We start from the raw sequence: 72,089 nt of genomic DNA on the forward strand, positions 1-72,089 counted from the left end.
GCAACTGCGCTTTCCATAGCCCCGCGAGCGCCTGCTGTGCCGTCCCTCGACACAACCTACGGTACAGAGAGTTAACCGAGAACTTGCCCGAACTGGTAAGCGCCCAGCTGACCGTATCTGGTTCGTCCTGAAGGGTGATCGGGTTAATAAGATGCATCAGGGCCAAGAGGTTGGACTGCTCTAACCCGTTTAGTTCTCGTTTGAAATAGATCACGGGAGGACTAGCCGCGAGCGCATCCGCCACCATGATGGATGGATCGACGGCCAGCTCGTACAAATCCCGGAATTCCATCCATAAAGGTTGGGCTCCCAGCCACCTATCCGTCCAGAAACGGGTCGAGCGTCCGTTCCCGATCGAAAAATTCGCCCCCATGGCGAACACCGGTTTGACCGACTGCAAATCGTTCCAGAAGGGGGAGCCCCGTGCCCACCCATCGAAAAAATTCCCTCCTGGGAAGTACTTGGCCTTGAGGAGATCAACCCAGAGGCCTGAAGCACCTTGAGTGATTTTCCAAATCCACTTACACATCAAGGCGATGTTTAAGAGTCTGGAATTGGTGATCCCGAGGCCCCCCAAGGCCTTGGGCCGACACACCGAGGCCCATTTAACCATATGATATTTACGGTTTGGGCCGGTTCCTTCCCAAAAGAACTTGGCTCGGGGCGTGTCGAACTTCGCATGCACCCCTTCTGCGAGAAGAAACAAACCCATGGCGAACATTGGCAAGGAAGACAGACTTGAATTCGTAAGAATGACTCTAGCCGCCTTGGAGATCTCAAAACAGATCTATCGACTCCACGTCGTCGCTGTTGCCGCCTCGCTTCCTTCTCCCCATATTGCCGCCGGCCGCTCCAAGTTAGATCTGAGATTATTCAAATTCCTCTCAAGCTCCGACTGATCCAACATAGATATCTGTGAATACTGAGATTCCTCGAAGGCTTGGGCTCCACAACCTTCCACGACATCAATCTGGCCACGGTGAGTATAGTTCTCTCCTGTTTAGATCATTGGAGCATAATTGAAAATCAGGTTGAAAAATAGTCCATCCATGGTCACGCACTATTGCCAGAAAACTCAATTTTGGAACAGATGACCAATAGATCAAAGTGGCTATGGCGGCGTGATTACCAATCGGCTTTCAGCTGAGCAACGAGACAATGTCGTTCTACTCCAACAAATCGTTTTTCCTACACATCCAAGCACGTGAGATGAAATTGCAAGTTGATTTGAAAGACAAGAGGTACGATTCTCGACAGTACTCTCATCACTTGGCAGTTCTTGATTTTTTAATATTGCTGGACTCTGTTGGTAAAACAGTTTACATGCACGCTACCAACAGTTTACATGCAGGCGCAGGTGTGTTTGACATCCATTGCTATCTGTGTGATGGGCGAGGTGAAGGGAAACTAAAATTAATCCATGCTTCTTTCGTGTGTTATTCTCGATACATTAAAAAAGTATGAAAAAGAATAGCATGCAAAATTTAAGTGTTTTACACATCTCCATACAGATGGTCGTTCCTAGCTTATTCCCCATCATAGGGCCGCTTCTATACCAATGTCTGATCATTCACCGGATGCCCTACATACACAGGATGTCACCTAGAGTATTCCTGCCCTCTCTAATAGGTGATTTTATTATACTCACTAATTACCAAAATTTAGGGCATATTATCCTTCCACCGCTAATTAAACAAGGATTCATGTCTAAAAAAGTATATCTCCCTTTACGTTCCAGCCAATTTGTGCAACCAATGCAATCGTACCTAGCCATCTCTCTGATCCCACCCTAGGTGACCTTGCAATGATCCCTCTGCACGTACATCTTCCTCCAATCTTCCTTTTGTGCTTTCCGCCGTCGCAACAGCTGTGAATAAGCGGGGAAACAATCTTCCGTCTTCCACTGCCTTGGCCTGTGGTTGCCTCCCCGCTCTTCTTCTAGCCACTATGTTGGTACAGATCGACCAGCACCATCTCTATCACGATCCTGCCTCTGTTGCCTATATTCTTGGATCCTTGGGGCTGTTTCATATGTCCACTGTCACTCAAAGCAGGCTGTACATGATCTTCTTTGAAACCATATTATACATCATCTTCTTCCACCCAACTTATGGAGATTAGATGTAAGCTGCAACAAGATATTGTAAAATCCACTCTTCTTTCTCTTAGCTAATTATTATTTTTCTGCAGTTTGTAAGTGCTAATTGATGCACGTGATGGTTTTAGGAGAGAAAACCTGCTACAATTAGGTTTTGTTGAATGTCCTGATTGAATTTTCTTTTGTTATGCAACTTCATCGTGTACACGTGATAATTAGTTCTCTCACAGGCAAGCAGAAAGGAGCAGACGAGTTGTGTGCGCATACTCTTCTTTCATATGTCCACATGTGTGTGCAGTAATATGATTTGATTTTTATTGTAGATTTACAGTTTGATGCGTTTTTCTCAGGAGTGGAGTTGTTCAGGTAGTTTTTGAGGCCTCGGTCCACTACTGGCAGGTACTATTTGAGCTTTGCTTGGGTTCCCGTTTAATAGTAACTTCAACTTTTGGACTTCGTTGATTATGTAGTAAACCTAATGATATTAAATGGAGATTCATTAGTCCTATCGATATATCTCATGGGATCTTCCCTACTTTCTTTCAAGTCATTGATTATCTTATATTCTAAGACAAACCAATCAAAAGCCACCAGGTCAAGATCAAAGCAAAATAGACATTGTTAGATTAACCTAAACAATCACGATACATGCATGGAGGTATCTCTGTTGGACTGTGCCTTCACCGCGGCGCCATCAGTTGAGACCTGGACTGCTTGACTAATCCATGTTATTCGACGTCGAAGGGTTGCTCTTTGCTTGAGCATGAACTCCAATCAACAAGTTATTGTGCCAGTGTCGTGCTGATATTTGTAGATTTATAGTTTGATGTGTTTCTCAAGAACACAGTTGTTCAGATAGGTTTGGAGGCTTCAAGCAGCCCCTGGCAGGTACCATTTGAGCATTGCCTGGGTTCCCCTTTATAGTATCTCAACTTTGTGATTTTGTTGACTATGTAATAGACCTAATAAATATCAGATGAAGATTATTTAGTGCTTTTTATATGTTCCATAATTTCCTTACTTTATTTCTCTCTGTTTTTTACGAGCAAAAACTATGGTTTTGTTTACTTTAATATGTTCTTTCAATTTTATGCTCACCCAATGATCAATTTTAATAGTGTTCTGATCCAAGCCAAAATGATGCTATGTTCTGATGTAATTATTTTTTATAGTGTTGTTTGCAGATATGAAGTCTCTATGCATTTTTTTTTTTGACTATACAGTCTCTATGCATTTGATGAGCCAGGAAGGTGGCACCTTGGGCAGTATTTATCCGAAGCAACAAGGTGGGTCAATAAATTATGCTCAAGTTAAAACCTCATATGTGAGTTGATTTTTGTATGGGTTATTTATTCTGTTGTATAGAACTTGGACGACCTTACAGTAAGAGCTGCTATGTAATTGAATCTGATCCAGTAACACAATGAAACTTCCAAGAAAATTTATCTGTACAGATTAATTCCATGATATTAAATTGTATGTTGTTGTAGTTTTTACTTATGTTATACTTACATGTGCGAGTTCACTAGACATGAATTGTGAGCATATAAAGTAAGTAGGTTATACTCTAATTAATTGTGACATCATATTCAAGAATCAGTGCATTTCTCTACATGAATGCGATGATTATGAAATATTATGAAATTTGTCAAGCTTATTTATATCATATTTATCTCATATGTTCCTTCTACTTGACACACTTAATGCTTACATGGGGACACATCTATAGTTTCGACTATCTTTTAAGGAGATGCATGCTTGCCTGCATTTGATGCAACAATTCATTCATGGTAGCTCTTATTTCTTTTCTGTTTCATGTTTGGTAAATTAAATTAGTAGACGAAAACATAAGATATTTGTCTATATAGAGGGTGATACGTGAAATTAATATTTTCAGTATATGATGTTTCTTTGCAATTATTTTTTATGACAATCGATATTTTTGGACTATCTATATATCATATAATGGATCATGAAGTATATTTTCATAATTATCACCATGATCTCTTTGTTGAATACTTTATAAACCTACTATTATATTACTAGACTTCTGAAATCTGGGGTACAAAGAAATCATTGAGTGGAATCTCAAATAAGGGATATCAACTGGAAATAACTAGCCCGTGCGGATGCACGGGTTCACGACTAGTACTTACTTATAATAATTTGTGACTCCCTAGAAATTACCACGTTAATCAGAAATTAGGAGCCGTTAATCTGGTGGGACCGAGTTATTACGGTTGAGATTAACCCACATATTCTAGGCTCAAATTATGATCAAGCTTGGAAAAAAAATTGTCTGGAAGACCCACAAATCTCTACAAATAGAAATATAAGCTGAAGTAGAAAGCGCACAATGTTTCCTCGGTTGTAGAAATAGAAGCCGAAGGAGATATATCCTATCGCCTAAAAAGAAGAGATATATCCCTAGGCGCTGCTCATTGCCGTGGAGTAGATGGTAAACTTGCCCCATGGAGTCCAGATCAAGGCCGCTTGATGTTCATGCTGGGGTGCCCCAAATTGTCAAGCGCCACGATCTGGAGATGTAGCCCGACACCTTAGGGGAAGACCATCCACTTCTGCCATGTCGATCGCGGTGCCGCTCGCCGGATCGACCTCCCACAGATCTTGATGAACCTCAGGAGGGAGGAGAGGACTAGATGGGGCAAGAGTTGGGAAACTGTAAGTGCAAACCTGTTCTGGAATTTACGATTTCTTGGTTCACCCATGTCGTTTTAGCATATTATTAGGCGACTCACGATGCAATTGCATCATCCTGAAACCCAATGGCATGGAATCTGACCTCTGAGGCGTTCTCCTCCAATCCTCCATCAGCATGCTCGGCATGCTCCAGATCGCGGTATCCACCATCGCCTGCCTTCTTTCATTGTCTCAACATGTCCAGACTTTACCGATGAATCGCAGCCAGCATAGAACTTCATCCCGAGATTATGATTCCATGCACTATCTCCAGATCCATCCTGCTTACCTATAGCAACAGTAACAGCATCACCTTTGATTGGAATTACCTTATTTGTGTGATTTTGCGTGATCAGGGATGACACCCTTGAGCCTGGGAACGAGGTGGATTGAACCAATAAGAGACATGACAACGCAGCTGTACTGCTTCAGTTACATGAATATCTATAAAGCTAAAACCTGATTCTATAACTGATGTTGGAGAACGTCACTTGACGTCAATCTGTTAATCTGCACTAAAAGCGACAGTTGTGCAATCTAATACATATCATTAAACAGACCTTGGTGTATTGTGATGAACAGATCAAAGGACCTGTTCTGATACGGCAGCCAACCATTATTGGTACAAAGAAACCAACATAAACTGGATTCAGTCAAAAAATAATCATGTCCATATAAGTTCTGTTATCTCTTGGTGTGGATTTCCTTACAAACATACATGGTCTGCAAATTTTGTTCATGATTTAATAGCTAAATCATTGTCAAGAACTATGTTTCAATGTTTATTCCTTTATTTACACTTCTGATCTACTAATACGCCTACTTTTGCACAATGTTTTTAACTGAAATTGGTTGTTCATGCAGACACAACGGGTGCATTAGCCACCGACAAAGTGATAGCAGAAGAGCTGAGAAAAACGCAAGTAGGTATGTGCCACAATTGATAAATTCAGCCTTATGATTGGATCCTTTGATCCAATGTTTATTTTGGAGGAATGGAGTTTTTAAATTCATCGACGCATTATTGGTTGCTGTCCCCTAATAAATTTCTTCCATGTAGTATAAGCATCCAAAGGTGTAATTAGTGTTGCCTTTTCGTTTTTTGGACAATAGTAGTGTTGCTTATAGTGGAGACTAAATTAGTCTCCACTATATTTGCACTACTATGCTTCGATGTCCATTGAGATGACACAATATCAAAGGTACCAAAGTGTGTCCAATTATTTTGTAGCCATCCTTTCCTTAGATCATACCTTGATACACGTTTCCCACTTTTTGTCCCAAAATTTCTTGAAAATTGAAATAATTATATGCTATTTCATTGTAAGAGCATGCTACTAAACTTTTCTCTTCATTCTGAGCCAAGTGTTATTTTGTTTTCTGAATACGCAAGAAAGGTTCGACTAGCAAAAGCATATGAGGATGTTTCTACAGTTCTGTTACTTTCCACTTGAATAAAGAAAGATGAAGCAATCCTATGCTTCCCCATGGAAAACAAAACCATGTATATCTCTCATCCTCCCCCATGGAAAACAATCCATGTATATCTCTCTAGCTGGAGCAAGTGAGCAGGGGCATGCATCTGGTGCATTCACGGGGCTTATCACATTGAAATTATTTTCCTAATTTAGTTCAGGTTGGGCTTCATTCACTTTTCTTCGAAGTTTATTCTTTTTTTGCCGGTTAGTAACTCATTTCTTAATCGTGCCCTTTGACAGTACGCTCTTTGGATGCCTCTTGGAGATCGGGTCAGACGGAGCACAACTATGGTCAACTCTGCTCGAGCGTCTCAGCTGGCCTCTCTCCGCCGCCGCCGCCTAGGGCTATGCTCCAACTTAACTCTAGAAGGTCCGCTCATAATTCCTATCTCCTCGCATTGCATAGTCACTAGATGCATCCGTCTTAGCTTTCTTTGATTCACTGCTTGGTTGGTCTTCATCACAATGGATTTGTACGCACAACAATAAGTATCAAGATAGTTTCAGCACATAAAACTATGAATCTAAATAGGACACACCTACAGCGCTGGTCCAGTACGGTACACCGTCATGACATTCCTGCCATCTGCATTGTGCATGCAGGTTTTGCATGGTTGATCAACGTCATGCGTTAAGACAGGTGCAGCCGCAGGCTTGCACGTTATCTTTGTCATTTAAATAACCATGTTCATTTTGTGAAGTATCTGGTACTTCTTAAAAGTTCCCTCGAATCAGAAGCATGTATTTGCCGGGCTTTATGAGAGGAGATGGACATAAGATGAAAATTTTATTATTTTTTCCAGTGCTGATCCCATGAATTACATTAGCGAAAGTCCTACAATCTCATTATAATTAGGTATGGACACATATGTTCTGTCATTTTCCATTTTCCTATTTAGTCTTATGCAATGACCAAATTAACAAGAATAGGTATGATTAGGAGTTGATACAGTGCTACAAATAGTTTATTATTGTGGTATATAGTTAGTATCTAATCAGTTTAACAGTGTAATCGTGGATGGTGCAGTGCTAAAATTAATTAGCATGTAAAGTCATAAACTGTAGAAAAGAGGGTATATTTCTATTTGTGAATAACGACTTCCTTAATGTGCTGCTACCTACTTTACCCATATTGCAACAATATTAATTCTTGAATTGCATTATTTACGCCAGGATGATTGATACTCACCACATTTTGTTGTCATGTTTGCTCCCAAGCAGTTGCTTTCTCACAATAACAATATGATTAGATCTAGCAATATACCTTATATGAAAGGACATTAGTTAGTAGACTACAATATTATTTAGTTAGCCTTTTTCTCTTTGTTAATTTATGTTGCATGAATTAACTTTGTAAGTGCTAACTTTAAGCATCTGAGCCAACAACAAAATACGAATTACAGACATTAATTTGTACATTCATGATTCTTTATGTAATACAGATCATTGTCCTACGGTGCTACTTTGGTATTGTTTCTAGCATACTAGCATAACACTTCTTTTAGATTACATGTTATTTTAATCGCAAAAAAGATTACATGTTATTTGATATGGATATTAAATAATCCAGTTTCTATAAAAAACAATATATAAGCCCGTGCGCATGCATGGGTTGGCGACTAGTGAAAATAATTGGACACTTCATGAACCAACTCCTAAGCCAACTCCAAAGAAAAGGGGTATTCTATTTCTCAGTCCTGAAGATATGCAAGAGGCAAAGAAATCTATGAAAGAAAAGGGTATTAAAGCTGAAGATGTTAAGAATTTACCACCTATTGAAGAAATACATGGTCTTGATAACCCGACACAGGTAGTAAAGGTAAATTCTCTTTATAGATTTGATGAAGGTGATATTCCTCGTTATAAGTCTGTTAGCCAATGCTTAGATGAGTTTGATAATTTTATTGTTAAACAAGAAAACTTCAATGCTTATGTTGGTAGACAATTGAAACGTAATGCTTATATGATTGAACACTTGAGTGATTATATGTCTAGAGTTAAGGGTGAACTTAAACTCATTAGTAAACATGCTTCTATGGTTCCCACTCAAGTAGAACAAGTACTTAAAGCTCGGAATGATTTGCTCAATGAATTAAAAAAACAAGAGAAATGATAATACTGTTAGAGTTATGAGTAGAGGGGGTAAAATGACTCAGGAACCTTTGTATCCTGAGGGCCACCCCAAGAGAATTGAGCAAGATTCTCAGAGAACTAATGTTGATGCACCTAGTCCTTCTAAAAAGAAGAAAAAGAAAAATAATAGGACTTTGCATGCTTCTAGTGAACCTGTTGTTGACACACCAGAGAATCCCAATGATATTTCTATTTCTGATGCTGAAACACAATCTGGTGATGAACATGAACCTAGTGATAATGTTAATGATAATGTTCATGTTGATGCTCAACCTAGCAATAACAATGATGTAGACATTGAACCTGCTGTTGATCTTGATAACCCACAATCAAAGAATCAACGTTATGATAAGAGAGACTTCCTTGCTAGGAAGCGCGGTAAAGAGAGAGAACCATGGGTTTAGAAACCCATGCCTTTTCTTCCTAAACCATCTAAGAAAAAGGATGATGAGGATTTTGAGCGCTTTGCTGAAATGATTAGACCTATATTTTTGTGTATGCGTTCGACTGATATGCTTAAAATGAATCCTTATGCTAAGTATATGAAAGATATTGTTACAAATAAAAGGAAGATACCGGAAGCTGAAATTTCCACCATGCTTGCCAATTATACCTTTAAGGGTGGAATACCAAAGAAACTTGGAGATCCAGGAGTACCAACTATACCATGCTCCATTAAAAGAAACTATGTTAAAATTGCTTTATGTGATCTTGGAGCCGGTGTTAGTGTTATGCCTCTCTCTTTATATCGTAGACTTGATTTGAATAAGTTGACACCTACTGAAATATCTTTGTAAATGGCCGATAAATCAACTGCTATACCTGTCGGTATTTGTGAGGATGTGCCTGTTGTGGTTGCAAACGTTACGATCTTAACGGACTTTGTTATTCTTGATATTCCCGAGGACGATAGTATGTTGATTATCCTTGGTAGACCCTTTTTGAATACTGCAGGGCTGTTATTGATTGCAACAAAGGCAATGTTACTTTTCATGTTAATGGTAATGAGCACACGGTACACTTTCCGAGGAAACAATCTCAAGTCCACAATATCAGTTCTATTGGAAAAATTCCAACGATTACTATTGGATGTTTTGAATTTCCTCTTCCTACAGTCAAGAAGAAATATGATATTCCTATTGTTGGGGACGTGCATATCCCCGTTGAGGTAACCTAGTGCTATTCGAAAATTCTCCGGTTTCATGCGATTCGGAATGAGTTTGTTAACAAGACTTGATCAACCTTGTTAGTGGATTCCTTTTGATGAGCATGAGATGGATGAAGTTAGAAAGCACAAATCTCTACCCTCCTTTTACTTTCTGTTATTTAGAATAAATGTGGCACCTCGGCTCCGAGAAACCGGAACGCCCCGTATTCCAGCCCAGAGATCGAGGAGAAGTCTTCTGGAATACGGCACTGCATAGCATAGAATAAACCAGCTCTTTATTGCAATCTATATGGGTACAAGGGGATTACATTGGCACAACAACACTATGCCTGCCACGGTTGCTCCATACAAGCAGCAGAACAACACAATGCAGCAGAATGACTACTGGTAGCGGAACAGTGACGACGGTGATGAACTCCACTCCACAGGGACTCTGACTGGAACGCTTATCCTAGCTCACAAATAAGGGACCCACAGCAAACAAGCAATCAAATCTGGCATGACCTGCAAACTGGCATGACACGCCAGGTCAGTACATTGAATGTACTTGCAAGCTGACAGCAACCAAAGCAATCAAGACTGACAACAGCATGGCAATTATAGGTTAACATGGATTAACATGATACTATCAGATCAATTATAGCATGAACAAGACGATACAGCTAGAGCAATACGAGCATGGCATAAACATATGATGATACTAGCATGCAACATGATGATGCTATCATGCACCAACTTACTCTGCTCGGGTTACCTTGTAACCATCACCTGCACAAACTTACCATTACGAACATCACACGATCATCTCAGGATCCAATCAAGCTTACAGTAATGATTTATGACCACAAGGAGCTTGACTTTTACCCTTGACTCTCGCATAACACCACAAATACCCAACAAGTTGGTATTCACGATACCACCGTGATCCTCTCACGATCACATAAATAGCAATCAACTTCTTTCATCATCGAACCGGGGTTGTTATTAAGCACATTATTATTACGGTTGACCCACAGTGTGACCAACTACGAACTGGGCCCATATCCGTGGGCGCGGCTATCGATAGATTTAACACACACACTCTGCAGAGGTAGCACACTGTACCCACACCACAGAACCCTGGCCTCGCACTCCCATTCGGGTGGACCAAAGCGTTCAGACAAAACCGTCCTACTGCCATGACACTCTCCCGGCCACTCCGACCAACACCCCCTTTGGGTTCAGTCCTAGGTGGCCCGTGCCTACCAAAGGTCTTACGGCCACCGTCGTGGCAAAACAAAAGCGGTCCCAAATGGGGACAAAAGTGCGCAAACAACTTGGGCACACAAGGCTTATGCCATCCTACCTGGCCAAGGTAGCGCCCGTGCATAACCTTCCCTCGTTGGAGGCACCGGCGAGAGGCATAGACTGCTAGGGCCCTGCCCATACCCAAGGCAAATGTGGTTGCACTGGTCAGCTCGATATGGTGGCACCATGACTCGGCCAACAGTTTTTCAAGTTTAATTAATTCCGGTTAAACTTGAATGCAATACGCTGAGTCATATGAAAATAACAAGATGCAACTACGATGCATGAGCGTGATATCAACATAAACATGGATGCAGCATAAATATTATGCATAACAACAGTGAAGCATTTATCCAGATGAGCATGGCATACTAACGAGCATGATTATCACAAGCATAACACTACTCATAAACAGACCATGACCACTAGCATCGAGAATAAATACCATGCAATAACATAACGATAAAACTACCATACAAGCATTTAACCAACTGGATGCAAAAGAACATGCATAACAACGGTACTCGGAACAGACGATAGTCATGCATCGAAGACCATCACCAACATGTAGTACTACCAAGCATGGCCAATATTAAAGTAATACTAGCATGAAGAACATAATAACAGAGTGCATGAAAACCTAGTATGACGGTAAACACCAATTCATAAGCATAACCGAAATAACGACAGCAGCAGCAAAGCAAACAAACAGTTATTAAAGATTCAAGTTGAAAACCAAAGCTTCGGCATGGCTATCATGCAAATGGTGGTTGTGGCTTGCCTGGAGATGAAGAAGGCTCCGGGGAGAAGTGTGAAGTGACTGCGGAAAGAATGGCTGGAAAGGGTACTCTCTCGAAGGGGGCTAATTGGGGGCAAGGGAAAAATGGTCATTTTCAGAATGTTGAAACATAGTGAAAATTGTACCAAAAGTTTGGGCTCGAAGAGACGAAGATGTGGGCGTTGGATTCACCTCAATTGGAGTTACGGTTGCGGAGATATGAGGTGTAGAAGATCAGGGACTTTTCTATAAAAATACGCCTTCAGAAAAGGAAACGTACTACAGCACGAAGCAGAGGAGAAACACGCCTTCTGAAAATGAAAACGTATTAGCCGGTTTACGCCTCCACTTATCTGATGTGGACGGCGGGGTCAACGCGTGTTTGGCTGACCAAAGGGGTCCGCGTGCGGTGAGGCCCGCCTTGCCAGGGCCTTCTTCCCCATCCCGCGCTCGCCCGACGGAGTAGACCAAGGGCTCATCGCCGGCGAGGCTCCGGGCGGCCCCGGCCACCTCCGGTGGAGCTTGGACCACCAGAGTGACCGCGAGGACGAGGCGCATCCATCCCTCCCACCTACGGACTCCAACAACGATGGGAGAGAAGGTGAGCTCGAGCATGGCGGACGACGGCGTCGGGTGGGTTTGGGCGCAGCACCACGACGGCTCCGGAGAGGAAACTAGGGGCTGGTGAGGATTGCGGTGGTGTAGGGAGTCCTCTGGAGGAGGCAGAAGGGAGAGGGAGGGATCGGCTTGATGCGATTTAGGAGGAGCAGGCCGGCGGCCATGGCAAACATAGGAGGAGCAGAGAGCTCCTGGAGGCGAACGAAGGTCTCGGAGAGGCTTCTGGGAGGACGAGGAGGAGCTTGGAGTGCTCAGGAGGCCGTGGGGTGTGCTACTTATAGGCGGAGCGAGGCGGTTGGGCTCGGGTGTCGCCGCGGGGATCCGGCCAACGCTCTGCCGGCCGCAGAAGTCACGGGAAGGCGCGGGAACACGACGGGGGGGGGGGGGGGGGAGCGGACGAGCAGCAGACGGTCACGGACACGAGGCAGAGCTTGGGGACAAGGGGAGGAAGAGGCCAATAGAGGAGAAGACGACGGTCGGCTACAACGCGCGCACTGTGCAGTGAGGGGGACGGCTCACCGGAGAAGAAGACAGAGGGGGCAAGGGCTCAGGGCGACGCAGTCGATCACGAGGAGGCTACTGGACAAGGATGCGGGTCGAGACGAGGGGAAAACGGACGAGCACAGTGCCAAGATGGAGCCAGAGCGCGTTTACTGCATCCAGAGCGCGTGCAAACGATGCGGTCACCACTGTGACCGGCAAGGAGGGGACGCGAGAGGCTGCAGAGAGTTGCCTAGTGATGAGTCCTTGCATCACTAAGGCTGAGGGAAGCGATAGATCAAGAAGAGGTGCACTGGATCGATGGGATTTTTCCTCTGAAGTTTTCTGTATCAAACTGAACCAGGTCAACAGCGAAGAGCTTGGAGCCAAACGAGTTGTCTGGTGTGTTTATGATAGGAAGGACAAGAATCCTGTGAAGTTTGGAGGGATTTGGACCACTAATTAATATAGTTGCTTTACAACTAAGTAATCTAGTCCAGAATGAATATCATGATGATGCTCTCACATGGAGTATCAACTTGAGCTAAACTTGGGCAAGGCAGAGTTATTTGGTCATATGAAGATGCTGCAAAAGGTTTCATACCAATTGGATAAACCAAAATGGTACTTACTTCACAAGCATTTCCACTGACTAGAAACTTGCAAAAATTCTAGAGGAAAATTGGCTAGATGGAATATGCCCAAATTGGGTGGAGATAGGTTACATGAACAAGAGAAGGCCTAGGAAAATTTACAGCCATAATGGAGCAAGATAAAATATACTTGCTTCACTAACTGAAAATTTGGGCTGAACCAAAGAATTGATGCTCAGCTCACATGGATGCATTGCCTGAGCTCAAATCTTGTGTAGTGCTTTTATTTGGGGATATGAAAGATCATGCAAAAATTCAACTCAATTGGATTAACCTAGCTAGTACTTCCTTCACAACCAATTCCCTCAGACAGGAACTTTGAAAATTTTCTCAGAATATTTACTAGGCAAATTAAGTTGAACTTTGTCATGAGGCAATTATTTGGACATGAAAAGGTGTCCAAGAAGTTTGGAGTCAATTGGGCAAAGATAAATGGCACCTGCTTCACAATCTGCCATTCAGGACAGAATAGGAATAGTATTATTTGAGGATGATGGGAAACATCTCCAATGAAATATTTTGCCATATTTGAGAAAGATATGACCCAAACAATTTATGAGAATTGTTTGGGAATTTTAGGAGTGACAGAAATATAGGTTGCTTCGCAACCTAGGGCAATTAGGGTCATTCCTTTAATAGAAAAGGAATATTCCCAATAAAAAGAATATTGGGATTTGGGATAGGATAAAAATGGAAAGGTCTAGGGAAGGATTTGAGGTTGACAAGCCACTTTGGAAGCAAAGAAGTGGTCATCTTCTTCCGTTTCCAGACCACAAAGCCACGGAAAAGAAAACTCAAGCAAAAATCTCAGAAAAACAAGAGAAAAATAAAGGGCCAAAAATCAGGCTGTGACAAACCTTCCCCCCTTAAAGAAATCTCATCCTCGAGATTTAGTAGCTCAGGGAACAGGTATGAATATACTGCCTTAAGGAAACCATTTCCAACTCGGGTATCCTTTTTCCTTTGTTGATTGTTCCCACTAAATTTATATCTGGCTGGCTCTGGGATGGTTGGCTTCACTGGTTATACTGGCTCATTCTATTCATATTCGCTCACTTATCTGAGATTGCCATGACTGAAATATATGTCTGTCTCACAAATCCGAGGGTGATTTCCGATTGCTGTGTTTGTACTGATAACTGTCCATGAACTGGTGATCAGATTTTTCCTGATGCATACCCAAGCTCTGACTCCTTGCATTGGGTTTCTCCACTAAATGCAAATCCCTCGGGTTCCAAACAGTGAGTTGAGGCATAACCATTTTTCCTGACAGATTCTGACTTATCGCAGGAATTTCTGAATCATGCTGACTGGCTCCGCTGTCTTGAGTCTCAGATTCATTCCAAATATTTTACTATCGCCTGTCCTGACAAGCATAAAGGTGTATGGCCTTATATGATAGTATCCGCAGACTTGAATGACTGTGAATCTCGTGAAAGAACTTTGTCCATGACAGGCTAGCCGTTGATGCTTCACATAAGTGAGGGCACATGCTTCTAGACTGCATCATCGGTCTTGCTCCTTCATTACTATTTTCCTTGATCTAGATCCTTGGTGGAAAGAGCGGGGTCATATTACTTCTTCGGGTGACCATAGGTTATGTTGGGTGCAACATTCTGACCGGGGGAAAATGATCATCTGGACCCTTGCAAGAAATCGGCAAATAAATCAGTAGCCACCAGAACGGTCTTTACAACTCAGATCTGGGACATCACTGAAATAGCTCAACCACGGCTCAAGACGGCTGAAAAGCAGCTCGGAGCATGAGACCGTGTTGATAAGAAGAAAGTGGCAGCTCCCTAAGATAGCCGAAAAGTAGCTAAAAGAATAGGGCCACTGTCACAAAAAGAAACTCAACAGCTGTACGAGACGGCTAGAAAGCAGCTCAGAACTCGTGACAGTTGTTGAATAGAAAAATATAAAGTCGGCATCCACCCCGTATGGCCAAAAACAGCTCAGAACACAGGCGTGGTGCCGTTACCAGAGAAAAGAAGACAAGGGCTCATCAGTATCATATTCCAGGTTCACCGGTACTTGTACAGAGCTTAGTGTTGTCGTCAATCCTCATAGTCCTTTGTCACACTAAGGTGTATATCTGGCTTCCTTCACATATATCTGAGAATCTGATTCCCAAGGCAGACTTGTGTTCTGACTGAACTGTTGCAGATCTGATTCTTGAGATGTACTGCCATATACTGTCAATCTTGCACATAGCTTACCTTCTTGATCATTTCTGCTATGAAGTGTGCACACTGAGGCAAACCTGATTATCCGTATCATGATCAGATATCCCCAGATCTCAATGGAGTCGGCTGAGAGTTCCATACTGATGCAAACTTGATACTGACTGTCCATCCAGGATTTCTTTTGCATTCAGACAAGATATTCCAATTTCACTACAGTCTGCTGATAATTCCATTCTGTTTAGCTGAGTTTCCAAACATTTGAACTCCTTGCTGATTCTTCAGGTCCGGTCTCGGTTGACGAGCAACTTTAATAAGGGGAAAATTTGTAACACCGAAGGCCCAAAGAAAGAAACAAAAGAAACAACAAGAACAAAAGCACACAAGCATACTAATAATATAAAGCAATCAGCACATATTACTGCTAGTCATACAATAATATGCATGCACACCTAAGCACACAATTGTCGTTGAAACTCTGGTACTACGGTCTAGTATGCTGTGGCGGTGTGCACGAAAGTGAGTCTGTGTGTGGAAAGAGTTGGCGTAACCAAGGCTACACCAAGCGTTGGCTGAACACCGGCTGGATCTGGATATATATGGAGGCGAGGACGGACTCGGTGATCATGTGGCGAGACACGGAAGTCACGACCACATCATTATCAAGCGTACAAAAGGGAATCGTACACGTCCAAAGAACGAGATGACAGGGCAAACTAGGGGAGGAAAAGCAAGGCTTGCTGGCATTGCCCTCTTCCGATAACAAAGATCAGTAGGGGTTGTCAAAGGGACGAGATGGAGGGCACGATTCGGGATAAAGACACATCTATCACCAAAACGATTTGGGTGGATGGAGGAAAAGATATCAACGCAATACCTGAGCATAACTCCTGCAAAGGGTGTCTAGAACACTCGGTACCAGGGCATCACTCTGCTGGGACAGAGATAACGCCGAACACCGAAGAGCAGGCATGCAAAGAAAGAGGGTGCAGGTAGCGGATCGAAAACGATGCCACCTACACTCACAAGATTAACCGTTAGCGACAAGATAATAATCTATATGCATGCTATGGAACAAACAAATGCAGCAATCAAGTGCAACAAACCAACGGGGCTCTATACTACCTCATTCTAACGTTCGCGTGGGCAAGGGCATCCTATAGCCAGACCTGCTCTAATACCAAGCCTGTGGCACCCCGACTCAGAGAAACCGGAACGCCCCGTATTCCAGCCCAGAGATCGAGGAGAAGTCTTCTGGAATACGGCACTGCTTAGCATAGAACAAACCAGCTCTTTATTGCAATCTATATGGGTACAAGGGGATTACATTGGCACGACAAAACTACGCCTGCCACGGTTGCTCCATGCAAGCAGCAGAACAACATGATGCAGCGGAATGACTACTGGTAGCGGAACAGTGACGACGGTGATGAACTCCACTCCGCAGGGACTCTGAATGGAACACTTATCCTAGCTCGCAAACAAGGGACCCACAGCAAACAAGCAATCAAATCCGGGTTGACCTGCAAACTGGCATGACACGCCAGGTCAGTACATTGAATTTACTTGCAAGCTCACAGCAACCAAAGCAATCAAGACAGACAACAACATGGCAATTACAGGTTAACACGGATTAACATGATACTATCAGATCAATTATAGCATGAACAAGACGATACAACTAGAACAATACGACCATGGCATAAACATATGATGATACTAGCATGCAACATGATGATGCTATCATGCACCAACTTACTCTGCTCGGGTTACCTCGTAACCATCACCTGCACAAACTTACCATTACGGACATCACACGATCATCTCAGGATCCAATCAAGCTTGGTATTAACAATACCGTACTAATCATTTATGACCACAAGGAGCTTGACTTTTACCCTTGATTCTCGCATAACACCACAAATATCCAACAAGTTGGTATTCACGATACCATAGTGATCCTCTCACGATCACATAAATATCAATCAACTTCTTTCATCATCGAACCGGGGTTGTTATTAAGCACATTATTATTACTGTTGACCCACAGTGTGACCAACTACGAACTGGGCCCATATCCGCGGGCGTGGCTATCGATAGATTTAACACACACACTCTGCAGAGGTAGCACACTGTACCCACACCACAGAACCCTGGCCTCGCACTCCCATTCGGGTGGACCAAAGCTTTCAGACAAAACCGTCCTATTGCCATGACACTGTCCTGGCCACTCCGACCAACACCCCCTTTGGGTTCAGTCCTGGGTGGCCCATGCCTACCAAAGGTCTTACCGCCACCGTCGTGGCAAAACAAAAGTGGTCCCAAACGGGGACAAATGTGCGCAAACAACTTGGGCACACAAGGCTTATGCCGTCCTACCCGACCAAGGTAGCGCCCGTGCATAACCTTCCCTCGTTGGAGGCACCGGCGAGAGGCATAGACTGCTAGGGCCCTGCCCATGCCCAAGGCAAGTGTGGTTGCACTGGTCAGCTCGATATGGTGGCACCATGACTCAGCCAATAGATTTTCAAGTTTAATTAAGTCCGGTTAAACTTGAATGCAATACACTGAGTCATATGAAAATAACAAGATGCAACTACGATGCATCAGCGTGATATCAACATAAACATGGATGCAGCATAAATATTATGCATAACAACAGTGAAGCATTTATCCAGATGAGCATGGCATACTAACGAGCATGATTATCACAAGCATAACACTACTCATAAACAGATCATGACCACTAGCATCGAGAATAAATACCATGCAATAACATAACGATAAAACTACCATACAAGCTTAACCAACTAGATGCTAAAGAACATGCATAACAACGGTACTCGGAATAGACGATAGTCATGCACCGAAGACCATCACCAACATGTACTACTACCAAGCATGGCCAATATTAAAGTAATACTAGCATGAATAACATAATAACAGAGTGCATGAAAATATAGCACGACGGTAAACACCAATTCATAAGCATAACCGAAATAACGACAGCAGCAGCAAAGCAAACAAACAGTTATTAAAGATTCAAGTTGAAAACCAAAGCTTCTGCGTGGCTATCATGCAAATGGTGGTTGTGGCTTTCCTGGGGATGAAGAAGGCTCCGGGGAGAAGTGCGGACTGACTGCGGAAAGAATCGCCGGAAAGGGTACTCTCTCGGAGGGGGCTGATTTGGGGCAAGGGCACAATGGTCATTTTCAGAATGTTGAAACGTAGTGAAAATGGTACCAAAAGTTTGGGCTCGAAGAGACGAAGATGTGGGCGTTGAATTCACCTCAATCGGAGTTACGGTTGCGGAGATATGAGGTGTAGAAGATCAGGGACTTTTCTGTAAAAATACTATTCACAGTCGGGTCCCTGAGTGGATACGACAGAAGCGGTTTTCAGAAAAATACGCTTTCTAAATAAGAAAACGTACTCTGTGCCGAAGTAGAAGCAGAATACCCCTTCAGGAAAGGAAAACGTACTTCAGCACGAAGCAGAGGAGAAACATGCTTTCTGAAAACGAAAACGTATTAGCCGGTTTACGCCTCCACTTATCTGACGTGGACGGCAGGGTCAACGTGTGTGTGGCTGACCAGAGGGGTCCGCGGGCGGTGGGCCTCCTGGCCAGGGCCTTCTTCTCCATCCCGCGCTCGCCCGACGGAGCAGAGCAGGGGCTCGTCGCCGGCGAGGCTCCGGGCGGCCCCGGCCACCTCCGGTGGAGCTCGGACCACCGGAGTGACCGCGAGCACGAGGCACATCCATCCCTCCCACCTACGGACTCCAACGACGACGGGAGAGAAGGCGAGCTTGAGCATGGCGGACAGCGGCATCGAGTGGGTTTGGGCGCGGCACCACGACGACTGTGAAGAGGAAACTAGGGGCTGGTGAGGGTTGTGGTGGTGTAGGGAGTCCTCTAGAGAAGGCAAAAGGGAGAGGGAGGGATCGGCTTGATCCGATTTAGGAGGAGCAGGCCGGCGGCCATGGCGACCATAGGAGGAGCAGAGAGCTCCTGGAGACGAACGAAGGTCTCGGAGAGGCTTCTGGAAGGACGAGGAGGAGCTTGGATTGCTCGGGAGGCCGCGGGGTGAGCTACTTATAGGTGGGGCGAGGCGGTTGGGCTCGGGTGTCGCCGCGGGGATCCGGCCAACGCTCGGTCGGCCGCAGAAGTCACGAGAAGGCGCGGGAACATGACGAGGGGGAAGCGGACGAGCAGCAGACGGTCACGGAGACGAGGCAGAGCTCGGGGACAAGGGGAGGAAGAGGCCAACAGAGGAGAAGACGGCGGTTGGTGATGACCCACAAGTATAGGGGATCTATCGTAGTCCTTTCGATAAGTAAGAGTGTCGAACCCAACGAGGAGCAGAAGGAAATGATAAGCGGTTTTCAGCAAGGTATTCTCCGCAAGCACTGAAATAATAGGTAACAGATAGTTTTGTGATAGGATAATTTATAACGAGCAACAAGTAACAAAAGTAAATAAAGTGTAGCATGGTGGCCCAATCCTTTTTGTAGCAAAGGACAAGCTTGGACAAACTCTTATATAGAGAAAAGCGCTCCCGAGGACACATGGGAATTATCGTCAAGCTAGTTTTCATCACGTTCATATGATTCGCGTTCGGTACTTTGATAATTTGATATGTGGGTGGACCGGTGCTTGGGTGCTGTCCTTACTTGAACAAGAATCCCACTTATGATTAACCTCTATTGCAAGCATCTGCAACTACAACAAAAGTATTAAGGTAAACCTAACCATAGCATGAAGCATATGGATCCAAATCAGCCCATTACGAAGCAACGCATAAACTAGGGTTTAAGCTTCTGTCACTCTAGCAACCCATCATCTACTTATTACTTCCCAATGCCTTCCTCTAGGCCCAAATAATGGTGAAGTGTTATGTAGTCGCGTTCACATAACACCACTAGAGGAGAGACAACATACATCTCATCAAAATATCGGACGAATACCAAATTCACATGACTACTAATAGCAAGACTTCTCTCATGTCCTCAAGAACAAACATAACTACTCACAAAGCATATTCATGCTCATAACCAGAGGGGTATTAATATGCATAAAGGATCTGAACATATGATTTTCCACCAAATATACCAACTAGCATCAACTACAAGGAGTAATCAACACTACTAGCAACCTACAGGTACCAATCCCAGACATGGAGACAAGAATTGGATACAAGAGATGAACTAGGGTTTGAGAGGAGATGGTGCTGGTGAAGATGTTGATGGAGATTGCCCTCTCCCGACGAGAGGAGCGTTGGTGATGACGATGGCGATGATTTCCCCCTCCCGGAGGGAAGTGTCCCCTGCAGAACAGCTCTGCCGGAGCCCTAGATTGGTTCCGCCAAGGTTCCGCCTCGTGGCGGCGGAGTCTCATCCCGAAAGCTTGCTTATGATTTTTCTTCGGACGAAAGACCTCATATAGTAGAAGATGGGTATTGGAGGGCCAACAGGGGGACCACGAGGCAGGGGGGCGCGATCAGGGGGGTAGGGCACGCCCCCACCCTCGTGGCCAGGTGGAGGCCCCCCTGATGTATTTCTTCCGCTCAATATTTTTTATTATTTCCAAAAATAACTTCTGTGGAGTTTCAGGACTTTTGGAGTTGTGCAGAATAGGTCTCTAATATTTTCTCCTTTTCCAGCCCAGAATTCCAGCTGTCGGCATTCTCCCTCCTTATGTAAACCTTGTAAAATAAGAGAGAATAGGCATAAGTATTGTGACATAACATGTAATAACAGCCCATAATGCAATAAATATCGATATAAAAGCATGATGCAAAATGGACGTATCAACTCCCCAAAGCTTAGACCTCGCTTGTCCTCAAGCAAAAGCCGATAACGATAAATATGTCCACATGTTTAGAGGTAGAGGTGTCGATAAAATAAAATACGGACATGAGGGCATCATGATTATTCTCATAGCAGCAACATATATGGATATTGTCATATGATTTATTATGCTCAAGTAATAATCTATTCACAATGCGAAGTATGAATCAGAACCTTTATTAAGAACTAACAAACTATATTCTCAGTCATTGAGGCAATTGCAATTTATCATAACATCAGAAAGAGTCTATGTCAGAGCTTTCTAGCAAGTCCACATACTCAACTATCATTTAGTCTTTCATAATTGCTAACACTCACACAATACTTGTGGTTACGGAGTTTTAATCCGACACAGAGAAAGATAGGGGCTTATAGTTTCGCCTCCCAACCTTTTACCTCAGGGGTAATGTCAACAATAATAGTTCATGCTAACCTACATCCAATTAGATATATCTATCAGGATCTTTCCAACACCCTGTGCTTGCCAAAGGATAAAATGTAAAAAGGAAAGGTGAAGATCACCATGACTCTTGCATAAGGTAGAGGATAATAGTAACAGTTAGGCCCTTCGCAGAGGGAAGTAGAGGTTGCCATGCGCTTTCAGGGTTGGATGCACAAACTCTTAATGCGAAAGAACGTCACTTTATATTTCCACTTGTGATATGAACCTTTATTATGCAGTCCGTCGCTTTTATTTCTTCCACATCACAACATCGTATAAAGCTTATTTCCTCCACACCAATCAATCATACATATTTAGGGAGCAATTTTTATTGCTTGCACCGATGACAACTTACTTGAAGGATCTTACTCAATCCATAGGTAGATATGGTGGACTCTCATGACAAAACTGGTTTAAGGGTTTTTGGAAGCACAAGTAGTATCTCTACTTGGTGCAAAGAATTTGGCTAGCATGAGGGGGAAAGGCAAGCTCAACATGTTGGATGATCCATGACAATATACTTTATCTCAGATATAAGAAAACATAACCCATTACGTTGTCTTCCTTGTCCAACATCAACTCTTTAGCATGTCATATTTTAATGAGTGCTCCCAATCATAAAAGATGTCCAAGATAGTATATTTATATGTGAAACCTCTCTTTCTCTATTACTTCCTATTAATTTCAACGATGACCAAAGCTATGTTTGTCAACTCTCAACAACTTTTAATCATCATACTCTTTATATGTGAAGTCATTACTCTCAATAAGATCAATATGATCTCTTTTTATTATTTCTTTTTATTCTTTTCTCTTTTCTTTTATTCACTCAAGATCATAGCAAGATAATCAAGCCCTTGACTCAACACTAATCTTTATTATATAGCTCACGGACTCGATTACATAGAGGGATCATAAAGCAAAACTCAAAACTAGATCATACCAAAACTTTTATTCTATTAGATGAAGATACTGCTAAAAGGATCGAACTAAGAAAAACGGTAAAGATAGGAGTGTGAGGGTGATACGATACTGGGGCATCTCCCCCAAGCTTGGAAGTTTCCAAGGGGAGTGCCCATACCCATGTGATTATGTCTCCTTCTTCGGAGGTGACGGAGATGATGGTTTAGTTGATGGCGTAGTCTTCTTCCTTAATTTGCGCTTGAGGATAGAATTTTGATCCCTCAAGTCATCAATCTCCTGCTCCAGGCTTAATATCTTTTTGCATAATTCCTGCTTGTTTCCCTGCAAGAGACGAAAAGGGATAAACTCAATCTTAAGTTTCTTTGCTCTATCAGGAAGGCTTGACTTTTTGAACTCCACATGCATGTCCCCTGGTTGAGGTAATGGGACTTCATCTTCATCTGAGCTCGTCTCCTCCCTCCTCTTGGGTTCATAGTCATGTTCTTCTTCCGTAGTCCAACCACAATGCTCCACATCTCCATAGACTGTGGGATTTGCAAGGTAATCAGCCACATAGCTTTCTCCTTCAGAATCCTGGGACGACATGTTGCTCTAATCTGCAGCAGGACAGCTCGGAACAAAGACAGGAGATATTTGCGTCATACGGAGGTGAAAACCTCCGGGAGATTATATAATGAATTTTTACCGACCAAAATATGTATCATGCAAGAAAACGGAGTCCGGAGAGCACACGAGGTGCCCACGAGGTAGGGGCGCGCCCAGTAGGGTAGGGCGCGCCCTCCACCCTCGTGGAGGCCTCGTGTCCTTCCCGGACTACTTCTTATTTTTCTATTTTTCTAAATAGAACAAAACGGAGAAAAATTGCCTTTAGAACTGTTTTGGAGTCGGTCTACTTACCGTACCACATACCTATTCCTTTTCGGAGTCTGAAACGTTCCGGAAAGTGTCCCTTATGTATTCCTCCGGGGTTACGGTTTCAATAACATTGGTTTCAACATTTATAGGATTACCTAAGATGTAATGTTTGATTCTATGACCGTTCACCACCTTCGAATTTGTTGATTTTTATGGCACCGGAACGATAGACCTCCTAGATAACGTAAGGGCCTTCCCATTTAGAGAGAAGTTTTCCTACAAAAAATCTTAAACGAGAGTTGTATAGCAATACATAATCACCTACATTAAACTCATGCTTTTGTATTCTTTTGTCATGCCATCTTTTAACTTTTTCTTTAAACAACTTGGCACTCTCGTAGGCTTGGGTTCTCCATTCATCAAGTGAGCTAATGTCAAATAACCTCTTCTCACCGGCAAGTTTGAAATCATAAATGAGCTCTTTAATAGCCCAATAAGCCATATGTTCTAGTTCGAGAGGTAAGTGACATGCTTTTCCATAAACCATTTTATACGGAGACATGCCCATAGGATTTTTGTATGCAGTTCTATAAGCCCATAATGCATCATCAAGTTTCTTGGACCAATTCTTTCTAGATCTATTAACAGTCTTTTGCAAAATTAATTTGAGCTCTCTATTACTCAATTCTACTTGACCACTAGACTGTGGGTAATAAGGAGATGCAATTCTATGATTAACATCATATTTAGCAAGCATTTTACGGAAAGCACCATGAATAAAATGTGAACCACCATCAGTCATCAAATATCTAGGGACTCCAAACCTCGGGAAAATAACTTCTTTAAGCATCTTAATATAAGTGTTATGATCAGCACTACTAGTTGGAATAGCTTCTACCCACTTAGTAACGTAATCAACAGCAACTAAAATATGTGTGTATCCATTAGAGGCAGGAAAAGGTCCCATATAATCAAAGCCCCAAACATCAAATGGTTCAATAGCAAGTGAATAATTCATATGCATTTCTTGACGTCTACTAATATTACCAATTCTTTGACATTCATCACAAGACAAGACAAACTTACGGGCATCCTTGAAGAGAGTAGGCCAATAAAAACCGGATTGCAATACCTTATGTGCAGTTCTATCTCCAGCGTGGTGTCCTCCATAAGCCTCGGAGTGACACTTGCGTAGGATCTGTTCCTGTTCATGCTCAGGTACACAACGTCTAATAACACCATCTACACCTTCTTTATAAAGATGTGGGTCATCCCAAAAGTAAATTCTCAAGCCATAGAAAAACTTTTTCTTTTGCTGGTATGTGAAACTAGGTGGTATAAATTTAGCAACAATGTAATTAGCATAATCAGCATACCATGGAGTAGTACGAGAAGCATTTATGACATTTAATTGTTCATCAGGAAAGCTATCATCGATAGGTAGTGGGTCATCAAGAACATTTTGTAACCTAGACAAGTTGTCTGCAACGGGGTGCTCAGCTCCCTTTCTATCAATGATATGCAAGTCAAATTCTTGTAGCAAGAGAACCCATCTAATAAGTCTAGGTTTAGCATCTTTCTTTTCCATAAGATATTTAATAGCAGCATGATCCGTGTGAATAGTTACTTTAGAATCAACAATATAAGGTCTGAACTTATCACATGCAAATACAATTGCTAAGAATTCTTTTCAGTAGTAGCATAATTTCTTTGAGCATTGTCTAGATTTTTGCTAGCATATTGGATAACATTTAATTTCTTATCAACTCTTTGCCCTAGGACAGCACCTACAGCATAATCACTAGCATCACACATAATTTCAAAGGGTAAATTCCAATCAGGTGGCTGGACAATAGGTGCAGAGATCAATGCTTTCTTAAGTATTTCAAATGCTTCTACACAATCATCGTCAAAGACAAATGGTATATCTTTTTGTAATAAATTAGTCAGAGGCCAAGAGATTTTTGAGAAGTCCTTAATGAACCTCCTATAAAAACCGGCGTGACCAAGGAAACTTATACCTTTGATGTCCTTAGGACATGGCATCTTTTCAATAGCATCAACCTTGGCTTTATCAACTTCAATACCTCTTTCAGAAACTTTATGCCCCAAGACAATACCTTCATTAACCATAAAGTGGCACTTCTCCCAATTCATGACAAGATTAGTTTCTTCACATCTCTGCAAAACTCGATCAAGGTTGCTCAAGCAATCATCAAAAGAGGATCCATAAACGGAGAAATCGTCCATGAAAACCTCACAAATCTTTTCACAAAAGTCAGAGAATATAGCCATCATGCATGTTTGAAAGGTAGCAGGTGCATTACATAAACCAAAAGGCATACGTCTATAAGCAAAAGTACCAAAAGGGCAAGTAAAAGTAGTCTTTGATTGATCATTGGCTGACACGGGTATTTGAGAGAAACCAGAATAACCATCTAGAAAGCAAAAATGTGTATGTTTGGATAATCTTTCTAGCATTTGATCAATAAAAGGTAAGGGGTAATGATCCTTTTTAGTAGCCTTATTTAATTTGCGGAAATCAATTACCATCCTATAACCTGTAATAATTCTTTGCGGGATCAACTCATCTTTATCATTAGGAATGACGGTAATACCTCACTTCTTAGGGACACAATGGACAGGACTTACCCACTGACTATCAGCAACGGGATAAATTATACCTGCCTCAAGGAGCTTTAGTATTTCTTTTCTTACCACTTCCTTCATCTTAGGATTCAGCCGTTGTTGATGATCACGAACTGGTTTGGCATCTTCCTCCAAATTTATTTTATGTTGACATAGAGTAGGACTGATGCCCTTAAGATCATCAAGAGTATATCCAATAGCAGCACGGTGCTTCCTCAGAGTTTTCAATAATCTCTCTTCTTCATGCTCTGAAATGTTAGCACTAATAATAACATGATATATCTTTTTCTCATCAAGATAAGCATATTTAAGAGTATCAGGCAACGGTTTAAGCTCAAACACGGGATCACCCTTGGGTGGAGGAGGATCCCCTAGGGTTTCAACAGGCAAATTGTGTTTCAGGATAGGTTCCTGTTTAAAGGATACCTCATCTATTGTTCTCATGGTCTAGCAAATATTGTTCTAAAGGGTCACTAGGAGGTACGGCAATAGAAGCAAGACCAATTATTTCATCCTTACTAGGCAATTCTTCTTCATGGTGTTGTCTACTAAATTTAGAGAAATTAAACTCATGAGACATATCACCCAAACCAATAGTAACGATATCCTTTTCGCAGTCTATCCTAGCATTAACAGTGTTCAAGAAGGGTCTACCAAATATAATGGGACAAAAGCTATCTTGTGGGGAACCAAGAACAAGAAAATCAGCAGGATATTTAGTTTTCCCACACAAGATTTCAACATCTCTAACAATTCCCATTGGTGAAATAGTATCTCTATTGGCAAGTTTAATTGTAACATCAATATCTTCTAACTCAGCAGGTGCAATATCATGCTTAATTTCTTTGTATAAGTCAATAGGTATTGCACTAGCACTAGCTAGCACCCATATCACATAATCCATGATAACAATGATCACCTATTTTAACAGAAATAACAGGCATGCCTACCACAGGTCTATGTTTATCTTTAGCACAAGCACTACTAGATTTTTCATTATAACCGAGGGTCAAATTACCGTCGGATATTTCAGTCCACCGTCGGATTTACATATAACCGACGGTACACCGTCGGCAATCTCCCGTCGGCTATGCTTGGTCGGCCATTGCACTTATAGCCGACGGTACTTTGGTTAATACCTTCTCCGACGGTAATTAGCTGACGGTGAGTCGTCGGGCATGTTTTGGTCTCCAGCCGGTTCACATAAACTCGACAACGCTTATAGGTGACGGTTCCCCGTAGAATATTTATTTTCTGACCGTTATTACTTCCCGTCGGCTTTTACAATAGATGGTGGTATATTTGACCCTTTGGGGTTTCTTATAACCGAGAGGAGAATGAAACCCTTCGGGGTTTGCTATAACCAGGAGGAGAATGAAACCGAAAGCTATTATGATCGCCGACTGTGTATACACCCCTTCAGGGATTCCTACGATCGAGAGCCTGACAAACAACATCAATATACAGATTCATCAAGAGTGAAGTATCTGTTGTTGTATGGTAGGCCATTAGTCACCTCGAAAGGATTGTTTTCCACTTCAAATATACTATCTTATAATTGCACAACCACACATGACCAAGTAACATATAGTATATTTAGCGGATCCAAATTACATCGATCATAATGATCTATCTAGGAAGTTTGAAATGCTAAACAAAAATAGTAACTAAGATATAATGGTCCAGGCATTAAGTTCACTTTGTTGCATATCCTGAAGAAAGATCAGACTCATCTTCATCACCATATGGATCATAACGTCCATTGCCATATAGATCATGACAATCATCGCCATAGACATCATCACCCTTGCCATAGATCAGGATTCCTCCGGTATTGTTTCCCACTCCTAAGAAATGATTAGAGTAGTTGTAAGGGAGATGAAAAGTGTGTAATCTAGTTGAAATTTAATTGAGCATACAATGACAAAACTTAGATGTTCTAATTGACTGGTTAGCTGCTATCTAACAGTATCACTACGTATTAACCTTTTGATCCTTCACATGCAATTTTCAGGGTAACATGAATCACCAGGAACACATACTCCAAATAATAAAGATTGAGGACTACACATTGCTTTGTGTACTAAAGGAATAATCTACCAATAAACCACACTGATTTCAATTTCATAATAAGTTTGCAACGGTTCAGAATACATCATGCTTTTCGAATTACTTGTAACATTCATATAATTCAAAGAACATGACATTTTTCTAATTAATTCTATTAATCATATCTCCAGAACCCGCATGTGCTATGGTTACACCAAGATGGACAGGTGATACATGTAAAAAAAATCCTTATCTGAAAGATACAATGCGGCGTCGATAATCGGTTCATTGGCTTGTTGCGATTACAAAAAAATATATTAACCAAGTACAATGGACATCTACAACCCGACTGAAGTATATACCAACGTTTATATTTTGCAGTAGTAGACTAGCAAACCACTACTGGGCAGTTTGGGCATACAGTAAACTGGTTAAGAATGCCATGTAAAGAAATATATAATTTGTTTGTTCATTCAAAACAAATTAAATAGCAGCAGCTCACACTAAATCTCCACCAACAATAGTTTAGATTATACTACACATACCTAATTAAATTAAGCCACTTCTTATGTTTCGTATGAGAGGTCAAAATCATTCTCCATGGTTAAAGCTACCAGTATTTCTGTATGTACTTCCAATTCTTCTCAACAATGTCCACTTTTTTAGACCCTGGTTCCATTGCTATAATGAAACCAAGCTTTCCATACATTCTCAAAAGCATCATGGTCTCAAAAGTTCAGGACCAAAAGAGGCAAAGCCATTACAGGGAAAAACAAAAGCTACAAAGGAGGATGCCTGACAGAGGGTCAAACATGCCAAATCATATTGTCTAATGTTGAAATTTTCTCTGTGCAAATGATTTTATTGTAATTGATTATAGTAACATATTTGCCTATATGAATTCAACAAAAAATTTCCTCTGGCACCTTAATTAAGATGGATTTAGTGTAAAGAAAACAACCAAAAGATAGATTTCTAAGTTATGAGCCACATCTAGGAAAATAGGGCACAAGCAGGTGCATACATTATATATACTACAATAGTACCACCTAGGCAACGTGGTAAGCTAAGAAAACACCTCAAATAAAAAGAGCAGGACTCGAAGCAAGTTATCTGTAGCATGCGCCTTGAAAGCCATTGTACGCTGGCTCAAAAGCGTTACATTGTTGCTCTTCAGATAGACCAACCTTTCACATATATGTTTCTCCATGCTCATGTTGTCTAGAAATAAATTGGCGCATAACTAAATGTGTCAGTTTCATTTTGATGAACATCATCTCGTCCCCTTTCAAATACGACTTCTTGTACCTAAGCTCAAAAGCGTTACATTGTTGCTCTTCAGATAGGCCCAACGGCCACCTGCATGATAACATAGCGTATATAAGAACATCAAATAAGAACCCCTGCACTACATCTTGGAGAAAGAACACACAGGACATGATGTTGACATGTCAGTGGATGCATCAGCCTTAGGAACAGGAGCTAAATGTTACAGAAATACAAAATACTGAAAAGAAAAGCAAAAGCGAGATGAAAAAACTTGGAAAAAGAACAAGGAATGTACGTACTACATCTACATGAATGGAGGACTGCTCGTTAAGTTATACAATAGTGTGAAGTATACATCTCGATTCTGATTGCAGATGCTGACATAGTGTCTCTTCTCTTATGTACTAGTCAAACTGCTGTAGCTAGCTAGCCTTGACCAAACATACATGCATCAACACAAGCTAGCTAGCTCATCTCACCGTTGCAAAATGGCCACTTGCTAGTTAATCAAACTATTTTTAACACATAAACTTGACTTTATTTTCCAAACTAATAGGCATGGCTTTGTTTTTCAACCATACACACAAAAAATAGACTAAACAGACATGCAAACAACCATGACCTCGTTGTAGAACTTGAACCTCACCACCACAGAAGCCAGCCATGTCACCATCTCCATCTCCCCGGTATTCAACTTGAACCACAGGAGCAAATCCTGGACCCCAACCACCAGAAAATAAGCTCACCATCCATTAAACAACACACATACGCCACATATATGACCTGCTCGAGGAATTGCGTAAAGGAAGAGGCGACCGGACCTGGTACAGGCGGGCCAAGGCAGGAGTGAGCGTGTTCTACACGGCGGCATCAGGTGGCCACTCGGATGAGGAGTTTCAGAAGGGGCCAATACATGCCGTGGGAGGTTGAGGGAGAGAGAGAGCAGACAAAGAAGACCGACGCGGTCCTGAGGAGCGGCGTCGAGCACCTATTGGTTGGTTAGATCCGGCAGCGTTGTGGTCGGAGGCTGCCAGATCTGAGGACCACGAAGACGGAGACGAGACTCGAAAGGACACTTCCGCGTCGGGAGGAAGAGCAGGGAGTGGGTGATGTTGCTGGGCCAGGGAGAGCGACGAGGGTGAGGTGCGCAGCCGGATCAACGGGCGACAGCGGGGTTGGCGCATGGCGGCGGCGGCGAAGAAGTTGTTGGGACTTGGGAGAAGAGAAGATGCGGCGTGGGACTGGGAGGTTTCAGAGGGAAAGGGTTGGGATGGCAGGACGTGGGCACATGGCGGATACAAGATGGGCCGCACGCAAAAAAATGGTAAGTGGCAAGAGGTAAATAATGGCTGGAGGTGAAAATAGTTCCTGCTCCTGCCGTAACTGACATTTTTTTCATAAGAAATTCGAAAAGATATATACCATACGTATTCAGTAAAGAAAATCTTTTTTTTTTGCGAAACTCAGTAAAGAAAATCTACTCTCTCTTTTGCAGGTAAAATAAATTTCCACTCGAAAGTAATTATTTCAGATATCTCATCAAAAGTAATTTCATGGTCGAAATTGCCATATCGATCTTTGTACGATTGGTTGATGCTACAATCTGACTTCAGTTGGACCCACATCAAGGAATCAATCGATAGTTGGCATGAATCTTTGCATGAAAATTGTATATAATCTGTCGTGCACAAAGTACTCATCTATAATATATTGTTATGCATATGCAGTATAAAGTTACAGCCCAATGTGTGCTACTCTTTCCGTTCCTAAATATAAGTCTTTTTAGACATTTCAAATGGAATACAATACACGGATGTATGTAGACATATTTTTGAGTGTAGATTCACTCATTTTACTCCATATGTAGTCACTTGGTGGAATCCCTAGAAAGACTTATATTTGGGAACGGAGGGAATACAAAACATTTCAATATGGAGGCACACATTTATGAACAAGTGGAGTACTCCCTAGGAATAAAGTAAATCAGAGCTCGAATGATAACAATCCTAATAAACTCCAAGGAGAGTGGAATGAAATATTAATAAATTTACCGATTTGCTAGCATCATGTCAATATATACTTTTAATATGCATGAAAAGTAAATCAAAATCAAGTTCTATTAGCTATTGGTTAAGGCTTGTAGAAAATTTTTCATCTCGAATTGATTTAACCAACACAAAGATGAAGATAATTTAAATAAAATTTAGTTAGCATTATAAGTTTCTAAATGATTAATTTAGATTTTTCGCGAGCTTCGTGAATCACTAGCCACTACTTGGATGCCCCATACGGAAACACTGGCTGCCTTTAGCCACAACTGTCACGACGAGGGATTGTCGAATGCCCTCGCTCGGCGCCGAGTTCAGACCTTCTCTGAGCTTTCAGAGTTGGTGTTAAAATTTTGCACCATTGAAGAAGCCAAGCTAGCCCAGGAATCAGTATACTCAGACGAATCAAAGGCGCGAAAAAGAAAGAAGACGGGACCCTAGACCGCCCTAGACGGATTGCTCAACTGACCGTGCCCTATACACTCTACTTTGCTCAACGCCAATCCAACCCATGGCCTTCGATCCTGTTGGGTTGTAAAACAAGTCGCTAAGGGAGGCGAGGCTCTCCTCTCAAATAGGCACCATCAGTCATCCCACAAATTCCTCGGAAGAACCTGAGGTTCTGATGATTTACCAAATATATAAGTCAGGAAACCAAAGAAAACGGGTCCTACAGGAGCTCGTCCGTGCCCCGATATGTGCACCCCCGGCGGCATGGTTGAACATGCCGATCACGTTTGAGTAGCACGACCAGCCAGTGGTCGATCTAACCGATGCCCAGCCGCCATGGTCCTCGACCCCATCATGGACGGATACCGACTACACAAGGTACTAATGGACGACTGCAGTAGCTTAAATCTCATTTACGAGGGAACGTTGGAAAAAAATGCAATTCGAGACAACTCATCTAGCATAGCTCAATTACATTTAAAGGGGTCATCCCAAGTAGGGAAAGCACGATGCAAGGGAAAGATCACCCTCGATGTGGTCTTCGGAACTCCCGAGAACTATCTGATCGAGGAGCTGACCTTCCAGACCGTGCCCTTCTAGAACGGCTACCATGCCCTGCTGGGGCGAGAAGCGTTCATAGTATTCCACGCCATAACGCATTAATTGTAAAAAACTACATGAGTAATGCACTTACAAATAAAATGTTAGATGTTCATTCTTGGATATTTTCTTATAGGGAAAGTATCTACAATATAACATCGGTCATTCCACATGTTTATCGATGTTGTTCACCGAAACATATATCAGTGGGAGTGAAAGTTGACCGTCGGCTATTGCTATCCCCCGTTAGGTATTTCTCAAATAACCGAGAGTCACACATGTACTGTCGGCCATCTTCACTCATAGGTGAGAGTTTTCTTTTCACCGTCGGCTATGAAATTTCACCGTCGGCCATTCCATGTAATCCCCGTGGGTGTATGAAAAACCGTCGGCCATTTTTAGTCATAGGTGAGAGCTTTATTTTCACCGTCGGACATTACATGTAATTCCCAAGGGTGTAGCATAAACCGTCGGGCATTACAATGAACTGTCGGGCATTAAATGGGATACCCAAGGGTTGGATTTTTATCGTCGGTTAATCTAGCATACCGTCGGCTATTACTATAATGGCCGACGGCCCGTCGGCCATTACATTTCACCGTCGGAAATATGGGGATTTCTAGTAGTGAAGGTTTGGCTATTTTAGCAGTTTCATCACAGAAATAAATAACATGCCCATCAATATTATCAGCCAAGAGATCTTTAACAATAGCAATATTAGGTTCAACTTTAATTTGCTCAGGACGTGTATAAGTTCTAATATTGCTTTTACGGACCATAGTTGAAGCTTTAGCATGATCCTTTATCCTAACAGGGAAAGGTGGTTTCTCAACATAAGAAGTAGGAACAATAGGATCATTATAAGTGATAGTCTTTTCTTCAACTTTAATAGGTGCAGCTACTTTTACTTCTATGGGAGGATGATATTTAAACCACTTCTCCTTAGGGAGGTCAACATAAGCAGCAAAAGATTCACAGAAAGAGGCTACTATCTCAGAGTCAAGTCCATATTTAGTGCTAAACTTACGGAAAACATCGGTATCCATAAAAGATTTAACACAATCAAACTTAGGTGTCATACCTGACTCCTTACCTTCGTCGAGATCCCAATCTTCAGAGTTGCGTTTAATTCTATCCGATAAATCCCATTTGAATTCAATAGTCTTCATCATAAAAGAGCCAGCACAAGAAGTATCGAGCATGGTGCGATTGTTATCAGAAAGCCGTGCATAAAAACTTTGAATAATTATTTCTCTTGGGAGCTCATGATTGGGGCATGAATATAACATTGATTTAAGCCTCCCCCAAGCTTGAGCGATGCTTTCTCCTTTGCGAGGCCAAAAATTATATATATAATTGCGATCATGATGAACAAGATGCATAGGATAAAATTTCTGATGAAATTCCAATTTTAATCATTTGTAGTTCCATGAACTCGTATCATCACATAGCCTATACCATGTCAATGCATCTCCCTTCAAAGATAAAGGGAAGACCTTCTTCTTGATAACATCACCGGGCACACCCATCTCCTGCAAAAGGATTAGCTAGCAAGATGCTAGCTAATATTAGGTGCTCATCCACATATATTAGGTACCTGCAAGCTTAAATAATCCACAAACTTCATCCACATATATTAGGTGCTCATCAGGATGCTTTGTTCCATCTCCTGCAAAAGGATTAGCTAGCAGTTTTTCTAACATACCTAAAGGAATCTCAAAGTGGACATTTTCATCTTCAGTAGGTTCAGTAGGTTGAGGAGCAACTCTTTGCTCTACTGGTCGGGGTGGAGATACCCCGAACAATCCCCTCAGAGGATTACTTTCCATAGTAACAAGTGACAGTAAATTTCAGCACACTATATAAATTTTTCCTTACCAAATTCCACGTACCAAAGGCGATTCACTCCCCGGCAACGGCGCCAGAAAAGAGTCTTGATGACCCACAAGTATAGGGGATCTATCGTAGTACTTTTGATAAGTAAGAGTGTCGAACCCAACGAGGAGCAGAAGGAAATGATAAGCGGTTTTCAGCAAGGTATTCTCTACAAGCACTGAAATAATAGGTAACAGATAGTTTTGTGATAGGATAATTTATAATGAGCAACAAGTAACAAAAGTAAATAAAGTGAAGCAAGGTGGCCCAATCCTTTTTGTAGCAAAGGACAAGCCTGGACAAACTCTTATATAGAGAAAAGCGCTCCCGAGGACGCATGGGAATTATCGTCAAGCTAGTTTTCATCACGTTCATATGATTCGCGTTCGGTACTTTGATAATTTGATATGTGGGTGGACCGGTGCTTGGGTGTTGTCCTTACTTGAACAAGCATCCCACTTATGATTAACCTCTATTGCAAGCATCCACAACTACAACCAAAGTATTAAGGTAAACCTAACCATAGCATGAAACATATGGATCCAAATCAGCCCCTTACGAAGCAATGCATAAACTAGGGTTTAAGCTTCTGTCACTCTAGCAACCCATCATCTACTTATTACTTCCCAATGCCTTCCTCTAGGCCCAAATAATGGTGAAGTGTTATGTAGTCGACGTTCACATAACACCACTAGAGGAGAGACAACATACATCTCATCAAAATATCGAACGAATACCACATGACTACTAATAGCAAGACTTCTCCCAAGTCCTCAGGAACAAACGTAACTACTCACAGAGCATATTCATGTTCATAATCAGAGGGGTATTAATATTCATAAAGGATATGAACATATGATCTTCCACCAAATAAACCAACTAGCATCAACTACAAGGAGTAATCAACACTACTAGCAACCTACAGGTACCAATCCCAGACTTGGAGACAAAAATTGGATACAAGAGATGAACTAGGGTTTGAGAGGAGATGGTGCTGGTGAAGATGTTGATGGAGATTGCCCTCTCCCGATGAGAGGAGCGTTGGTGATGACGATGGCGATGATTTCCCCCTCCCGGAGGGAAGTGTCCCCGGCAGAACAGCTCTGCCGGAGCCCTAGATTGGTTCCGCCAAGGTTCCGCCTCGTGGCGGCGGAGTCTCGTCCCGAAAGCTTGCTTATGATTTTTCTTCGGACGAAAGACCTCATATAGCAGAAGATGGGCACCGGAGGGCCAACAGGGCCCCCTGATGTATTTCTTCCGCTCAATATTTTTTATTATTTCCAAAAATAACTTCCGTGGAGTTTCAGGACTTTTGGAGTTGTGCAGAATAGGTCTCTAATATTTGCTCCTTTTCTAGCCCAGAATTCCAGCTGCCGGCAATCTCCCTCCTTATTTAAACCTTGTAAAATAAGAGAGAATAGGCATAAGTATTGTGACATAATGTGTAATAACAGCCCATAATGCAATAAATATCGATATAAAAGCATGATGCAAAATGGGCGTATCAGTTGGCTACAGCGCGTGCACTGTGCGGCGAGGGGGACGGCTCACCGGAGAAGATGACGGAGGGCGCAAGGGCTCAGGGCGATGCAGTCGATCACGAGGAGGCTACTAGACAAGGCTGCCGGTCGAGACAAGGGGAAAACGGACGAGCACAGCGCCAAGATGGAGCCAGAGCGCGTTTGCTGCATCCAGAGCGCATGCAAATGACGCGGTCACCACTGTGACCGGCAAGGAGGGGAAACGAGAGGCTGCAGCGAGTTGTCTAGTGATGAGTCCTTGCATCACTGAGGCTGAGGGAAGCGATAGATCAAGAAGAGGTGCACTAGAGCGATGGGATTTTTCCTCTGAAGTTTTTTGTATCAAACGAAATCAGGTTTCAGTGATCAACAGCGAAGAGCTTGGAGCCAAACGAGTTGTCTGGTGTGTTTATGATAGGAAGGACAAGAATCCTGTGAAGTTTGGAGGGATTTGGACCACTAATTAATATAGTTGCTTTACAACTAAGTAATCTGGTCCAGAATGAAGATCATGATGATGCTCTCACATGGAGTATCAACTTGAGCTAAACTTGGGCAGCACAGAGTTATTTGGTCATATGAAGATGCTGCAAATGGTTTCATACCAATTGGATAAACCAGAATGGTACTTACTTCACAAGCATTTCCACTGACTAGAAACTTGCAAAAATTCTAGAGGAAAATTGGCTAGATGGAATATGCCCAAATTGGATGGAGATAGGTCATATGAGTAAGATAAGGCCGAGGAAAATTTACAGCCATAATGGAGCAAGATAAAATATACTTGCTTCACTAACTGAAAATTTGGGCAGAACCAAAGAATTGATGCTCAGCTCACATGGATGCATTGCCTGAGCTCAAATCTTGTGTAGAGCTTTTATTTGAGGATATGAAAGATCATGCAAAAATTCAACTCAATTGGATTAACCTAGCTAGTACTTCCTTCACAACCAATTCCATCAGACACGAACTTTGAAAAATTTCTCAGGAATATTTACTCGGCAAATTAAGTTGAACTTTGTCATGAGGCAATTATTTGGACATGAAAAGGTGTCCAAGAAGTTTGGAGTCAATTGGCCAAAGATAAATGGCACTTGCTTCACAATCTGCCATTCAGGACAAAATAGGAATAGAATTATTTGAGGATGATGGGAAACATGGCCAATGAAATATTTTTCCATATTTGAGAAAGATATGACCCAAACAATTTATGAGAATTGTTTGGGAATTTTAGGAGTGACAGAAATATAGGTTGCTTCGCAACCTAGGGCAATTAGGGTCATTCCTTTAATAGAAAAGGAATATTCCCAATAAAAACAATATTGGGATTTGGGCTAGGATAAAAATGGAAAGGTCTAGGGAAGGATTTGAGGTTGACAAGCCACTTTGGAAGCAAAGAAGAGGTCATCTTCTTCCGTTTCCAGACCACAAAGCCACGGAAAAAGAAAACTCAAGCAAAAATCTCAGAAAAACAAGAGAAAAAGAAAGGGCCAAAAATCGGGCTGTGACAAACCTTCCCCCCTTAAAGAAATCTCGTCCTCGAGATTTGGTTGCTCAGGGAACAAGTATGAATATACTACCTTAAGGAAACCATTTCCAACTCGGGTATCCTTTTTCCTTTGTTGATTGTTCCCACTAAATTTATATCTGACTGGCTCTGGGATGGTTGGCTTCACTGCATCCATATCCTGACAGATCTTACCTCACATTTTCCTACTTATACTGGCTCATTCTATTCATATCCGCTCACTTATCTAAGATTCCCAATAAAAATAATATTGGGATTTGGGCAAGGATAAAAATGGAAAGGTCTAGGGAAGGATTTGAGGTTGACAAGCCACTCTGGAAGCAAAGAAGAGGTCATCTTCTTCTGTTTCCAGACCACAAAGCCACAGAAAAATAAAACTCAAGCAAAAATCTCAGAAAAACAACAGAAAAAGAAACGGCCAAAAATCAGGCTGTGACAATAGATAAAGCAAAAATAGAATTTTCTATCTGTTTTCTGAATTATCCTTGCAATAAAAAATACACCAAAAATAAAAGTTCTCCAAATGCCCCGAAAATGAAATATGATTTTTTGTAGAATATTTAAGAATTTCTGGCACCAAGAACACAGCAGAGGGGGGCACCACCTGGCCACGAGGGTCCATGCCGCGCCCACCCCCCTGGGGCGCGCCCCCTGCCTCGTGGGCCCCTCGTGGCCCCTCTCCACTTATTCCAGTACCCACACACTTCTTCCTCCAGAAAAAATCACCACACAGCTCAAACCCGTGTTCTAGCTCGTTTTGCTGGCATTTTCTATCTCCTAGCTCAAAGCTCCATTTGCAAAACTATTTTGGGGGATTGTTCTTTGGTAAGTGACTCCTCCAATGGTCCATTTAGTTTTTGTTCTAGTGCTTTACTTATTGTAATTTTTTGCTGCTTAGGTGACCCTGTTCTTGAGCTTGCATGTCAAATTTATTTGGTCCCAAGTAGTTCTATTGCATGATATAGTCTCTAGGCACTTGTGGGAGTAGTTGCTATCAATTTTGTTGAGTTTGGTTCACTTTTATTTTGAGTTACTAAAAATTTCAGAAATTTTCAGAAAATGATGAAGAGATTGTTGAGGGGCTCTTCGAGCCGAAGCTCGAAGGATAAGCAAAATGAAGAGAATAAGAGGCCCAAATATAATCTTCCTTGCACCGCAGAAGTTCGTCCATGTGAATGGCCTTGTGATGAATTCTTGAGAGCAGCCGGGATTCATGATGACTTATTATTTGGCTGAGAATGCGGGCCTCGTCGACTTCCTCCGTGACCAGCGTGAACAGTATGTCCTCCTCACTAATATTTTCATGCAAAAATTTCATTTCCATGCTAGGAGATCGCCACCTTCGGTGGATTTTTATTTATATGATGAATTTAAGGAGATGTCACTTTATGATTTTTGTGCGGTTTGCAAGTTACCCTTTGTGGGCAGCATAGAGGAACCACATCGTAATGATGTGGAAGGGTTTATTGATATGATTGTTGTAGGGGAAACAAGGAAAGTTTCCGATGCAAGAATTACTAGCATACATTTTCCTGTTCTACGTTACTTTGCAATATTTGCTAGTAGATGCTTGATTGGTCATGGGAACAGTGGAAACCTTAGTGCCCCTGATATTGTTATTTTGCGCCATGCCTTGTTTAGTGATACTACTTTCAGTTTAGGCGCTATTGTTGCTAAACGGTTAAATCTGAACCGTACAAAGGGCCCCATCTTTGGAGGCATCTTTGCTTCGCGCCTTGCTGCACATTTTAACATACCTATCAGGCATTATGAGAAAGAGAAAAAGTTGCTGCCTCCTATTTTTCTAGATTATAAGAGTATGGTAGCACATGAATTTATTGTTAAAGATAAGAAGAAGATGCTTAAGTATAAATTGATATTTGATAAAAATTATTGTGAGATTACTACCTTGTCTGCTCCCTCTTTGTTTAACATACTTTCAGGCACGTACCTCATCCTGCGGGAGGCCATTTATGCGTACTGGAGCCTGACACCAGTTCTAGAGCCTAAGCCGGAGCCACCCCTGGACCCTTATCGGCAGTCTGTTTATCAGTGGGATCCAGAGGAGATCGCCAACCAGTGGCACCCCGAGGATCCTCCTCAGTACACTAGAGAGGACCACTTTGATCCGTGGGCATAGACCAAGTTAGGCCAAAAGCCTAAGCTTGGGGGAGTACGTATTTCTCACCGACATTACATTCATGTTCACACACTCATGCCAGTTGTCGGTGCTCATACTTATTCATTGTACTATCCATGCTAGTTTATTTTCTTTTCTTGCCTTCTTCTTGTGTGTTTGAAAAGCTTAAGAAAAACCAAAAAAATTAGTTGTAGCTTTTAGATAGTTTATTTTCCATGCCTGTAGTAGTAATAATTAAAAGAAATCCCAAAAAGATTTCTCGTTCTTCTTTTTGCTTGTTGGGAGCTTTCCCATGTAAATAGTTTTATTTCTTTTCTTATTCTTTGGGGGTCGAGAGGAGAATACCTTGATGAAAATGTTGAGTGGCTCTCATATGCATAATTGCTGATTTAACCAAGAGCCCATATTACCTTGTCTTCTCCCTTGTATTAAATGCCTGCAGATTCCAGGTTAGTCCAATGCACGTGCACTATTATTATTATCCACACCATTCGGTCGTGCAAGTGAAAGGCAATAATGACGATATATGATGGAGTGATTGAGATGAGAAAAGCTGGTATGAACTCGACCTATCTTGTTTTTGTAAATATGATTAGTTCATCGTTCCTGATTCAGCCTATTATGAATGAAACAATTTTGCAATGACAATTAGAGATTATAGTTTCTCATGCCATGCTTAATTAGCTAGGAGTTTATAATGGTTTACCTTGCGTGCCAACATGCTATTAAAATGGTTGTGATGTGGTATGATAGGGTGGTATCCTCCTTTGAATGATTCAAGTGGATTGACTTGGCACATGTTCACGCATGTAGTTGAAACAAAATCAACATAGCCTCCACGATATTTATGTTCATGGTGGATTATATCCTACTCATGCTTGCGCTTAGTGTTGATTAATTTTAATGCATGTTCATGACTGTTGTCGCTCTCTAGTTAGTCGCTTCCTAGTCTTTTTCTAGCCTTCACTTGTACTAAGCGGGAATACTGCTTGTGCATCCACTTCCATAAACCCCAAAGTTATTCCATATGAGTCCACCATACCTTCCTATATGCGGTATCTATCTGCCATTCCAAGTAAATTTGTATGTGCCAAACTCTAAACCTTCAAATGAAATTCTGTTTTGTATGCTCGAATAGCTCATGTATCAACTAGGGATGTTTGTATCTTCCATGCTAGGTGGGTTATTCTCACGAGGAGTGGACTCTGCTCCTCATTCACGAGAAAATGGCTGGTCACCGGGATGCCCAGTCACATGCTCTAACCAAATCAAAATAATTGCAAACAAAACTCCCCCAGGACTGTTGTTAGTTGGAGGCACCCGTTGTTTCGGGCAAGCCATGGATTGATGCTTGTTGGTGGAGGGGGAGTAAAAACTGTACCATTCTGTTTGGGAACCGCCTATAATGTATGTAGCATGGAAGATATCGAGATCTCTCAGTTGTTATGTTGATAATGAAAGTATGCTGCTCAAAATATTATTCATCTCTATTTCAAAACTCGAGCTCTGGCACCTCTACAAATCCCTGCTTCCCTCTGCGAAGGGCCTATCTATTTACTTTTATGTTGAGTCATCACCCTCTTATTAAAAAGCACCAGCTGGAGAGCGCCGCTATCATTTGCATCCATTACTATTAGTTTTTATTGAGTATGACTATGATTGGATCTCTTTTACCATGAATTACAATGTCTAGTCAGTCCTTGATCTTTAAAGGTGCTCTGCATTTATGTTTTGCGGTCTCAGAAAGGGCTAGCGAGATACCATCTTGTTATATCATATTATGATTGTTTTGAGAAAGTGTTGTCATCCGAGATTTATTATTATTGCTCGCTAGTTGATTATGCCATTGATATGAGTAAACATGAGGCCTAAATGTTATTGTGAATATGGTTAGTTCATAATCTTTGCTAAAAACCATGAATGTTGGCTTTACATATTTACAACAACAAGAGCAAACAGAGTTTGTAAAAGTTTTTCTTTATCACTTTCAGTTTGTCAACTGAATTGCTTGAGGACAAGCAAAGGTTTAAGCTTGTGGGAGTTGATACGTCTCCATCGTATCTACTTTTCAAACACTTTTTCCCTTGTTTTGGACTCTAACTTGCATGATTTGAATGGAACTAACCCGGACTGACGATGTTTTCAGCGGAATTGCCATGGTGTTATTTTTGTGCAGAAATAAAAGTTCTCGGAATGACCTGAAACTTCACGGAGAATATTTTTGGAATTTATAAAAAATACTGGCGAAAGAATCAAGACCAGGGGGCCCACACCCTGTCCACAGGGGTGGGGGCGCGCCTGCCCCCTTGGGCGCGCCCCCTGTCTCGTGGACCCCTGAGGCACCACCGACCTCAACTCCAACTCTATATATTCATGTTCGGGGAGAAAAAAATCAGAGAGAAGGATTCATCGCGTTTTACGATCGGGAGGGCTGATCCGGAGTCCGTTCGGGTCTCCGGAGAGGGGAATCCGTCGCCGTCGTCATCATCAACCATCTTCCATCACCAATTTCATGATGCTCACCGGCGTGCGTGAGTAATTCCATCGTAGGCTTGCTGGACGGTGATGGGTTGGATGAGATTTACCATGTAATCGAGTTAGTTTTGTTAGGGTTTGATCCCTAGTATCCATTATGTTCTGAGATTGATGTTACTATGACTTTGCTATGCTCAATGCTTGTCACTAGGGACAGAGTGCCATGATTTCATATCTGAACCTATTATGTTTTCATGAATATATGTGAGTTCTTGATCCTATCTTGCAAGTCAATAGTCACCTACTATGTGTTATGATCCGGTAACCCCGAAGTGACAATAATCGGGACCACTCCCGGTGATGACTGTAGTTTGAGGAATTCATGTATTCACTAAGTGTTAATACTTTGGTCCGGTACTCTATTAAAAGGAGGCCTTAATATCTCTTAGTTTCCAATAGGACCCCGCTGCCATGGGAGGGTAGGACAAAAGATGTCATGCAAGTTCTTTTCCATAAGCACGTATGACTATATTCGGAATACATGCCTACATTACATTGATGAACTGGAGCTAGTTCTGTGTCACCCTATGTTATAACTATTGCATGAGGAATCGCATCCAACATAATTCTCCATCACCGATCCAATGCCTATGAGCTTTTCACATATTGATCTTCGCTTAGTTACTTTTCCGTTGCCACTGTTACAATTACTACAAAAACTACTACTGTTACTTTTGTCACCGTTACCGTTACTTCCATACTACTTTGCTACTAAATATTTTGCTACAGATATTAAGTCTTCTAGGTGTGGTTGAATTGACAACTCAACTGCTAATACTTGAGAATATTCTTTGGCTCCCCTTGTGTCGAATCAATAAATTTGGGTTGAATACTCTACCCTCGAAAACTGTTGCGATCCCCTATACTTGTGGGTTATCATTGGTCTCTGCAATTTTTTCGACGTCATCTCTTGAAAGTTGATCAGTGTGAAGCAGCTTCGAAGGCTACAGGAAGAGATTGTTGTGTTACTGAATGAGCTTGAGATGTACTTCCCGCCCGCGTTCTTTGACGTCATGGTGCATCTGTGTGTCCATATTGTGGACGACATAATAGACCTGGGGCCGTCATTCCTGCACAACATGATGTCATTTGAGAGGATGAATGGGATCATCAAAGGATTTGTTTGTAAAATGTCCCGTCCGGATGGAAGCATCGTCCAGGGCTATCTGACACAAGAATGCATCTATTTCTGCGAGAATTTTCTATATGGCGCAGACCAGCCGCCTGGTGTTGGTGTTTGTTTGCCTGTTAACAAGCACGATGGGAGGCTCGAAGGAGAAGGTCACTCCAACGGTCACAGGGAACTGCACGTGGCATACTCAGATCGATGCAATGACTTTGATAGGGCAAACTTGGTAGTGCTACAACACCTAGACGAGGTAGATCCTTTCGTGGCACTTTACAAAGAAATTATCGCAAAGAAGGATCGTGACCGGGGGGTATGCAGGACGGACGCCGAAGTTACTAGAGAGCACAACTCCACTTTCCTGCATTGGTTCAAAGAGCATATTATTGCTAATCCCTGGAAGAGGGCTCTAAGGATGGATTGCTCGTATACGCCTTAGCACATGGCCCCTCGCCCAACCTCATCACCTATCAGGCATACGATATCAACGGATACATGTTCTACACGGAGGCCAAAGATATGGACAGTGATGATCAGAAATCAGGGGTGACGATGGAATGCATGATCGGCAGCGACAATGGCGCAACTGAGGGATTTTACGGAAGGGTCGAGGAGATCTGGGAGCTTGACTACTCTGGACTGCACAACGCGACGATGTTCCGTGTCAGATGGGCTAAGAATGTCAAAAGAGAAAACCGGTATTTCACTACCATGACTATACCCGATGCCAAGAGCGCTACCGTGAACGCTTTCGCAAAAAACGAGCCATGGGTACACGCTAAGCACATGACACAATGCTTCTTTATAACCGACCCGTGCAATCCTAGCCGTGTTGTCGTGAGGAGAGGGAAAAGGAACATCATTGGAATGGATGGAGTTGCCAACGAGGAAGACTACGACCAGTACGGCAACCCAATGAGGGAAGATGATGATGATGATGAAGTATACGTCAAAAGAAGAATCAATACTACATTACCTAAGAAAGATCATACTCCATGGAAAAGGAAAAGTCACAATGAGGGGCTCAATTATTCTTCAACAAACAAGAAGGGAAAGAAGCTCACTCAAAAAGGAAAACGTCAACGCTGAGGAACCGTATGTTATCGGTCAAATGATGTAATATATATGTTCCTATTTTGTGTACACACTTAGCCATTATGCATGGGTCAAATGATGTAATAAAGGAAAAGAAAATAGAAGAAACAAACAGGAAAACTGCTATAGGTACTGGTTATAGCAGTAGCGCTTTTCTGACAAAGAGCTATAGCTAGTCAACGTAGCACTAGCGCTTTCCGCATAAAAACGCTATAGCTACCTGTAATAGCAATAGCGTTGTCTGGATAAAAGCGCTATAGCTAACTTAGCTATAGCGCATTTGTCTGGAACGCGCTACTGCTACGTCGACTTAACCCCCAAAATCCTCACTCTCTCTGCTTCTTCCCGCCTCTGCTTTTCCCCCCAAATCCCCACTCTCTCTTCCCCTCTGTCGTCGCTGCCGGAGCCCTGCCCTCACCATGCCCCTGCGCTCGCCCCCGACCCCGGCGCTCGGCCCCGTCCCGGCGTTCGCCCCCGACCCCCACGCGCCACGCCTCCCTCCTCTGCTTCCTCCCCTCCCAACCTCGGTCGTCATCCGGTCTGGCTCCTCGCCCCTGCACCCTCTGTAAGCCCCCCACTACTCCTCCTCTCTCTGCTAGCTAGGCTTCTTCGGTTAATTTACTTAGATTTTAGTCAGAGCAGTAGGTTAATTAGGTTATCTATTTAGTTATGAATTTAGCTAGGTTTTTATGAACCATGGGTTTCAAATTAGGACAGAAATTTAGGGTTAAGTAGTTGTAGTTAAAAGAAAACGCAGAATTGATTATATAGGTTTCTTGCATTTTTAGTTCAACTAATTGTTGCTATTTAAATTTTATAGTGCTAGTTACTTAATTAGAATTAGTATTTAAAAAAGAATTAGTATTTAAAAAATGAATTAGTTTAAGCAATTGTCCAAATCAACATCTCTTGTTAAAGCAAATTTTTTTAGTTTCAAATTTATGTAGGCTGAATTTACTTTCAAATATTGTGAAGAAAAATGACTTCTTGCATTTTTCTTCAAGTTCTATATTTTTCTTCCTTTTATATGCAAATTTGAAGTGGACATGTGATATGTGGACATGTGATTTGAACATGTCATATTTGGAATTTGGACATGTGATGTTTTGGACATGTCATATTTGGAAAATGATGATTATGTGCAGGGTAAATGATCCAGTGGCCTATGTTACGCCGGAATGTTGATTCATTTCCGTTCCGGTGAATTTCAGGCGCTCGATATGTCCACTTGTAGCAAAGGTCATGCTAAAATTTTCCATGAATTTTGGCATGACTTTTGCTAGATAGTAGGCATATCGAGTGCCGGGAGTTGCTGGGAAACGGCATTCCGGCAAACATAGATCTTTTTTATGTAATTTCTCATTTTTTTTATAGTTTTAGAATTAAACGAGGAGACTTAATCGTAGGAAACATGTCGAACAACGAAGAAACCGGGCCTTCTGACCAAGATGCAGTGGATTATGATGATGAACAACAGTACCTCGACTTTTTGTCTGCTAAGCACAGTCAAGGTTTGCAGGTCGGCCTCGATGATGGTACTGACGCCGACATTGGCACCGACGGTGCCGGCACCGATGGCGGCGCCGAGACCGGCGGGGAAGGTACCGGCGGGGAAGATACTGGTGGGGAAGGTATCGGCACCGATGCCGCTATCGAAAAGAAGAAGCAGAAGAAGCAGAGGATATGAAAACCTAGCAAACTCGGCATTGGATGACTGTTGATCACAAAGATGGCACCTGGCAAGTTTGAGCCATTAGAGCCGGAAGAACCTCGCAAGTGCTATGGAAACCAAGTAGGATGCATCCTACGGGAATGCGCGAGCATCAACGACGATGACTTACGGATTAAAGAACATTTGAGGCAGTTGCTCCTGACGAAGTTGCACAAGAGACTCAAGTTCCCCGACCGGGACGATAGCATAGAACAACCGTGGGATGATCCGAAGATGAAAAAGATTAACAATCACGCCATGGGCATGTTCAGCAATGATTTGGCCTCCTGGAAAGGGAGGGTGAAACGAGGTATTGAGGCTGAGGAACCCCTGTCCAAGATTCTGCAGGAAAATCCGACACTTATGGAAGAGGAGTTCGAAAAGCTCAAGGACACTTGCGCTACCGAGGCAGCCAAGACTAAGGCTGCAAAATTCAAGAGCCTTCAGCAAAGGAACATGGGGAAGCATCGCCTCGGAAGCCGTGGCTACCTCGGTAAAAGGCCCATATGGGATAAGGAGGGCGCGGAACGTGAAGCCGCGGCTCTCCCAGACCCCTTCGTGAAGTTCACCAACCCCTTGGAGCGTGACTTCATCAGGGCCCGCTACAAGTGGGACAAGTAAAAGAAGGTGTTTTACATGGTCCAGATCACGAGGAGATTGATTAGAATATTGGTAATTATTATTTTACCACCTTACATTTAGCTCTAGATCAAGTCAACTACACATTCGTAAACGGTTCACGTTCCTTCTGAAGGAGAAGCAACACCAGCTTGCAGCCGAAAGCCCTACTTCTTCGATGAGGCCCAAGTGGGACACACCTCTCAACCGGGCCTTGAACAAACTTAAGGGACTCCCTTTGGGCCAGCGGACGCAATATGGACATGTGCAGGGCGCCGGAGACGGCGCCATGTGGAAGGTGTTTTACAACGAGGGCCCAGAGGCCAAGAAGCAGAAAAAGAAGTTTAGTCAGGTGGACATCGACGAGAAGGTGAAGCTTGCGTTCGAGAAAAAAGCAACTGAGGACGCGAAAAAACAGCCGAGGAGAAAAAAGAGTTGCTACAGCAGGCAGTCAATGCAGTTGTAAATGCGTGTAGAAATGGTTTTGCTACTAACTTTGTCCCGGCTATCATCAACTGGATGAAGGAAAATCTAGACAAAATGGTACATGATTTCCCCATGCCTAGTTTCGTCGCGAGTACCTCCGTGAACAACACCACCGCACCATCACCTGCTCACGCAACCGGGCCTGCTCTCGCACCCGCACCCGCACCCACTCATAGCAGCCCGTCCTCAGTCTCCGGCGCGCTAGGCGGGCCTTCATCTTTAGTTGAGCTCGACGCCCTCACGATAATTACATGTCGCACCAACATATATTTCTAGAATGTTCCATTTTCGTTGCCTTTCGGATGTTTTATGCCTAGGGTTTGAGAGGAGACGGTGCTGGTGAAGATGTTGATGGAGATTGCCCTCTCCCGACGAGAGGAGCGTTGGTGATGACGATGGCGATGATTTCCCCCTCCCGGAGGGAAGTGTCCCCTACAGAACAGCTCTGCCGGAGCCCTAGATTGGTTCCGCCAAGGTTCCGCCTCGTGGCGGCGGAGTCTCGTCCCGAAAGCTTGCTTATGATTTTTCTTCGGACGAAAGACCTCATATAGTAGAAGATGGGTATTGGAGGGCCAACAGGGGACCCACGAGGCAGGGGGCGCGACCAGGGGGTAGGGCACGCCCCCACCCTCGTGGCCAGGTGGAGGCCCCCCTGATGTATTTCTTCCGCTCAATATTTTTTATTATTTCCAAAAATAACTTCTGTGGAGTTTCAGGACTTTTGGAGTTGTGCAGAATAGGTCTCTAATATTTGCTCCTTTTCCAGCCCAGAATTCCAGCTGTCGGCATTCTCCCTCCTTATGTAAACCTTGTAAAATAAGAGAGAATAGGCATAAGTATTGTGACATAACATGTAATAACAGCCATAATGCAATAAATATCGATATAAAAGCATGATGCAAAATGGACGTATCAACTCCCCAAAGCTTAGACCTCGCTTGTCCTCAAGCAAAAGCCGATAACGATAAATATGTCCACATGTTTAGAGGTAGAGGTGTCGATAAAATAAAATACGGACATGAGGGCATCATGATTATTCTCATAGCAGCAACATATATGGATATTGTCATATGATTTCTTATGCTCAAGTAATAATCTATTCACAATGCAAAGTATGAATCAGAACCTTTATTGAGAACTAACAAACTATAATCTCAGTCATTGAGGCAATTGCAATTTATCATAACATCAGAAAGAGTCTATGTCAGAGCTTTCTAGCAAGTCCACATACTCAACTATCATTTAGTCTTTCATAATTGCTAACACTCACACAATACTTGTGGTTACGGAGTTTTAATCCGACACAGAGAAAGATAGGGGCTTATAGTTTCGCCTCCCAACCTTTTACCTCAGGGGTAATGTCAACAATAATAGTTCATGCTAACCTACATCCAATTAGATATATCTATCAGGATCTTTCCAACACCCTGTGCTTGCCAAAGGATAAAATGTAAAAAGGAAAGGTGAAGATCACCATGACTCTTGCATAAGGTAGAGGATAATAGTAACAGTTAGGCCCTTCGCAGAGGGAAGTAGAGGTTGCCATGCGCTTTCAGGGTTGGATGCACAAACTCTTAATGCGAAAGAACGTCAATTTATATTGCCACTTGTGATATGAACCTTTATTATGCAGTCCGTCGCTTTTATTTCTTCCACATCACAAGATCGTATAAAGCTTATTTCCTCCACACCAATCAATCATACATATTTAGGGAGCAATTTTTATTGCTTGCACCGATGACAACTTACTTGAAGGATCTTACTCAATCCATAGGTAGATATGGTGGACTCTCATGACAAAACTGGTTTAAGGGTTTTTGGAAGCACAAGTAGTATCTCTACTTGGTGCAAAGAATTTGGCTAGCATGAGGGGGAAAGGCAAGCTCAACATGTTGGATGATCCATGACAATATACTTTATCTCAGATATAAGAAAACATAACCCATTACGTTGTCTTCCTTGTCCAACATCAACTCTTTAGCATGTCATATTTTAATGAGTGCTCCCAATCATAAAAGATGTCCAAGATAGTATATTTATATGTGAAACCTCTCTTTCTCTATTACTTCCTATTAATTTCAACGATGACCAAAGCTATGTTTGTCAACTCTCAACAACTTTTAATCATCATACTCTTTATATGTGAAGTCATTACTCTCAATAAGATCAATATGATCTCTTTTTATTATTTCTTTTTATTCTTTTCTCTTTTCTTTTATTCACTCAAGATCATAGCAAGATAATCAAGCCCTTGACTCAACACTAATCTTTATTATATAGCTCACGGACTCGATTACATAGAGGGATCATAAAGCAAAACTCAAAACTAGATCATACCAAAACTTTTATTCTATTAGATGAAGATACTGCTAAAAGGATCGAACTAAGAAAAACGGTAAAGATAGGAGTGTGAGGGTGATACGATACCGGGGCATCTCCCCCAAGCTTGGAAGTTGCCAAGGGGAGTGCCCATACCCATGTGATTATGTCTCCTTCTTCGGAGGTGACGGAGATGATGGTTTAGTTGATGGCGTAGTCTTCTTCCTTAATTTGCGCTTGAGGATAGAATTTTGATCCCTCAAGTCATCAATCTCCTGCTCCAGGCTTAATATATTTTTGCATAATTCCTGCTTGTTTCCCTGCAAGAGACGAAAAGGGATAAACTCAATCTTAAGTTCCTTTGCTCTATCAGGGAGGCTTGACTTTTTGAACTCCACATGCATGTCCCCTGGTTGAGGTAATGGGACTTCATCTTCATCTGAGCTCGTCTCCTCCCTCCTCTTGGGTTCATAGTCCTGTTCTTCTTCCGTAGTCCAACCACAATGATCCACATCTCCATAGACCTTGGGATTTGCAAGGTAATCAGCCACATAGCTTTCTCCTTCAGAATCCTGGGACGACATGTTGCTCTAATCTGCAGCATGACAGCTCGGAACAAAGACAGGAGATATTTGCGTGATACGGAGGTCAAAACCTCCGGGAGATTATATAATGAATTTTTACCGACCAAAATATGTATCATGCAAGAAAACGGAGTCCGGAGAGCACACGAGGTGCCCACGAGGTAGGGGGCACGCCCAGTAGGGTAGGGCGCGCCCTCCACCCTCGTGGAGGCCTCGTGTCCTTCCCGGACTACTTATTTTTCTATTTTTCTAAATATTCCGAAACGGAGAAAAATTGCCTTTAGAACTGTTTTGGAGTCGGTTTACTTACCGTACCACATACCTATTCCTTTTCGGAGTCTGAAACGTTCCGGAAAGTGTCCCTTATGTATTCCTCCGGGGTTACGGTTTCCATAACATTGGTTTCAACATTTATAGGATTACCTGAGATGTAATGTTTGATTCTATGACCGTTCACCACCTTCGAATTTGTTGATTTTTATGGCACCGGAACGATAGACCTCCTAGATAACGTAAGGGCCTTCCCATTTAGAGAGAAGTTTTCCTGCAAAAAATCTTAAACGAGAGTTGTATAGCAATACATAATCACCTACATTAAACTCATGCTTTTGTATTCTTTTGTCATGCCATCTTTTAACTTTTTCTTTAAACAACTTGGCACTCTCGTAGGCTTGGGTTCTCCATTCATCAAGTGAGCTAATGTCAAATAACCTCTTCTCACCGGCAAGTTTGAAATCATAATTGAGCTCTTTAATAGCCCAATAAGCCATATGTTCTAGTTCGAGAGGTAAGTGACATGCTTTTCCATAAACCATTTTATACGGAGACATGCCCATAGGAATTTTGTATGCAGTTCTATAAGCCCATAATGCATCATCAAGTTTCTTGGACCAATTCTTTCTAGATCTATTAACAGTCTTTTGCAAAATTAATTTGAGCTCTCTATTACTCAATTCTACTTGACCACTAGACTGTGGGTAATAAGGAGATGCAATTCTATGATTAACATCATATTTAGCAAGCATTTTACGGAAAGCACCATGAATAAAATGTGAACCACCATCAGTCATCAAATATCTAGGGACTCCAAACCTCGGGAAAATAACTTCTTTAAGCATCTTAATAGAAGTGTTTTTATCAGCACTACTAGTTGGAATAGCTTCTACCCACTTAGTAACGTAATCAACAGCAACTAAAATATGTGTGTATCCATTAGAGGCAGGAAAAGGTCCCATATAATCAAAGCCCCAAACATCAAATGGTTCAATAGCAAGTGAATAATTCATATGCATTTCTTGACGTCTACTAATATTACCAATTCTTTGACATTCATCACAAGACAAGACAAACTTACGGGCATCCTTGAAGAGAGTAGGCCAATAAAAACCGGATTGCAATACCTTATGTGCAGTTCTATCTCCAGCGTGGTGTCCTCCATAAGCCTCGGAGTGACACTTGCGTAGGATCTGTTCCTGTTCATGCTCAGGTACACAACGTCTAATAACACCATCTACTCCTTCTTTATAAAGATGTGGGTCATCCCAAAAGTAAATTCTCAAGCCATAGAAAAACTTTTTCTTTTGCTGGTATGTGAAACTAGGTGGTATAAATTTAGCAACAATGTAATTAGCATAATCAGCATACCATGGAGTAGTACGAGAAGCATTTATGACATTTAATTGTTCATCAGGAAAGCTATCATCGATAGGTAGTGGGTCATCAAGAACATTTTGTAACCTAGACAAGTTGTCTGCAACGGGGTGCTCAGCTCCCTTTCTATCAATGATATGCAAGTCAAATTCTTGTAGCAAGAGAACCCATCTAATAAGTCTAGGTTTAGCATCTTTCTTTTCCATAAGATATTTAATAGCAGCATGATCCGTGTGAATAGTTACTTTAGAATCAACAATATAAGGTCTGAACTTATCACATGCAAATACAATTGCTAAGAATTCTTTTCAGTAGTAGCATAATTTCTTTGAGCATTGTCTAGATTTTTGCTAGCATATTGGATAACATTTAATTTCTTATCAACTCTTTGCCCTAGGACAGCACCTACAGCATAATCACTAGCATCACACATAATTTCAAAGGGTAAATTCCAATCAGGTGGCTGGACAATAGGTGCAGAGATCAATGCTTTCTTAAGTATTTCAAATGCTTCTACACAATCATCGTCAAAGACAAATGGTATATCTTTTTGTAATAAATTAGTCAGAGGCCGAGAGATTTTTGAGAAGTCCTTAATGAACCTCCTATAAAAACCGGCGTGACCAAGGAAACTTATACCTTTGATGTCCTTAGGACATGGCATCTTTTCAATAGCATCAACCTTGGCTTTATCAACTTCAATAGCTCTTTCAGAAACTTTATGCCCCAAGACAATACCTTCATTAACCATAAAGTGGCACTTTTCCCAATTCATGACAAGATTAGTTTCTTCACATCTCTGCAAAACTCGATCAAGGTTGCTCAAGCAATCATCAAAAGAGGATCCATAAACGGAGAAATCGTCCATGAAAACCTCACAAATCTTTTCACAAAAGTCAGAGAATATAGCCATCATGCATCTTTGAAAGGTAGCAGGTGCATTACATAAACCAAAAGGCATACGTCTATAAGCAAAAGTACCAAAAGGGCAAGTAAAAGTAGTCTTTGATTGATCATTGGCTGACACGGGTATTTGAGAGAAACCAGAATAACCATCTAGAAAGCAAAAATGTGTATGTTTGGATAATCTTTCTAGCATTTGATCAATAAAAGGTAAGGGGTAATGATCCTTTTTAGTAGCCTTATTTAATTTGCGGAAATCAATTACCATCCTATAACCTGTAATAATTCTTTGCGGGATCAACTCATCTTTATCATTAGGAATGACGGTAATACCTCACTTCTTAGGGACACAATGGACAGGACTTACCCACTGACTAGATGGCTTTTACAATAGATGGTGGTATATTTTCTGACCGTTATTTATTTTCTGACCGTTATTACTTCCCTTCGGCTTTTACAATAGATGGTGGTATATTTGACCCTTTGGGGTTTCTTATAACCGAGAGGAGAATGAAACCCTTCGGGGTTTGCTATAACCAGGAGGAGAATGAAACCGAAAGCTATTATGATCGCCGACTGTGTATACACCCCTTCAGGGATTCCTACGGTTGAGAGCCTGACAAACAACATCAATATACAGATTCATCAAGAGTGAAGTCTCTGTTGTTGTATGGTAGGCCATTAGTCACCTCGAAAGGATTGTTTTCCACTTCAAATATACTATCTTATAATTGCACAACCACACATGACCAAGTAACATATAGTATATTTAGCGGATCCAAATTACATCGATCATAATGATCTATCTAGGAAGTTTGAAATGCTAAACAAAAATAGTAACTAAGATATAATGGTCCAAGCATTAAGTTCACTTTGTTGCATATCCTGAAGAAAGATCAGACTCATCTTCATCACCATATGGATCATAACGCCCATTGCCATATAGATCATGACAATCATCGCCATAGACATCATCACCCTTGCCATAGATCAGGATTCCTCCGGTATTGTTTCCCACTCCTAAAATATGATTAGAGTAGTTGTAAGGGAGATGAAAATTGTGTAATCTAGTTGAAATTTAATTGAGCATACAATGACAAAACTTAGATGTTCTAATTGACTGGTTAGCTGCTATCTAACAGTATCACTACGTATTAACCTTTTGATCCTTCACATGCAATTTTCAGGGTAACATGAATCACCAGGAACACATACTCCAAATAATAAAGATTGAGGACTACACATTGCTCTGTGTACTAAAGGAATAATCTACCAATAAACCACACTGATTTCAATTTCATAATAAGTTTGCAACGGTTCAGAATACATCATGCTTTTCGAATTACTTGTAACATTCATATAATTCAAAGAACATGACATTTTTCTAATTAATTCTATTAATCATATCTCCAGAACCCGCATGTGCTATGGTTACACCAAGATGGACAGGTGATACAGGTAAAAAAATCCTTATCTGAAAGATACAATGCGGCGTCGATAATCGGTTCATTGGCTTGTTGCGATTACAAAAAAATATATTAACCAAGTACAATGGACATCTACAACCCGACTGAAGTATATACCAACGTTTATATTTTGCAGTAGTAGACTAGCAAACCACTACTGGGCAGTTTGGGCATACAGTAAACTGGTTAAGAATGCCATGTAAAGAAATATATAATTTGTTTGTTCATTCAAAACAAATTAAATAGCAGCAGCTCACACTAAATCTCCACCAACAATAGTTTAGATTATACTACACATACCTAATTAAATTAAGCCACTTCTTATGTTTCGTATGAGAGGTCAAAATCATTCTCCATGGTTAAAGCTACCAGTATTTCTGTATGTACTTCCAATTCTTCTCAACAATGTCCACTTTTTTAGACCCTGGTTCCATTGCTATAATGAAACCAAGCTTTCCATACATTCTCAAAAGCATCATGGTCTCAAAAGTTCAGGACCAAAAGAGGCAAAGCCATTACAGGGAAAAACAAAAGCTAGAAAGGAGGATGCCTGACAGAGGGTCAAACATGCCAAATCATATTGTCTAATGTTGAAATTTTCTCTGTGCAAATGATTTTATTGTAATTGATTATAGTAACATATTTGCCTATATGAATTCAACAAAAAAATTCCTTTGGCACCTTAATTAAGATGGATTTAGTGTAAAGAAAACAACCAAAAGATAGATTTCTAAGTTATGAGCCACATCTAGGAAAATAGGGCACAAGCAGGTGCATACATTATATATACTACAATAGTACCACCTAGGCAACGTGGTAAGCTAAGAAAACACCTCAAATAAAAAGAGCAGGACTCGAAGCAAGTTATCTGTAGCATGCGTCTTGAAAGCCATTGTACGCTGGCTCAAAAGCGTTACATTGTTGCTCTTCAGATAGACCAACCTTTCACATATATGTTTCTCCATGCTCATGCTGTCTAGAAATAAATTGGCGCATAACTAAATGTGTCAGTTTCATTTTGATGAACATCATCTCGTCCCCTTTCAAATACGACTTCTTGTACCTAAGCTCAAAAGCGTTACATTGTTGCTCTTCAGATAGGCCCAACGGCCACCTGCATGATAACATAGCGTATATAAGAACATCAAATAAGAACCCCTGCACTACATCTTGGAGAAAGAACACACAGGACATGATGTTGACATGTCAGTGGATGCATCAGCCTTAGGAACAGGAGCTAAATGTTACAGAAATACAAAATACTGAAAAGAAAAGCAAAAGCGAGATGAAAAAACTTGGAAAAAGAACAAGGAATGTACGTACTACATCTACATGAATGGAGGACTGCTAGTTAAGTTATACAATAGTGTGAAGTATACATCTCGATTCTGATTGCACATGCTGACATAGTGTCTCTTCTCTTATGTACTAGTCAAACTGCTGTAGCTAGCTAGCCTTGACCAAACATACATGCATCAACACAAGCTAGCTAGCTCATCTCACCGTTGCAAAATGGCCACTTGCTAGTTAATCAAACTATTTTTAACACATAAACTTGACTTTATTTTCCAAACTAATAGGCATGGCTTTGTTTTTCAACCATACACACAAAAAATAGACTAAACAGACATGCAAACAACCATGACCTCGTTGTAGAACTTGAACCTCACCACCACAGAAGCTAGCCATGTCACCATCTCCATCTCCCCGGTATTCAACTTGAACCACAGGAGCAAATCCTGGACCCCAACCACCAGAAAATAAGCTCACCATCCATTAAACAACACACATACGCCACATATATGACCTGCTCGAGGAATTGCGCAAAGGAATAGGCGACCGGACCTGGTACAGGCGGGCCAAGGCAGGAGTGAGCGTGTTCTACACGGCGGCATCAGGTGGCCACTCGGATGAGGAGTTTCAGAAGGGGCCAATACATGCCGTGGGAGGTTGAGGGAGAGAGAGAGCAGACAAAGAAGACCGACGCGGTCCTGAGGAGCGGCGTCGAGCGCCTATTGGTTGGTTAGATCCGGCAGCGTTGTGGTCGGAGGCTGCCAGACCTGAGGACCACGAAGACGGAGACGAGACTCGAAAGGACACTTCCGCGTCGGGAGGAAGAGCAGGGAGTGGGTGATGTTGCTGGGCCAGGGAGAGCGACGAGGGTGAGGTGCGCAGCCGGATCAACGGGCGACAGCGGGGTTGGCGCATGGCGGCGGCGGCGAAGAAGTTGTTGGGACTTGGGAGAAGAGAAGATGCGGCGTGGGACTGGGAGGTTTCAGAGGGAAAGGGGTGGGATGGCAGGACGTGGGCACATGGCGGATACAAGATAGGCCGCACGCAAAAAAATGGTAAGTGGCAAGAGGTAAATAATGGCTGGAGGTGAAAATAGTTCCTGCTCCTGCCGTAACTGACATTTTTTTCAAAAGAAATTCGAAAAGATATATACCATACGTATTCAGTAAAGAAAATCTTTTTTTTTGCGAAACTCAGTAAAGAAAATCTACTCTCTCTTTTGCAGGTAAAATAAATTTCTACTCGAAAGTAATTATTTCAGATATCTCATCAAAAGTAATTTCATGGTCGAAATTGCCATATCGATCTTTGTACGATTGGTTGATGCTACAATCTGACTTCAGTTGGACCCAAATCAAGGAATCAATCGATAGTTGGCATGAATCTTTGCATGTAAATTGTATATAATCTGTCGTGCACAAAGTACTCATCTATAATATATTGTTATGCATATGCAGTATAAAGTTACAGCCCAATGTGTGCTACTCTCTCCGTTCCTAAATATAAGTCTTTTTAGACATTTCAAATGGAATACAATATACGGATGTATGTAGACATATTTTAGAGTGTAGATTCACTCATTTTACTCCATATGTAGTCACTTGGTGGAATCCCTAGAAAGACTTATATTTGGGAACGGAGAGAATACAAAACATTTCAATATGGAGGCACACATTTATGAACAAGTGGAGTACTCCCTAGGAATAAAGTAAATCAGAGCTCGAATGATAACAATCCTAATAAATTCCAATGAGAGTGGAATGAAATATTAATAAATTTACCGATTTGCTAGCATCATGTCAATATATACTATTAATATGCATGAAAAGTAAATCAAAATCAAGTTCTATTAGCTATTGGTTAAGGCTTGTAGAAAATTTTTCATCTCGAATTGATTTAACCAACACAAAGATGAAGATAATTTAAATAAAATTTAGTTAGCATTATAAGTTTCTAAATGATTAATTTAGATTTTTCGCGAGCTTCGTGAATCACTAGCCACTACTTGGATGCCCCATACGGAAACACTGGCTGCCTTTACCACAACTGTCACGATGAGGGATTGTCGAATGCCCTCGCTCGGCGCCGAGTTCAGACCTTCTCTGAGCTTTCAGAGTTGGTGTTAAAATTTTGCACCATTGAAGAAGCCAAGCTAGCCCAGGAATCAGTATACTCAGACGAATCAAAGGCGCGAAAAAGAAAGAAGACGGGACCCTAGACCGCCCTAGACGGATTGCTCGACTGACCGTGCCCTATACACTCTACTTTGCTCAACGCCAATCCAACCCATGGCCTTCGATCCTGTTGGGTTGTAAAACAAGTCGCTAAGGGAGGCGAGGCTCTCCTCTCAAATAGGCACCATCAGTCATCCCACAAATTCCTCGGAAGAACCTGAGGTTCTGATGATTTACCAAATATATAAGTCAGGAAACCAAAGAAAACGGGTCCTACAGGAGCTCGTCCGCGCCCCGATATGTGCACCACCGGCGGCATGGTTGAACATGCCGATCACGTTTGAGCAGCACGACCAGCCAGTGGTCGATCTAACCGATGCCCAGCCGCCATGGTCCTCGACCCCATCATGGACGGATACCGACTACACAAGGTACTAATGGACGACTGCAGTAGCTTAAATCTCATTTACGAGGGAACGTTGGAAAAAAATGCAATTCGAGACAACTCGCATCTAGCATAGCTCAATTACATTTAAAGGGGTCATCCCAAGTAGGGAAAGCACGATGCAAGGGAAAGATCACCCTCGATGTGGTCTTCGGCACTCCCGAGAACTATCTGATCGAGGAGCTGACCTTCCAGACCGTGCCCTTCTAGAACGGCTACCATGCCCTGCTGGGGCGAGAAGCGTTCATAGTATTCCACGCCATAACGCATTAATTGTAAAAAACTACATGAGTAATGCACTTACAAATAAAATGTTAGATGTTCATTCTTGGATATTTTCTTATAGGGAAAGTATCTACAATATAACATCGGTCATTCCACATGTTTATCGATGTTGTTCACCGAAACATATATCAGTGGGAGTGAAAGTTGACCATCGGCTATTGCTATCCCCCGTCAGGTATTTCTCAAATAACCGAGAGTCACACATGTACTGTCGGCCATCTTCACTCATAGGTGAGAGTTTTCTTTTCACCGTCGGCCATTCCATGTAATCCCCGTGGGTGTATGAAAAACCGTCGGCCATTTTTAGTCATAGGTGAGAGCTTTATTTTCACCGTCGGACATTACATGTAATTCCCAAGGGTGTAGCATAAACCGTTGGGCATTACAATGAACTGTCGGGCATTAAATGGGATACCCAAGGGTTGGATTTTTATTGTCGGTTAATCTAGCATACCGTCGGCTATTACTATAATGGCCGACGGCCCGTCGGCCATTACATTTCACCGTCGGAAATATGGGGATTTGTAGTAGTGAAGGTTTGGCTATTCTAGCAGTTTCATCACAGAAATAAATAACATGCCCATCAATATTATCAGCCAAGAGATCTTTAACAATAGCAATATTAGGTTCAACTTTAATTTGCTCAGGACGTGTATAAGTTCTAATATTGCTTTTACGGACCATAGTTGAAGTTTTAGCATGATCCTTTATCCTAACAGGGAAAGGTGGTTTCTCAACATAAGAAGTAGGAACAATAGGATCATTATAAGTGATAGTCTTTTCTTCAACTTTAATAGGTGCAGCTACTTTTACTTCTATGGGAGGATGATATTTAAACCACTTCTCCTTAGGGAGGTCAACATAAGAAGCAAAAGATTCACAGAAAGAGGCTACTATCTCAGAGTCAAGTCCATATTTAGTGCTAAACTTACGGAAAACATCGGTATCCATAAAAGATTTAACACAATCAAACTTAGGTGTCATACCTGACTCCTTACCTTCGTCGAGATCCCAATCTTCAGAGTTGCGTTTAATTCTATCCGATAAATCCCATTTGAATTCAATAGTCTTCATCATAAAAGAGCCAGCACAAGAAGTATCGAGCATGGTGCGATTGTTATCAGAAAGCCGAGCATAAAAACTTTGAATAATTATTTCTCTTGGGAGCTCATGATTGGGGCATGAATATAACATTGATTTAAGCCTCCCCCAAGTTTGAGCGATGCTTTCTCCTTCGCGAGGCCAAAAATTATATATATAATTGCGATCATGATGAACAAGATGCATAGGATAAAATTTCTGATGAAATTCCAATTTAATCATTTGTAGTTCCATGAACTCGTATCATCACATAGCCTATACCATGTCAATGCATCTCCCTTCAAAGATAAAGGGAAGACCTTCTTCTTGATAACATCACCGGGCACACCCATCTCCTGCAAAAGGATTAGCTAGCAAGATGCTAGCTAATATTAGGTGCTCATCCACATATATTAGGTACCTGCAAGCTTAAATAATCCACAAACTTCATCCACATATATTAGGTGCTCATCAGGATGCTTTGTTCCATCTCCTGCAAAACGATTAGCTAGCAGTTTTTCTAACATACCTGAAGGAATCTCAAAGTGGACATTTTCATCTTCAGTAGGTTCAGTAGGTTGAGGAGCAACTCTTTGCTCTACTGGTCGGGGTGGAGATACCCCGAACAATCCCCTCAGAGGATTACTTTCCATAGTAACAAGTGACAGTAAATTTCAGCACACTATATAAATTTTTCCTTACCAAATTCCACGTACCAAAGGCGATTCACTCCCCGGCAACGGCGCCAGAAAAGAGTCTTGATGACCCACAAGTATAGGGGATCTATCGTAGTCCTTTCGATAAGTAAGAGTGTCGAACCCAACGAGGAGCAGAAGGAAATGATAAGCGGTTTTCAGCAAGGTATTCTCTACAAGCACTGAAATAATAGGTAACAGATAGTTTTGTGATAGGATAATTTATAACGAGCAACAAGTAACAAAAGTAAATAAAGTGAAGCAAGGTGGCCTAATCCTTTTTGTAGCAAAGGACAAGCCTGGACAAACTCTTATATAGAGAAAAGCGCTCCCGAGGACGCATGGGAATTATCGTCAAGCTAGTTTTCATCACGTTCATATGATTCGCGTTCGGTACTTTGATAATTTGATATGTGGGTGGACCGGTGCTTGGGTGTTGTCCTTACTTGAACAAGCATCCCACTTATGATTAACCTCTATTGCAAGCATCCACAACTACAACCAAAGTATTAAGGTAAACCTAACCATAGCATGAAACATATGGATCCAAATCAGCCCCTTACGAAGCAATGCATAAACTAGGGTTTAAGCTTCTGTCACTCTAGCAACCCATCATCTACTTATTACTTCCCAATGCCTTCCTCTAGGCCCAAATAATGGTGAAGTGTTATGTAGTCGACGTTCACATAACACCACTAGAGGAGAGACAACATACATCTCATCAAAATATCGAACGAATACCACATGACTACTAATAGCAAGACTTCTCCCAAGTCCTCAGGAACAAACGTAACTACTCACAGAGCATATTCATGTTCATAATCAGAGGGGTATTAATATTCATAAAGGATATGAACATATGATCTTCCACCAAATAAACCAACTAGCATCAACTACAAGGAGTAATCAACACTACTAGCAACCTACAGGTACCAATCCCAGACTTGGAGACAAAAATTGGATACAAGAGATGAACTAGGGTTTGAGAGGAGATGGTGCTGGTGAAGATGTTGATGGAGATTGCCCTCTCCCGATGAGAGGAGCGTTGGTGATGACGATGGCGATGATTTCCCCCTCCCGGAGGGAAGTGTCCCCGGCAGAACAGCTCTGCCGGAGCCCTAGATTGGTTCCGCCAAGGTTCCGCCTCGTGGCGGCGGAGTCTCGTCCCGAAAGCTTGCTTATGATTTTTCTTCGGACGAAAGACCTCATATAGCAGAAGATGGGCACCGGAGGGCCAACAGGGCCCCCTGATGTATTTCTTCCGCTCAATATTTTTTATTATTTCCAAAAATAACTTCCGTGGAGTTTCAGGACTTTTGGAGTTGTGCAGAATAGGTCTCTAATATTTGCTCCTTTTCTAGCCCAGAATTCCAGCTGCCGGCAATCTCCCTCCTTATTTAAACCTTGTAAAATAAGAGAGAATAGGCATAAGTATTGTGACATAATGTGTAATAACAGCCCATAATGCAATAAATATCGATATAAAAGCATGATGCAAAATGGGCGTATCAGTTGGCTACAGCGCGTGCACTGTGCGGCGAGGGGGACGGCTCACCGGAGAAGATGACGGAGGGCGCAAGGGCTCAGGGCGATGCAGTCGATCACGAGGAGGCTACTAGACAAGGCTGCCGGTCGAGACAAGGGGAAAACGGACGAGCACAGCGCCAAGATGGAGCCAGAGCGCGTTTGCTGCATCCAGAGCGCATGAAAATGACGCGGTCACCACTGTGACCGGCAAGGAGGGGAAGCGAGAGGCTGCAGCGAGTTGTCTAGTGATGAGTCCTTGCATCACTGAGGCTGAGGGAAGCGATAGATCAAGAAGAGGTGCACTAGAGCGATGGGATTTTTCCTCTGAAGTTTTTTGTATCAAACGAAATCAGGTTTCAGTGATCAACAGCGAAGAGCTTGGAGCCAAACGAGTTGTCTGGTGTGTTTATGATAGGAAGGACAAGAATCCTGTGAAGTTTGGAGGGATTTGGACCACTAATTAATATAGTTGCTTTACAACTAAGTAATCTGGTCCAGAATGAAGATCATGATGATGCTCTCACATGGAGTATCAACTTGAGCTAAACTTGGGCAGCGCAGAGTTATTTGGTCATATGAAGATGCTGCAAATGGTTTCATACCAATTGGATAAACCAGAATGGTACTTACTTCACAAGCATTTCCACTGACTAGAAACTTGCAAAAATTCTAGAGGAAAATTGGCTAGATGGAATATGCCCAAATTGGATGGAGATAGGTCATATGAGTAAGATAAGGCCGAGGAAAATTTACAGCCATAATGGAGCAAGATAAAATATACTTGCTTCACTAACTGAAAATTTGGGCAGAACCAAAGAATTGATGCTCAGCTCACATGGATGCATTGCCTGAGCTCAAATCTTGTGTAGAGCTTTTATTTGAGGATATGAAAGATCATGCAAAAATTCAACTCAATTGGATTAACCTAGCTAGTACTTCCTTCACAACCAATTCCATCAGACACGAACTTTGAAAAATTTCTCAGGAATATTTACTCGGCAAATTAAGTTGAACTTTGTCATGAGGCAATTATTTGGACATGAAAAGGTGTCCAAGAAGTTTGGAGTCAATTGGCCAAAGATAAATGGCACTTGCTTCACAATCTGCCATTCAGGACAAAATAGGAATAGAATTATTTGAGGATGATGGGAAACATGGCCAATGAAATATTTTTCCATATTTGAGAAAGATATGACCCAAACAATTTATGAGAATTGTTTGGGAATTTTAGGAGTGACAGAAATATAGGTTGCTTCGCAACCTAGGGCAATTAGGGTCATTCCTTTAATAGAAAAGGAATATTCCCAATAAAAACAATATTGGGATTTGGGCTAGGATAAAAATGGAAAGGTCTAGGGAAGGATTTGAGGTTGACAAGCCACTTTGGAAGCAAAGAAGAGGTCATCTTCTTCCGTTTCCAGACCACAAAGCCACGGAAAAAGAAAACTCAAGCAAAAATCTCAGAAAAACAAGAGAAAAAGAAAGGGCCAAAAATCGGGCTGTGACAAACCTTCCCCCCTTAAAGAAATCTCGTCCTCGAGATTTGGTTGCTCAGGGAACAAGTATGAATATACTACCTTAAGGAAACCATTTCCAACTCGGGTATCCTTTTTCCTTTGTTGATTGTTCCCACTAAATTTATATCTGACTGGCTCTGGGATGGTTGGCTTCACTGCATCCATATCCTGACAGATCTTACCTCACATTTTCCTACTTATACTGGCTCATTCTATTCATATCCGCTCACTTATCTAAGATTCCCAATAAAAATAATATTGGGATTTGGGCAAGGATAAAAATGGAAAGGTCTAGGGAAGGATTTGAGGTTGACAAGCCACTCTGGAAGCAAAGAAGAGGTCATCTTCTTCTGTTTCCAGACCACAAAGCCACAGAAAAATAAAACTCAAGCAAAAATCTCAGAAAAACAACAGAAAAAGAAACGGCCAAAAATCAGGCTGTGACAATAGATAAAGCAAAAATAGAATTTTCTATCTGTTTTCTGAATTATCCTTGCAATAAAAAATACACCAAAAATAAAAGTTCTCCAAATGCCCCGAAAATGAAATATGATTTTTTGTAGAATATTTAAGAATTTCTGGCACCAAGAACACAGCAGAGGGGGGCACCACCTGGCCACGAGGGTCCATGCCGCGCCCACCCCCCTGGGGCGCGCCCCCTGCCTCGTGGGCCTCTCGTGGCCCCTCTCCACTTATTCCAGTACCCACACACTTCTTCCTCCAGAAAAAATCACCACACAGCTCAAACCCGTGTTCTAGCTCGTTTTGCTGGCATTTTCTATCTCCTAGCTCAAAGCTCCATTTGCAAAACTATTTTGGGGGATTGTTCTTTGGTAAGTGACTCCTCCAATGGTCCATTTAGTTTTTGTTCTAGTGCTTTACTTATTGTAATTTTTTGCTGCTTAGGTGACCCTGTTCTTGAGCTTGCATGTCAAATTTATTTGGTCCCAAGTAGTTCTATTGCATGATATAGTCTCTAGGCACTTGTGGGAGTAGTTGCTATCAATTTTGTTGAGTTTGGTTCACTTTTATTTTGAGTTACTAAAAATTTCAGAAATTTTCAGAAAATGATGAAGAGATTGTTGAGGGGCTCTTCGAGCCGAAGCTCGAAGGATAAGCAAAATGAAGAGAATAAGAGGCCCAAATATAATCTTCCTTGCACCGCAGAAGTTCGTCCATGTGAATGGCCTTGTGATGAATTCTTGAGAGCAGCCGGGATTCATGATGACTTTTATTATTTGGCTGAGAATGCGGGCCTCGTCGACTTCCTCCGTGACCAGCGTGAACAGTATGTCCTCCTCACTAATATTTTCATGCAAAATTTTCATTTCCATGCTAGGAGATCGCCACCTTCGGTGGATTTTTATTTATATGATGAATTTAAGGAGATGTCACTTTATGATTTTTGTGCGGTTTGCAAGTTACCCTTTGTGGGCAGCATAGAGGAACCACATCGTAATGATGTGGAAGGGTTTATTGATATGATTGTTGTAGGGGAAACAAGGAAAGTTTCCGATGCAAGAATTACTAGCATACATTTTCCTGTTCTACGTTACTTTGCAATATTTGCTAGTAGATGCTTGATTGGTCATGGGAACAGTGGAAACCTTAGTGCCCCTGATATTGTTATTTTGCGCCATGCCTTGTTTAGTGATACTACTTTCAGTTTAGGCGCTATTGTTGCTAAACGGTTAAATCTGAACCGTACAAAGGGCCCCATCTTTGGAGGCATCTTTGCTTCGCGCCTTGCTGCACATTTTAACATACCTATCAGGCATTATGAGAAAGAGAAAAAGTTGCTGCCTCCTATTTTTCTAGATTATAAGAGTATGGTAGCACATGAATTTATTGTTAAAGATAAGAAGAAGATGCTTAAGTATAAATTGATATTTGATAAAAATTATTGTGAGATTACTACCTTGCCTGCTCCCTCTTTGTTTAACATACTTTCAGGCACGTACCTCATCCTGCGGGAGGCCATTTATGCGTACTGGAGCCTGACACCAGTTCTAGAGCCTAAGCCGGAGCCACCCCTGGACCCTTATCGGCAGTCTGTTTATCAGTGGGATCCAGAGGAGATCGCCAACCAGTGGCACCCCGAGGATCCTCCTCAGTACACTAGAGAGGACCACTTTGATCCGTGGGCATAGACCAAGTTAGGCCAAAAGCCTAAGCTTGGGGGAGTACGTATTTCTCACCGACATTACATTCATGTTCACACACTCATGCCAGTTGTCGGTGCTCATACTTATTCATTGTACTATCCATGCTAGTTTATTTTCTTTTCTTGCCTTCTTCTTGTGTGTTTGAAAAGCTTAAGAAAAACCAAAAAAATTAGTTGTAGCTTTTAGATAGTTTATTTTCCATGCCTGTAGTAGTAATAATTAAAAGAAATCCCAAAAAGATTTCTCGTTCTTCTTTTTGCTTGTTGGGAGCTTTCCCATGTAAATAGTTTTATTTCTTTTCTTATTCTTTGGGGGTCGAGAGGAGAATACCTTGATGAAAATGTTGAGTGGCTCTCATATGCATAATTGCTGATTTAACCAAGAGCCCATATTACCTTGTCTTCTCCCTTGTATTAAATGCCTGCAGATTCCAGGTTAGTCCAATGCACGTGCACTATTATTATTATCCACACCATTCGGTCGTGCAAGTGAAAGGCAATAATGACGATATATGATGGAGTGATTGAGATGAGAAAAGCTGGTATGAACTCGACCTATCTTGTTTTTGTAAATATGATTAGTTCATCGTTCCTGATTCAGCCTATTATGAATGAAACAATTTTGCAATGACAATTAGAGATTATAGTTTCTCATGCCATGCTTAATTAGCTAGGAGTTTATAATGGTTTACCTTGCGTGCCAACATGCTATTAAAATGGTTGTGATGTGGTATGATAGGGTGGTATCCTCCTTTGAATGATTCAAGTGGATTGACTTGGCACATGTTCACGCATGTAGTTGAAACAAAATCAACATAGCCTCCACGATATTTATGTTCATGGTGGATTATATCCTACTCATGCTTGCGCTTAGTGTTGATTAATTTTAATGCATGTTCATGACTGTTGTCGCTCTCTAGTTAGTCGCTTCCTAGTCTTTTTCTAGCCTTCACTTGTACTAAGCGGGAATACTGCTTGTGCATCCACTTCCATAAACCCCAAAGTTATTCCATATGAGTCCACCATACCTTCCTATATGCGGTATCTATCTGCCATTCCAAGTAAATTTGTATGTGCCAAACTCTAAACCTTCAAATGAAATTCTGTTTTGTATGCTCGAATAGCTCATGTATCAACTAGGGATGTTTGTATCTTCCATGCTAGGTGGGTTATTCTCACGAGGAGTGGACTCTGCTCCTCATTCACGAGAAAATGGCTGGTCACCGGGATGCCCAGTCACATGCTCTAACCAAATCAAAATAATTGCAAACAAAACTCCCCCAGGACTGTTGTTAGTTGGAGGCACCCGTTGTTTCGGGCAAGCCATGGATTGATGCTTGTTGGTGGAGGGGGAGTAAAAACTGTACCATTCTGTTTGGGAACCGCCTATAATGTATGTAGCATGGAAGATATCGAGATCTCTCAGTTGTTATGTTGATAATGAAAGTATGCTGCTCAAAATATTATTCATCTCTATTTCAAAACTCGAGCTCTGGCACCTCTACAAATCCCTGCTTCCCTCTGCGAAGGGCCTATCTATTTACTTTTATGTTGAGTCATCACCCTCTTATTAAAAAGCACCAGCTGGAGAGCGCCGCTATCATTTGCATCCATTACTATTAGTTTTTATTGAGTATGACTATGATTGGATCTCTTTTACCATGAATTACAATGTCTAGTCAGTCCTTGATCTTTAAAGGTGCTCTGCATTTATGTTTTGCGGTCTCAGAAAGGGCTAGCGAGATACCATCTTGTTATATCATATTATGATTGTTTTGAGAAAGTGTTGTCATCCGAGATTTATTATTATTGCTCGCTAGTTGATTATGCCATTGATATGAGTAAACATGAGGCCTAAATGTTATTGTGAATATGGTTAGTTCATAATCTTTGCTAAAAACCATGAATGTTGGCTTTACATATTTACAACAACAAGAGCAAACAGAGTTTGTAAAAGTTTTTCTTTATCACTTTCAGTTTGTCAACTGAATTGCTTGAGGACAAGCAAAGGTTTAAGCTTGTGGGAGTTGATACGTCTCCATCGTATCTACTTTTCAAACACTTTTTCCCTTGTTTTGGACTCTAACTTGCATGATTTGAATGGAACTAACCCGGACTGACGATGTTTTCAGCGGAATTGCCATGGTGTTATTTTTGTGCAGAAATAAAAGTTCTCGGAATGACCTGAAACTTCACGGAGAATATTTTTGGAATTTATAAAAAATACTGGCGAAAGAATCAAGACCAGGGGGCCCACACCCTGTCCACAGGGGTGGGGGCGCGCCTGCCCCCTTGGGCGCGCCCCCTGTCTCGTGGACCCCTGAGGCACCACCGACCTCAACTCCAACTCTATATATTCATGTTCGGGGAGAAAAAAATCAGAGAGAAGGATTCATCGCGTTTTACGATCGGGAGGGCTGATCCGGAGTCCGTTCGGGTCTCCAGAGAGGGGAATCCGTCGCCGTCGTCATCATCAACCATCTTCCATCACCAATTTCATGATGCTCACCGGCGTGCGTGAGTAATTCCATCGTAGGCTTGCTGGACGGTGATGGGTTGGATGAGATTTACCATGTAATCGAGTTAGTTTTGTTAGGGTTTGATCCCTAGTATCCATTATGTTCTGAGATTGATGTTACTATGACTTTGCTATGCTCAATGCTTGTCACTAGGGACAGAGTGCCATGATTTCATATCTGAACCTATTATGTTTTCATGAATATATGTGAGTTCTTGATCCTATCTTGCAAGTCAATAGTCACCTACTATGTGTTATGATCCGGTAACCCCGAAGTGACAATAATCGGGACCACTCCCGGTGATGACTGTAGTTTGAGGAATTCATGTATTCACTAAGTGTTAATACTTTGGTCCGGTACTCTATTAAAAGGAGGCCTTAATATCTCTTAGTTTCCAATAGGACCCCGCTGCCATGGGAGGGTAGGACAAAAGATGTCATGCAAGTTCTTTTCCATAAGCACGTATGACTATATTCGGAATACATGCCTACATTACATTGATGAACTGGAGCTAGTTCTGTGTCACCCTATGTTATAACTGTTGCATGAGGAATCGCATCCAACATAATTCTCCATCACCGATCCAATGCCTATGAGCTTTTCACATATTGATCTTCGCTTAGTTACTTTTCCGTTGCCACTGTTACAATTACTACAAAAACTACTACTGTTACTTTTGTCACCGTTACCGTTACTTCCATACTACTTTGCTACTAAATATTTTGCTACAGATATTAAGTCTTCTAGGTGTGGTTGAATTGACAACTCAACTGCTAATACTTGAGAATATTCTTTGGCTCCCCTTGTGTCGAATCAATAAATTTGGGTTGAATACTCTACCCTCGAAAACTGTTGCGATCCCCTATACTTATGGGTTATCATTGGTCTCTGCAATTTTTTCGACGTCATCTCTTGAAAGTTGATCAGTGTGAAGCAGCTTCGAAGGCTACAGGAAGAGATTGTTGTGTTACTGAATGAGCTTGAGATGTACTTCCCGCCCGCGTTCTTTGACGTCATGGTGCATCTGTGTGTCCATATTGTGGACGACATAATAGACCTGGGGCCGTCATTCCTGCACAACATGATGTCATTTGAGAGGATGAATGGGATCATCAAAGGATTTGTTTGTAAAATGTCCCGTCCGGATGGAAGCATCGTCCAGGGCTATCTGACACAAGAATGCATCTATTTCTGCGAGAATTTTCTATATGGCGCAGACCAGCCGCCTGGTGTTGGTGTTTGTTTGCCTGTTAACAAGCACGATGGGAGGCTCGAAGGAGAAGGTCACTCCAACGGTCACAGGGAACTGCACGTGGCATACTCAGATCGATGCAATGACTTTGATAGGGCAAACTTGGTAGTGCTACAACACCTAGACGAGGTAGATCCTTTCGTGGCACTGCACAAAGAAATTATCGCAAAGAAGTATCGTGACCGGGGGGTATGCAGGACGGACGCCGAAGTTACTAGAGAGCACAACTCCACTTTCCTGCATTGGTTCAAAGAGCATATTATTGCTAATCCCTGGAAGAGGGCTCTAAGGATGGATTGCTCGTATACGCCTTAGCACATGGCCCCTCGCCCAACCTCATCACCTATCAGGCATACGATATCAACGGATACATGTTCTACACGGAGGCCAAAGATATGGACAGTGATGATCAGAAATCAGGGGTGACGATGGAATGCATGATCGGCAGCGACAATGGCGCAACTGAGGGATTTTACGGAAGGGTCGAGGAGATCTGGGAGCTTGACTACTCTGGACTGCACAACGCGACGATGTTCCGTGTCAGATGGGCTAAGAATGTCAAAAGAGAAAACCGGTATTTCACTACCATGACTATACCCGATGCCAAGAGCGCTACCATGAACGCTTTCGCAAAAAACGAGCCATGGGTACACGCTAAGCACATGACACAATGCTTCTTTATAACCGACCCGTGCAATCCTAGCCGTGTTGTCGTGAGGAGAGGGAAAAGGAACATCATTGGAATGGATGGAGTTGCCAACGAGGAAGACTACGACCAGTACGGCAACCCAATGAGGGAAGATGATGATGATGATGAAGTATACGTCAAAAGAAGAATCAATACTACATTACCTAAGAAAGATCATACTCCATGGAAAAGGAAAAGTCACAATGAGGGGCTCAATTATTCTTCAACAAACAAGAAGGGAAAGAAGCTCACTCAAAAAGGAAAACGTCAACGCTGAGGAACCGTATGTTATCGGTCAAATGATGTAATATATATGTTCCTATTTTGTGTACACACTTAGCCATTATGCATGGGTCAAATGATGTAATAAAGGAAAAGAAAATAGAAGAAACAAACAGGAAAACTGCTATAGGTACTGGTTATAGCAGTAGCGCTTTTCTGACAAAGAGCTATAGCTAGTCAACGTAGCACTAGCGCTTTCCGCATAAAAACGCTATAGCTACCTGTAATAGCAATAGCGTTGTCAGGATAAAAGCGCTATAGCTAACTTAGCTATAGCGCATTTGTCTGGAACGCGCTACTGCTACGTCGACTTAACCCCCAAAATCCTCACTCTCTCTGCTTCTTCCCGCCTCTGCTTTTCCCCCCAAATCCCCACTCTCTCTTCCCCTCTGTCGTCGCTGCCGGAGCCCTGCCCTCACCATGCCCCTGCGCTCGCCCCCGACCCCGGCGCTCGGCCCCGTCCCGGCGTTCGCCCCCGACCCCCACGCGCCACGCCTCCCTCCTCTGCTTCCTCCCCTCCCAACCTCGGCCGTCATCCGGTCTGGCTCCTCGCCCCTGCACCCTCTGTAAGCCCCCCACTACTCCTCCTCTCTCTGCTAGCTAGGCTTCTTCGGTTAATTTACTTAGATTTTAGTCAGAGCAGTAGGTTAATTAGGTTATCTATTTAGTTATGAATTTAGCTAGGTTTTTATGAACCATGGGTTTCAAATTAGGACAGAAATTTAGGGTTAAGTAGTTGTAGTTAAAAGAAAACGCAGAATTGATTATATAGGTTTCTTGCATTTTTAGTTCAACTAATTGTTGCTATTTAAATTTTATAGTGCTAGTTACTTAATTAGAATTAGTATTTAAAAAAGAATTAGTATTTAAAAAATGAATTAGTTTAAGCAATTGTCCAAATCAACATCTCTTGTTAAAGCAAATTTTTTTAGTTTCAAATTTATGTAGGCTGAATTTACTTTCAAATATTGTGAAGAAAAATGACTTCTTGCATTTTTCTTCAAGTTCTATATTTTTCTTCCTTTTATATGCAAATTTGAAGTGGACATGTGATATGTGGACATGTGATTTGAACATGTCATATTTGGAATTTGGACATGTGATGTTTTGGACATGTCATATTTGGAAAATGATGATTATGTGCAGGGTAAATGATCCAGTGGCCTATGTTACGCCGGAATGTTGATTCATTTCCGTTCCGGTGAATTTCAGGCGCTCGATATGTCCACTTGTAGCAAAGGTCATGCTAAAATTTTCCATGAATTTTGGCATGACTTTTGCTAGATAGTAGGCATATCGAGTGCCGGGAGTTGCTGGGAAACGGCATTCCGGCAAACATAGATCTTTTTTATGTAATTTCTCATTTTTTTTATAGTTTTAGAATTAAACGAGGAGACTTAATCGTAGGAAACATGTCGAACAACGAAGAAACCGGGCCTTCTGACCAAGATGCAGTGGATTATGATGATGAACAACAGTACCTCGACTTTTTGTCTGCTAAGCACAGTCAAGGTTTGCAGGTCGGCCTCGATGATGGTACTGACGCCGACATTGGCACCGACGGTGCCGGCACCGATGGCGGCGCCGAGACCGGCGGGGAAGGTACCGGCGGGGAAGATACTGGTGGGGAAGGTATCGGCACCGATGCCGCTATCGAAAAGAAGAAGCAGAAGAAGCAGAGGATATGAAAACCTAGCAAACTCGGCATTGGATGACTGTTGATCACAAAGATGGCACCTGGCAAGTTTGAGCCATTAGAGCCGGAAGAACCTCGCAAGTGCTATGGAAACCAAGTAGGATGCATCCTACGGGAATGCGCGAGCATCAACGACGATGACTTACGGATTAAAGAACATTTGAGGCAGTTGCTCCTGACGAAGTTGCACAAGAGACTCAAGTTCCC

General features: G+C 42.0%; 2 long non-coding RNA genes across 6 annotated transcripts; both read right to left on the bottom strand.

The window, feature by feature from the left end:
- Positions 1–27,818: 27,818 nt before the first annotated feature.
- On the bottom strand, positions 27,819–30,910 carry LOC109756178 (uncharacterized). Of its 5 annotated transcripts, XR_002231178.4 has the most exons (4): positions 30,433–30,907; positions 30,234–30,326; positions 29,530–29,701; positions 27,824–28,140 (listed from the first exon to the last, which is right to left on the bottom strand). It is a non-coding gene; the product is annotated as an uncharacterized lncRNA (long non-coding RNA). The 5 variants fall into 5 exon arrangements; XR_006665982.2 differs by lacking the exon at positions 30,433–30,907 and having other exon boundaries at positions 27,819–28,140; positions 29,421–29,701; positions 30,234–30,408; XR_006665981.2 differs by lacking the exon at positions 30,433–30,907 and having other exon boundaries at positions 27,825–28,140; positions 30,234–30,402.
- Positions 30,911–53,480: 22,570 nt separating this feature from the next.
- Positions 53,481–55,879, bottom strand: LOC141027439 (uncharacterized). Its single transcript, XR_012189191.1, has 2 exons — positions 55,099–55,879; positions 53,481–53,819 (listed from the first exon to the last, which is right to left on the bottom strand). It is a non-coding gene; the product is annotated as an uncharacterized lncRNA (long non-coding RNA).
- Between the last annotated feature and the right edge of the window lie 16,210 nt (positions 55,880–72,089).

This window comes from Aegilops tauschii, chromosome 7 (assembly GCF_002575655.3).
Source record: "Aegilops tauschii subsp. strangulata cultivar AL8/78 chromosome 7, Aet v6.0, whole genome shotgun sequence".
Lineage (NCBI taxonomy): Eukaryota > Viridiplantae > Streptophyta > Magnoliopsida > Poales > Poaceae > Aegilops > Aegilops tauschii.